At 34.6% G+C, this 72089-nt stretch overlaps 4 protein-coding genes, 1 long non-coding RNA gene and 1 pseudogene across 10 annotated transcripts; 4 read left to right on the top strand and 2 right to left on the bottom strand.

Annotated features, from left to right (window-relative positions):
* Positions 1-24400: 24400 nt before the first annotated feature.
* On the top strand, positions 24401-27145 carry LOC145795118 (uncharacterized). Its single transcript, XR_014335367.1, has 3 exons — positions 24401-24791; positions 25530-25568; positions 26867-27145. It is a non-coding gene; the product is annotated as an uncharacterized LOC145795118 (long non-coding RNA).
* A 6643-nt stretch (positions 27146-33788) lies between these two features.
* On the top strand, positions 33789-34499 carry LOC145795832 (protein FAR1-RELATED SEQUENCE 5-like). Its single transcript, XM_082880754.1, has one exon. It carries the CDS (start codon positions 33789-33791, stop codon positions 34497-34499), a length of 711 nt encoding a protein of 236 aa, XP_082736880.1.
* Positions 34500-41151: 6652 nt separating this feature from the next.
* On the bottom strand, positions 41152-42779 carry LOC145795117 (crocetin glucosyltransferase, chloroplastic pseudogene; annotated as a pseudogene). Its single transcript, XR_014335366.1, has one exon. The product of XR_014335366.1 is annotated as a crocetin glucosyltransferase, chloroplastic pseudogene (transcript).
* An 8393-nt stretch (positions 42780-51172) lies between these two features.
* LOC145795831 (uncharacterized) lies at positions 51173-51637 on the bottom strand. The gene has a single exon (XM_082880753.1). The coding sequence runs from the start codon at positions 51635-51637 to the stop codon at positions 51173-51175; it is 465 nt and encodes a 154-aa protein (XP_082736879.1).
* A 6880-nt stretch (positions 51638-58517) lies between these two features.
* On the top strand, positions 58518-63346 carry LOC145795115 (peroxisomal (S)-2-hydroxy-acid oxidase GLO4-like). 5 transcript variants are annotated; one of them, XR_014335356.1, is made up of 6 exons: positions 58518-58736; positions 59174-59247; positions 60698-60751; positions 62808-62846; positions 62932-62974; positions 63118-63346. XR_014335356.1 is itself a non-coding variant. In XM_082877991.1 (6 exons), exons 3-6 carry the CDS (start codon positions 60628-60630, stop codon positions 63217-63219), a joined length of 297 nt encoding a protein of 98 aa, XP_082734117.1. In that variant the 5' UTR covers positions 58518-58736; positions 59174-59247; positions 60619-60627; the 3' UTR covers positions 63220-63346. The 5 variants fall into 5 exon arrangements, 2 of the variants coding, with proteins under 2 accessions (XP_082734117.1, XP_082734115.1); XM_082877991.1 differs by having other exon boundaries at positions 60619-60751; positions 62943-62974; XR_014335354.1 differs by having other exon boundaries at positions 62808-62974.
* Positions 61474-62212, top strand: LOC145789104 (glutathione reductase, chloroplastic-like; the record flags this gene model as incomplete). The annotated part of the gene is made up of 3 exons (XM_082877232.1): positions 61474-61686; positions 61835-61908; positions 61994-62212. Coding segments are annotated over 3 exons (465 nt in total), but the record flags the coding sequence as incomplete, so codon positions are not given.
* Positions 63347-72089: the final 8743 nt, after the last annotated feature.

The following is a 72089-nucleotide window of genomic DNA, read 5'->3' as shown; positions in this document are numbered from 1 at the left end:
GGATTTGAGTTTGGCCGTGGGCTAGTGTATCTTGTTCAGCCACGGTTTTGCTAAATTGTTTAGTGGGTTGTTCAACCAATTTTGTATAATTGTCCATATATTTTTCCCAAATATCCATCTATTATTTATGATAAAGGGTACTTGGGGATAAAAATGATATATGGACAATCTTGATTTTTATTTATGTTTTCTTTTTTGGGGTACCCTGCTGATGTGGGGGTGTTTTAATTAGTTATTTTATTAGTTTCTCCTTTCTTGGGGGTATGAGATTTGTTGTATAACCTGAGGCATACCCTTTGTAAACGTGTAATTTTTTATATTTAATTTATGACTTATCCACCAAAAAAAAAAAAAAAAAAGTTCTCTAATCTTTTCTCTGATCTGTTTTGAATGGGTTTTATTTTGAAATGTGTTTTGATTTTTGAAAGGTTTCATTGTGTTCGGATTTGTGTTTCTAAGATTTGGATTTAGGTTTGTGATTTTTAATGTGTTTTAATAAATTTTCATTAGTTTGAAAAATGGATATAACTTTTGTGATTTTTATTTACATCAATGTATGCTAGTACCATATATAAAATGAATTATTTTTTATTTTTAAGCTCTTGGAGCAATGGGTTGAGAGCCCGACAGGAATTTCGAGATCTTCAAAACTGTGGAAGAAAGAGACAATGATAATAATAACAAAATTGTCAAATTGGCTTGTGCATACGCACTCACGTGCTACTTTGAAATGTTTTTGAAGACAAACCAGCGCCTGGAAAAAATTGGTTTTAGTTATTTTATGACATGAGAAAAAATTATATTTGGAATGATTTATAAATTTTTTTATAATTAAATAGATAGTTGTAAAAAAATAAAAAAAAAAAAATAATAATTGATTGACATGTAAGATGTAAGATATGATATTTTGTTTCAGGCCCTATTTAGCAAGCTGGGTTAGGCTTACAATAGCCAATAAGTTAAAGCACTCAATTACATCACTTTCTCTTTATTTTTTTTATACGTATTTTCATAAAAAATTAAAAAAATAACTTAAAAAAATCTATTCTCAAACACCTCCTTATTGTCTATTTTAAATATTTTTGAGTTTTTATTAATTATTTTAGTTCCAACTTGAGTTCCCAAATAGGATCCAAATATTATGTGACTGTCATTTTAAAAAGTTATACTGCCGATTTAGAAAAAAAATAATTAATGAATTCATAGTTTTGATATAATTTTATTAAGTTTTATTAAAATTTTAATTTTTTATTGATTATTTGTCAGTTGTATTGATAAAAAAAAATAATGTTAATTATTGTCACTTTTATATGAAAATATATATTTTACATTATTTATTTTTGTATTTTTTGCACTATCTATATTAATTTCGGTTCACTTAACCTTACTATAATGAAGGTCATTGTAATTATATTAAAACTATAAAACTTATTATATTTTTTTCAAATCTAAAAAAAAATGGGTGTAATCTTTTAAAAAGTCTTACCAGTAACTGTTTCTATAACTATTATATAAAAGAACGGAAGCATACACCTTAATTGAATCTAACTGTATCTTTATTGTCCATTTCACCCTTCTTGTGCAAAGAGAATATCAGTTGAACCAGGTGGCTATCTTGTTCGCACCGTTTGAAGATTGAATGTTAATCCTAGAAATTTCCTATTCGCTGAGTCCTATTTGAACGAAATCATCAGCCACTGCTCTCACTGTGGCCTATTAAGAGAGGAAATCACTGGAGGTACAACGCCTACACCAGCTCCCCGCTTCATCACCATCGCCACCGTGCTACAAAGATAAAGATATAGGTATTTTTTATCTAGCTCTGTATGTTTTTGGTGTGTAATCTTCTGGCTGCTTGTTTGTCTTATATTGGGATATGGTTACCTGATTTGTATTTATTGGTGTTTGTTTGTATTTATTGTTATTTGTTAGTGCAATAGACAAATTATGCACACTATATGCTTGATAAAATGCCTGACTAGCTGTCTGATTAAGCCAAACCCAATTTATAAACCAGTAATTAATGGGTCTCAATAATTTAAATTCGGCTTATTATTTGGTAGTCAAAGTACCAGAACATTCTGATGAATTCACAACTTCAGATAGCTAGGACTCGAAAGGGTTTCAAGATTAAAGGTTATTTAAAGCAAAAGATAGCTTTTTTCAATACGGGTTTTGAATTTTGAAGCCGAAATTGGATTCTGAGAGAAAGGAAAGTTGTTTTCTTTGTTTCTTGGAAGCTTGCAAAAACCACCAAAAAACATTAAATTCACTGACAACTTCCCAAAAAGAAACACCAAAGAACAATCTAGAACCAAAAACAGACTAAAGAAAACTAAAGCACTTGTTGTAGAATTGAAAATTGGAAATTATGAGATTATGTATATATATGTATATATACAAAGAAACCTATTGTATTGAATTAGAAAGAACAAGGAAATATGGAAGTTATAACAAATGATAATTCAAAAGTGCTTAAACATAGTTTACCCAAAAGAAAACAAAATGAACAGATTGCTATAATAATTGATAGAAAGCCCCGAAGAGGAAAAGCATGCAAAAAAAAGAGTAAACTTTGAGTTTTTATTGGTATAGACCCGTGAGAGACAACTTGTTTTGTTAATATGCATTGTTGCTTATTCTTTGCGATTATGAGATGCCAATTGATGTTTACATATGATTTACTGAAATGACATATTGTCAATTATAGATTGTCAAGATCTTAAAATTCGCAATTTCTTTCTGCTTCTTCATCACATGTCCTTAAGAGTAGGCCTTAAGATGCCTTGGTTGTGAATAGATTTCTATAATGCTATTGAAGATATGCTCATCCTATCACCAAATTTGCACAAATAACAACAAAAACAATAAGGAGCTGAAGGAGATAGAGTTATCAAGTCGACAAATTCAATTACCACCAGTGAACTTAATATGAAAACTAAATCAAATGGAATCACCAAACATTTTAGCATTCACAATCATAGCAACAACAGTTAGATACATACAATTACTATTGCCAACCAAATATAGATGGTTATAATTATCCAAATTCCAGTAAGCTTTCAATTATGGTGTCTAATGGTTTAAGTGTACATGTGGTGGTGGGTTTATTGTTTTCTCACTTTGAATGTTTTTCTCTCTAAAACTAATACCAGCCTACTAAAAGCATCATTAAGCATGGTGAAACCTTCCATTTCTGATTTTGAGACACGCACATGCACACACAAAGCCCCACACACATTGCTACCTTATTGTACCACTATCATTCAAAAGTTTTTGATGGCACGCAAACTTTATAGAATTTTAAATTCCTTTCAACTTTTCCAAACTTTATTTTATAGAGAGGTTTAATTGATTTTTTTGATAATAAATAAAATAAAAATTTTAATGAAGTTTAAGTGTCATATCAGTAACTTCAGTTTAATTATAGACAACAATAGATGATAGGATAAAATTGATACAAAATCAAATAGTTTAAGCATAAAATTGATATTATTAAAAGAATAGGAGTTGAATTGATTTTTGAATGATAATTTAGAAGACAAAATAATATATATTTTTTCGTTACGTGGTCCCAACCTTAAATCAGGTCCATAAAACACTGGTTAACATTTCCCTTTAAAAAATACAATATTAAAAAAAAAAAAAAGTAGTGTTATTAGAATTCAAAAGTAAGAGAGTAATTTTTTAAATTCAATGATGTGACAGTATATTATAAGGTAAATTACAAATACACCCACTGAGGTTTCCTTAAAATACAGATTGTCCCTTGTGATTTGAAAAATTACGAATATCCCCTTGTCATGATTTTTTATTTAACAGAATTAATTAAAAAAATGAAATTCATAATTGCTCTCCTATATAATAATGAACTTACCTAAATTATTATATAAAACATATTTCTAACATCATTAAACATTGCAGCATATAAGAGTTTTAGAGACCAAATTTTTTAGTCTCTAAAAGTAAAAATTTTGTTGCAAAAGACATTTATAGACCAATTTCTATGATTATGAGAATAGTTGTTAAAAGGTCGTTCCGAAAAGTCAAAAACAAGGCTTTTAGCGACAAAATTTTAAAAATGTCACTAATAAATAGACTTTTAAGGATAAAATAATTTGGTCTCAAAATGATTTAGTTTTTGAGATAAAAAATTTGGCCCCAAAATGATAATAATTTATTACTAATGTTCAATTTTCGTTATTAAGAATATAATACTAACACTTTTCGTAACAAAAATATTTGGTCCCTAAAAAATAATTTTGTCCCTAAATTTTAGTCTCTAAAATCTTAATTTTTTGTAGTGAAAAACTGTTAATTGACTTGATAATTTATTAATAAAATGGGTGTTTTTTATGAAATTAGAAACTCAGGGCGAGGAATGCAATTTCTAGAATCACAGGGAACGATTCGTATTTTAATCAAACGTCATAGAGTGTATTTGTAATTTACCCTATATAATATCTAAGAAAACTTTTTTCTTCTTATGTTATTTAATTATTACCCAATCATCTTTTTTCTATATCGATGGATGTTAAAAATGAACATAAAAAGTGGGTTTTTATATTGTTTTTGGATAAGAAATTACCATGCTCATATTTTCATTTAAAAAAATGTCCAAATGACTCGTCACTAAAGGGTGGTTTGGCAACAATTATTACACAGTATGTGGTGCACTATTCTATCCCAGCGGTGTTACATGTATCAATTGATATACTAACTAGTATACCAATACTAGTTATGACATTATTATTGACCCCACTCATTAATCATGTTACAAATTTCAAAAACCTCTTCAATTATGTCACATTATCAATTAGTACACTAATTAGTATATCAATTAATACATATAGCATTATTCATTCTACCCCTTGCGAACAAAATTAAACCAACAGTCCCCAAAACCCCTCTTGAAACATAATGTCCTCAATTATCATCCTAAGTCGATAATCAACTGTGAACACACCATTCAACATACCAACCACTGCTTGTGAGTCATCTTCCATTTTTATACACAGAAAATCCATATCTAGCCTCATTCGAACTGTTGCTCTAGCAGCCAATGCCTCCGCCATCAAAGCGAACTCCACCTTGGACTGCCCTCCCAACCGCAAATCTGCCTTGCTCATCCCTACAAACAAACAAACCCCAAATCTCCAAATGCGGAATTCTTCTGCCACACCCCATCGAAATTCAACTTAAAAGAACCATCTCGCAACCATTTCCACAGAACCCCTTCCTTCCACCTGATGATCTGCCTCTTTTGCAGGCTTAGCATTTAATGTGATAAATTCAACTACTGACCCAACAGTGACCCTACTAATTAACCCAGGATCAAAAGGTTTATTTCGAAAAACTTAGCGTTTCGCCCCTTCCAAATTGTTCACACAAAGGTTGCCACCAATGCCCAACACCAATCCTCATCCTCTCCGCCTGCAAATTATTTACCTAACTCCCTCCACCAATTTGAGAAAACCATATCAAATATGTGCCGAAAGTCCCATCTGCAAGGTGATAATTAATTGATTGCTTGGCGTTTGATCGGGCATTAATTAATTGTCCAAGAATTAAAAAATTGATTTGTGGATATGATGGAGTTTTTGTTGTTAGTTATGTTTTAGATCTTCAGACCTGTTTGTTCTGAGAGACGGGTGTTGAGATTGGATTAGGATAGAAGTAGGGACTATAATAAATGTATTTGTTTGCAAAATATGCAAGTGAATTCACAGTCCCTTAGGACTATAAAAGGCTTTGGAGGATGGGATTTATAGTACTCCACCAAAGATTGTATTGAAAAAGCGTTGGGATCCTCTAGAGTATTTCCCTGAAATGATCTAGTGAAGTGAGTTAAGCAAAGCGTGACACCTATCCCACTAGAAGAACCAAGGGTTTAAGATTAAAATCTCACCAAAAAGATGTAGTTTTGGTGAGTAAATTCAAAAAAAAAAAAATAAAAATCAAATTTTCCTTGGTTTAAGTCATTCAACAACTAAGGGGAGAGAAAGTGAGAGAACGAAGGAGATACAGATGAGGGGGTGAAGAAGAAGTTCACCCTATCGCCGCTGCCCTGCCCTTGCTGCGTCGCCGCCCGATGTCCTCCCCTACCGCCGACGAAACTATTCACAGCCTCTAACTTCAACAAATTCGAAATAAAATGGGTTCATCCTCCAAACTATTTCAAAAATTTTGGGTTTTGTTTGAATGGTAATGGTAATATAAGTTTGTTGAATATGCTGATTGAGAGATTCTTACTTGGTTTATTTCAAATATATTCTTAGAGTTTTGATTTGGGACATTTTACATGATTTATTTAAATCTATTCTTGGGTAAAAAATTAGGCTTTTCATTTGGGGCTTTTTTCATGATTTCTTTCAAATGAACATTATTTTGATTAGCCTTTTGATTTCTTTCATGTTTTCTGTGTTGATTCAAAGATGGTTATTACTGACCAAAAAAAAAAAACTCTACCATGCAGTTAATTAGAATTTCCAATTTTTTCAATAATCTTTTGGGATTATTTTTCTTGAATTTGTTGTTTTTTTTTTCTTGAACTTGTTAAAATAAAAAACAAATACAAAAAATAAATAAATAAATAAATAAAAAGGAAATATTCACAAACCCAGCTCGAAAAATCAACTCCCAAATAGGATATATATATATATATATATTCACGTATGTATAAAGCCAACACAAGCACAAATCAGAGAAAAGAAAAGAAAAGAAAACTGATGAGAGAATGAAGAAGAGGAGAGGAAAGATGAAGGGGTCAAAAAAGGTCGTGATTCTTAACTGCTGGAACCTGTGGGTTTTTTTTTTCTTGAATCTATTGGAGTACAGCGGACAGGGTGTCGACGTCAGGAGGCGGCGGCAGGGTGTTGAGGGTGGAAGGGGCGAGGCGGCGACGTCCTCCTCCTCTTCTTTCCTTCTCTCAACTCTTCTCTCTCTCTCTCTCTCTCTCTCTCTCTCCCTCCCCCATAAGTGAAACCTAGAAATTCGAATTTAGAATTTAGATTTTTTTTAATTTACTCACCAAAACGACGTTTTGGAGTCTAAATCTCAACCCTTGGTTGGTGAGTTGGCCACATGTCGGCTGCCTCTCCTTCATTATAGGAGATCATTGTAGGGTATTACTCCAGAGGATCCTAATGCATTGAAAAATAGTACTGCTATTAGCACCTACCTTTCTTCTTTAGACCCCATCTCACTTATTTTTTTTAATTTCAATTTTGTCCAAACATAAAGTTACATTTTTACCAAAATCCCTAACATTCTAATCTAATTTTCCAAACCCTAGCCCTAACTCTAATTTCCTAAACCCTAAACCACCAACCTTTTCACCACCATCTCCACCGGCGATCAATTGGTATTTTGAAAAATTCAACCACTCTCCAAAAATCTCCAATTCCTCTTCACCAAATCACACAAGAATATATACCCACTTCCCGAACCCCTTCAATCTTCAATACCCAGATCTTTTTTTCTCACTTGCTCTCAAATTTCTCTAAATCTTATCCAATTTCTCCCATGTTTTTCCAACTATTTTTGTTTGTCTGCGACAAGAACACCTCAAATCCTTTATTAGTTTGTTCCATAATCTGGTCTTATCATGAGGTTATAGCTTTCAATTCCCTCTCTCTCTCTCTTTCAATTTTTTTTATATATATTTTGATCCTCTTTATTACTAAGTCTTTCTTCAATTCAAAATTTCAAGCCATTCATTAACTTTCATCAATTCCTTTGTCAACCCAAAAATCCCTTTCACTTTCCCGGAAACCAATCATTATTTCCTCCCTTAAAATCCTCATTTCTCCATAAATCCCAGGTTTCTTTTCCTTTCTGTGTGTTTTGAGTTCAGTTTTCATTTGTTCTTGGTGTTCCAACTTGAAATTCCCATCTGGGTTTGCCCAATTTTGCTGAGAGTTTAATTATAGAAATTCAAAGAGACAAAGTAAAGTTCAATATAGGAGGCAAGATCTTCGAAACCACATCAACAACCCTAGCCAATGTTGGCCGAAAAGGGAGTTGTGGCGGTCGGAGGTTTTGGAAGGGTAGTCGCCGATAAGGGAGGTGTTGAGAGGTCATCGAAGAGGTAGGACTGCAAGTGATAGGAAAATTGCAAAAAAAAAAAAAAAAAAATTAAGGGTCAAAAAGATGGCGAGTATAATTGGTATTAAGGTAGGGGTTGAAAGAGAAAAGGAAGAGGATTCATTTTGCTGGCTGAGGGTTAAAAGAAATAGGGGGCCAAAGAAAAGAGATAGGTTCTAATAGCAACTCTCATTGAAAACAATCCCATGTTATTAAAGGGAAATTCACTATTTTGCCCTCTGCTTTCTTGTTTGGCAACTCAATGTTTTAGCATAAAAGTCAAAAAATCATTAAAAAAATTAAAAAGTCAAAGACTTCTTTTTTTCTCTACTTTATGCATATCTTTTCGTAAAAAGCTAAAAAGTCATTTAAAATATACTAATTTTTTTTACCTCATATTTTAGTTAAAAAGTCAAAAAATTATTAAAATAACATGTTCTCAAACGAGATACTTACTCCACTAGGTTAGTATCATCTTTCCTCCGCCATTATATTTTTAATTCTTTCACATTTTTTACTCTTCGTCATTCTTTATATCAAAATAATTTAATATAAAAATAATTTGACCCCTTTACAAAATAATGGAAAAATTACATGAAAAAAAAAATACAAAACAAAACAAACAAACAAACAAAAAAAAAAAAACAAAATTTGACCCATTTTACAAAATAAATTTTTAATTTTTAATTCTGTCAATTTAAATTATAATCTTTTGATTTATTTTCAATCTAAACCATCAGTCTATTGCTATAAACTAAAATTGACAAAAGAAAATTATTTTAATTATTAAACTCACTGTAAGTGTATATAAAATGTCTAAAATATCATTTTTCAATTAAATTTACTTAATAGAAATGGACAAATGATTTAAATTAAAAATAAATTAAAAGTTTATAATTTAAATAAATAAAATTAAAAACTCATGGTTTATTTTGTTATAAGAATCAAACCCTAATTTTTTTTTTCTTTTTGTAATTTTCTCAAACTTAATATTTTAAATTTAATTTAGGATAAAAGATAGTTTTAGAACCTAAAGTATGCATTATTATTCATTATAGTCCATTAAGTTTCGATTTTATCATTTCGGTCCTCAAGTTGTCATTTCGAGTCAATTTGGTCCTAGCCTGGCCTCAAGAGTAACACCCTTCTTTCAGCTTAGAGTGGAGCTCATAGGTCTAACGTCCGTCTAAATTGGTAACAGAAATATGAATAAAAGACAGTTTAGGTTCATAAAGTATGCATTTCTTGTCATTTTAGTCCATCAAGTTTTAAATTTGTCATTTTAGTTCTCAAAGTTGTCAATTTGGTCCTACTTCAAATCTTCAAATTGACAATTTTGAGGATCAAAATAACAAATTTTAAATTGCAGAACTAAAATGATAAGAAATATATTCTTTAGGGATCAAAATTATTTTTTATCCAAGAATGAAATACTTTTTTAGTTATCAATATAAACGGACGTTAGAGGTAAAACTAAATTGACTCAAATTAGCAACTTTAATTATCAAAATGACAAAATTAAAATTGGAAGATTAAAATGACAAAAAACTCATACTTTGAAAACTAAAACTATGCTTTATCCTTTAATTTATTTGCAAAAGTTTACAAATAAATTCAATTTGTATTTGAAATACCAGTTACAAAATTAGACATTTCGAGTTAAAAAAATTAATAATATTTGAGTTGTGCTTTAGGCCTCGTTTGGGAATAGGCTAATTTAGTAACTTTTTGACTATTTGGCTAAAATATGAGCTAAAAAAAACTAGTATGTTTGGGATGACTTTTTGACTTTTTACGAAAAAATGTGCAAAAAGTAGAGAGAAAAGAGAATCTTTGACTTTTTGGTATGAATTGTTGGCTTTTTGGTTAATTTAGTAACTTTTTGATTTTTTAGCTAAAAGAGAGGCCTTAGTGTTGATGAAAACCAGAACGTCAACAATTATAATTATTCTTTTATTAATAGATTAATTTGTCTTCTTTTAACTTTATCAATTTCTACAATGACTTATAATGAAAATTGTCCACGCAGTACAAAAAGTAATTTTTTATTTTTTATTTTTATAGTTGCATGAAAATTGAATATTAAATTTTTAAATTGGAAAATTATTTGATAAAAAATTAAGTGCTGAACTAAAAATATATTGTTTGATATGTATAAAATTAAATTTAAAATTTATTATTTTTAAATTGTATATTTTAATTTTTATATGATAATGGTGGTGGAGATAGTAGTGGTAGTGTGGTAGCTGTTGACTTGATGGCAGTTTTGATTGTGGTAGCGGTAGTGATGGTAGAGATAGTAAAATGATGGTGATATTTATACCAACAATAATAATGGTGATGAAGGTGGTGGTACTAGTGGTGGCGGCGATGGTGCATGATGGTGGTGGCGGCGGCGGCAGTACTGGTTGGTGGTAGCATGATGGTGGTAGTAGTGTTAGCAGAGGTATGATGGTGGTAGTTGTGATGGTGGTGGTAGTAATGAATTTATAATAGTGTACTTCAATACTTATATTTAGTTTTTATAAATTCAGTTAGAATTAAATAAATTTCATGTGATTTATAATTTTTTTTAAATTTTAACTTACATTTTAAGAAGTACTTAAAATTTTAAGTAATATTAATTATGATTATCAAATGAACTTAATTATTATTATTTAATACATTTAATTTTAAATAGTAAATCAAATTATCAAACACTTCTGAAATTAAAATCATGTGTCCATCCGTACTCGCACATGACATGATCAGGGACATTCCGTTGTCTGGTAATAGAATCAAGCACTTTCCAAACTTAATCAATAAGTGTTTGTTTGGCGTGTGTTATTTTAACACATTATTTTATTTGGGTTATAATTATTTTATTTGAGTCATATCACCTCTCTATCATATCACTTCAAATTCAACTTATATTTTATGTTTTTTCGTAAAAAGTTAAAAAATATACTAATCCAACACTTTCCAAACAAAGGAAGAAGCATCAATAATTTTACTTCTCACAAAGACTAGTGAAAATTTAAAACTGTCGGACCATTTTAATATCTTTTATTTTTTTATTTATATATTTTGTTCATGAATCTTCTTTTGTCTTGTTCATGAATGGAAATTAATTAGAATTCATGAACTTAATGGTGAGTTAATATTTGGATACACTCTCCCTTTTCTCTAGGTTCATGGTCATTATTATTTTTTGATGTATTTTGTAAGTCCTAGTGGTCGATAAATAGTTCCTCTCATGTACTTTTTTCTACACCAACACACTAACTATTTTCTATATAAGAGAGATTACTAGCAAAGAATGGTGGTTTTCTTGATGGAGCTTTGGGTTCACCAGCTTATGCAGAGTTGGTCTTAACTATACGACAAGTGGTCGGGCTGTTGTATCCTGTAAAGGACAAGTCATAGTTTTGTGGCTGCTGCATTGGTATTTGGGTTCTTCCTACCGCAGTGGGCTTGATCTCCTTAAAGAAAAAGAGATATCCGTGACTTAACCTGATCTATTTGTATCTCTTTTTCTTTGCATTATTTATCAATAAAATATAATTTTTTCTGGTATTGTAGTGATCCCAATTTTGATCATTCTTTCATGTTTTGCCACTTTGACTGCGCCAGTCGAGGGTCGAGCTGCCCGTTCAGCTCGCGGGAGTCCAGGGGGCAGCGCCCTAGCGGGGTTGAGGGGCAGCGCCCCCAAAACAAAAATGCAAAATGCATTTGATGTTGCTTGTCCGCTCGAGCGGCCATTTATGCGCTCGAGCAGAGAATGTTTGGGTTCAGAAGTTTGACCTGTGTACAAAAGTACTAGGTTAGTGTATTTGATGCTCGAGCGGGGCATTCCACGCTCGAGCGGACCATGTTATATCAATTCGTGAATCTGATATTTCATATCACTTTTTCAGTCCTCTCTCTCTCTCTCTAAAACTCTCCAGAATTCCAGATCGGGAGCTTCTCTCTCTAGAAATCATCTTCTCTCTTTGATTTCTCCAAATCCATTGGGATTTAGACCTAAGTTCTTCACCAAAGTTGGTTGTCGTGTCGAGGGTTTCGTTGTGTACGGTGAAGATCGAGTTTTGACGCCAATGATTTTGGGGGTTTTGTCTCATTTCTTCTTCAAAACTTGAGCTAGGGATTTTCTTAGAGTTATATATATGTTTTTGCAAGATCTAGATGATTTTTGAAATCATCCTTTGATTAGCTTTGAGAAATTGATTGTTAATTTCAAGAAGATGAGTGATTTTGAAAGAGGGTTTAATTTCTTTTCCTTTTAAAATAGAAATTGAAGGTTTTGAACCATATTGATTGACGAAAGATTATTTTGGGGAGATTCTTCTAAATATTTTGGAGATGAATGGTATTAGTGAGAAAATCTAGAAATTAGGTCTTTTCTTTGAAAGATGTTGAAAATTCTTGGAAGATGTTGTCATATTTATTTTGTGTACCAAAATAAATGGATGTTTTGAAAATTGTTTATTTATATATAAATGACGAATTTTGTGAAAAAACTGAGAAATGTTGTTTATTTTAAAAATTGTTGTCAAAATGTTGATTTAGTCTTAAATTGACTAAATTGTTGAGATTGCTCGAAATGTGGGAATTACGTTATTCTCTTGAATGAATTGAGGAACTATTATTATTATGTAATGTAAGTATGGGAAGTTATATTTGGTTTTCCTTTAAGAGAGCCATGATTGTTGCATTATCATTTGGGCTAGAAATTTGGGGCGTTACAACTTGGTATCATAGTTACCGGGTTTGAATACTTGGAGCTCGTGGGAAGTGGTTGTTTAGGGCGTTACAACTTGGTATCATAGTTACCGGGTTTGAATACTTGGAGCTCGTGGGAAGTGGTTGTTTAACCACAATGGGTTCATTTAGCATGCTTAGGAAGTATTATGCATTTTGTGACTATGTGATAACATGCTTATGTGACTAAATGGGTATGGAATTGGACTTTTGGGATGGTGTTTGCGCCTGTTAAATTTCTTGAGGTCTTATTATAAGGGTACTTGATCAATACTCATTCTACTAAGAATTCTTGATTTTTTGTGAGACGAATCTCATCATAAGAGTATAATCTGTATGTGTTTACATGACTAAGTGCTTATGTGGAGTGAAACTGAATTGTGTATATGGTAAAGAAATATATAAAATTGTTGTAGTCGAACGTGTGAGTCAAGTTACGAGCATATATGAGTTAATGTGCTAAATTATTTCTCTTGTGTCCTTTATTAGGATGTGAGGAAGGGGTCAAGTCCGTGGTGGTAGAGGCGAGAGGCGTGGTAGGGCTCGCCGAGGTGTGCATGAGGTACCGGTCCATAGGGTTCCGGTGTAAGAAGAAGGGTTCGGCCAAGCTAATATGGCCGAGCAAGCAGACCAAGCTAATGTGGTCGAGCGGGTAGGACAAGTGGGTCAAACTGCAATGGGGGCCCTAGCCTGAGAAATGGCGCGGCTTTGAGGGAATCTATGAACTTGTTGAGGGCGGAGAATCAAGCCCGAGAGAACACTGTGGAGTCAAGGACGAGTTTCGTTACTAGAGAGTTTTTACGGGCCAAACCAGATGAATTCCATAGTGGCGCTGAGCCCAAAAAAGCGGATGAGTGGCTTGAACAAACTGTGAAGAAATTTGAGATGCTTCATATAGATGATAGCGAGTTGAGGGTGACTCTAGCAAGTTACTATCTTAAAGGAGATGCGGGTCAGTGGTGGAAGTATGCCAAGGGTAGGGTGAAGCCATCATGGGAAGCCTTTGTGGTTGCTTTCCAAGATAAGTATTTACCTCTCGCTGCTAGGGAGAGATTGAGGCAAGAGTTCAAAGACCTCAAACAACTCGACATGACCGTGGTCGAGTTCAAGGAAGTCTTCTCTAGTTTATCTAGGTTTGCACCAGAGTTAGTGGCAACGGAAAAGCACCGTTGCATTGAATTCGAGAAAAAGTTGAAAACCAAAATTTTCTTTAAGATTGTTGGGAACATGATTCGAAACTATGACCATCTTGTAGAGTCGGCGACATACGTTGAGATTTTCGTACAAGCCGAGGAGGAGAGGCTTCGGAGTTTGAGGCCTACGGGCCAAGAGTTTCAAGAAGACTATAGGCAGAATAAGAAGAGCATGGGTACTTTTTTATTCCATCCACAACCACAACAGTCAAAATCCATTTTTCCTTTGCCTAGTGCGGTTCCGAGAAAAAGTACGTCTAGTGGCTTCATGTGTTTCAAGTGTGGCTAGCTGGGCCACAAAGCCTTTTTGTGCCCACAAAAGGGTGGAGGACAGTTGATGTTGCCACCACCACCACCTAACCGATCTCAGAGTCAGTCTCAGTCTCAGAATAGAGGCTAGGGATTTAATTGTTATCAGTGTGGTCAGCTGGGGCATATGAAGAGAAATTGCCCTCAGTTGGGATGCGCATCTGGCGCATCAGGGTCGAAGCAGACTCAGAGCCACCAGCAGGCTCATTCAGCTCAGGCTTCATGAGCTAATCAGCGAGCCACTTCGGCTCAGTCGGTACAACAGGCCTATGCTCCGAGAGAGGGACAAGTTAATCAGGGGCCACAGGGGCGCGTGTATGTTGTTACCGTGCCAGAGCATTTGCTAGAATCCTCAGTTGTGAAAGTTATTTTTGTTGTGTGTAATTCTTTGGCTAATGTATTGATACGCACGGGTGCATCTCATTCATTTATATCTACTACATTTTCTTTTGCGTTGGGGTTAGAGGTAGCATAGTTAGTGCCTCCACTCAGAGTAGAGTCACCTGTTGGGAGTACAGTTGATTTAGACCAGGGTTGTCGTGATTGTGAAATAAAAGTTGTCGGGCATCGACTTCCGTTTGCTTTTGTGTTGCTAGATATGTCGAGTTTTGATGTCATTTTAGGCATGGACTGGTTGTGTTCTTATCAAGCTGTGATTGATTGTTACCGTCAGAGAGTTATAGTGTGTACTTCGGGTGGTGATCATTTCTATTTTCGAGGGAACCGAGTTGATAGAGCCTTGTCGCTAGTTGTTGACCCTCGTAGTAGGAGCAAGCTTAGTGGCCTTCTTGCAACTCTCTTGGATAGTAAGAGTGACAGGGCTCGTGTTGAGTCACCCAGGGTAGTTTGTGAATACCCGAATGTTTTTCCAGAAGATCTTACTAGTTTACCACCTCATCGGGAGATCGAGTTCTCCATTGAATTAGTGCTTGGCATGGCACCAATTTCCATGTCGCCGTATAGATTTCACCCGCCGAATTGCATGAGTTAAAGATTCAACTCTAAGAACTTTTAAAAAGGTCTTCATTCGCCCTAGTACATCACCTTGGGAGCGCCGGCTCTCTTTGTGAAGAAGAACGATGGGTCATTGCGGTTATGTATTGATTACCGCAAGTTGAATAGAGTTACAATTAAGAACAAGTATCCTCTACCCAAAATAGATGATTTGTTTGACCAATTTAGAAGGTCTCGTTGCTTCTCAAAAATAGATTTGAGGTCGGGGTACCATCAGTTGAAAGTCCGGGAGGAAGACATTTAGAAGACGACCTTTCGTACTCGTTATGGCCACTATGAATTCCTTGTAATACCTTTTGGGTTGACCAATGCACCGGCTTCTTTTATGGATTTGATGAATAGAATTTTTCGGGAATACTTGGACCGTTTTATGGTCGTCTTTGTGGACGACATCTTAATTTATTCAACCTCTGAGGAGGAACATGAGGCTCACTTACATGTAGTGCTTGAATTGCTTGAGAAACACTATTTGTATGCCAAGTTTGAGAAATGTGAGTTTTAGTTAACTGCGGTAAAATTTTTGGGGCACATAGTGTCAAGAGAGGGAGTAACAGTAGACTCCTCAAAGATAGATGCCATACAAGATTGGGAACAACCCAAGAAGGTTTTTGAGATCCGGAGTTTCTTGGGGTTAGTGGGATATTATCGACGTTTTGTTAGGAACTTTTCTAGACTAGCTGCACCTTTGACTAGGTTGACTAGATAGGGTATCAAATTTGTGTGGAGTGAGGCTTGTGAAAAGTCATTCCAAGAACTTAAGACTAGATTGACCACCGCACCGGTCTTGATAATTCCAGAAAGGGATTTGAATTACACTGTCTATTGTGATGCATCTAGGGATGGACTTGGTTGTATCTTGATGCAAGAGGGAAAAGTTATGGCCTACGGTTCACGACAATTGAAAACCCATGAGAAAAATTACCCCACCCATGATCTAGAATTAACAGTGGTGATTTTTGCTTTGAAAATTTGGAGGCATTACTTGTACGATGAGAAGTTTGAAGTCTTCTCTGATCATGAGAGTCTAAAATATTTGTTTTCTCAAAAAGACTTGACTTTACGACAACGGAGGTAGATGGAATTTACGGAGGATTATGACTTTGAGTTACACTATCATCCAGGGAAGGCCAATGTGGTGGCCAATGCTTTGAGTCGAAAATCTGTGAGTAGTTTGGCAAGTGTGGCCATTCGGGAATGGGATATACTAGATGTTATTGGCAAGTTTGATTTGTACTTGGGTGAGTCCGGAGAGAGTGCTACCTTGTTTACTTTGAATGCTAAACCTACCTTGGTTAGTAAGGTCATAACCGTGATGTGGAATCAATCCGTGTTAAGATTTTCAATGGGAAGGAAGAGAAAGGTTTGAATGTTCACTCAGATCTGAGTGTACGTTACCTAGACCATTTGTTTGTACCAGAATCTTGTAGCGAGGAAGTACTTTGGGAGTTCCATCACTCACGCCTTGCAGTACACCCAGGAGGCACTAAAATGTATCATGATCTTAGTCATCAGTGTTAGTGGAGGGGTATGAAACGGGATGTCGCTTTATTTGTATCGAAGTGCTTTATTTGTCAACAAGTGAAGGCCGAACACCAAAGACCAGCGGGTTTGTTACAACCCTTACCAATAGCCGAGTGGAAATAGGAGCGTGTTACCATGGATTTTGTAGTTGGGCTTCCTAGAACACAACGAGGCAATGACACCGTTTGGGTGATTGTTGATAGGTTGACTAAGTCTACCCATTTCATTTCGATGTGCACCAGTGACTCAGTTGAATGCTTGGCAGAGTTGTACATTAGAGAGATAGTTTGACTTCATGGAGTCCTTGTGACTATTGTGTCGGATAGGGATCTTCATTTTACTGCCCGGTTATGGAAAAGCCTTCAAGAGGCTTTGGGAACTAAGTAGACTCTTAGCACCACTTATCATCCTCAAACCGATGGACAATTGGAACGTACCATTCAGATTTTGGAGGACATGCTTAGAACTTATGTCCTTGATTTTAAGGGGCCTTGGGAAAGTCACTTACCATTGATTGAGTTTGCTTACAACAATAGTTTCCAAACTAGTATTGGAATGACACCATTTGAGGCCTTATATGGCCGACCTTGTAGATCACCGGTTTGTTGGGCCGAAGAGGGTGATGCACTGTTACTGGGTCCGAAAATTATTAGAGAGACAACCGAGAAAGTTGTTCTCATTTGGAAGAGGTTAGCTACGGCCCCAAGCCGACAAAAGAGTTATGCTGATAAGAGGAGACAACCTTTATTTTCTGAAGATGGTGACCATGTGTTTCTAAAAATATCACCAAGGCGGGGTTTGATGAGATTTAGGCCTCGTTCGGGAACAGGCTAATTTAGTAACTTTTTGGCTATTTGGCTAAAATATGAGCTAAAAAAATTAGTATATTTGGGATGACTTTTTTGTTTTTTACGAAAAGATGTGCAAAAAGTAGAGAGAAAATAGAATCTCTGACTTTTTGGTATGGATTGTTGACTTTTTGACTAATTTAGTAACTTTTTGGCTTTTTGGCTAAAAATGAGGGTTCCCAAACGAGGCCTTAGTAAGAGTGGTAAATTATCACCAAGGTTCATTGGGCCTTTTGAGATCTTAGAGCGAATTGGGGAAGTGGTATACCGATTAGCTTTACCGCCACAAGTTTTAGGAGTTCACAACGTATTTCATATATCTATGCTTAGGAAGTATGAACCCGACCCTTCTCATGTTCTTGATTGGGTTAACTTGGAGGTACATGAGGATGCCCCTTACGAAGAACGATCGGTTCAAATATTAGATACCCGGGAGCAAATGCTACAAGGCAAAACTATACCGTTGGTAAAGGTGTCATGGAGACACCATGGGGTTGAAGAAGCGACGTGGGAACAGGAGGCGGAAGTCCGCTCTAAATATCCGAATTTATTTGAAAATGCTTAAGTTGCTTTTCTTTGTAATATTCCCTAGTGTTGAGGGAAAACGTATTTAAAGTTGTTAACCACATGTTGATATGTGCGTTGTTGTTTTAAGCATAAGGTTGTTTAGAGTTGCCATTACTTTTTGAGAAATTTCATGTTTATGCATATTTTGGAGGTTGTTGTTAATGAGATAACCATGGTGGAATTTGGTTGAGAGTTAGTATTGTGATTTGAAAATGAAATAGCGTGGCTTTGATCGCTAAAAACCCCTTTGTTTGGGTAGTTTGATTTGAAATCTCAGGAATGAAATTCTTTAAGGGAGGAAGGTTGTAGCGATCCTGGTTTCGATCCTTCTTTCATGTTTTACCACTTCGACTGGGCCGGTCGGGAGTCGAGCAGCCCGGTCAGCTTGCGAAAGTCCAAGGGGGCACCGCCCCTTGGCGGGTGCAAGGGTAGCGCCCTGGTGGAGGTCGAGCTGCCCGGTCAACTCGCGGGGGTCCAGGAGGCAGCGCCCCTTAGCGGGTCCTAGAGCAGCGCCCTGGAGGGGTTGAGGGGCAGCGCTTCCAAAACAAAAATGCAAAATGCATTCGATGTTGCTTGTTCGCTCGAGCGGCCGTTTATGCGCTTGAGTAGAGAATGTTTGGTTTCAGAAGTTTGACCTGTCTGCAAAAGTACTAGGTTAGTGTATTTGATGCTCGAGCGGGGCATTCCACGCTCGAGCGGACCATGTTATATCAATTCATGAATCTGATATTTCATATCACTTTTTCAGTCCTCTCTCTCTCTCTCTAAAACTCTCAAGAATTCCAGATCGGGAGCTTCTCTCTCTAGAAATCATCTTCTCTCTTTGATTTCTCCAAATCCATTGGGATTTAGACCTAAGTTCTTCACCAAAGTTGGTTATCGTCTCGAGGGCTTCGTTATGTGCAGTGAAGATCGAGTTTTGACACCGTTGATTTTGGGGGTTTCGTCTCATTTCTTCTTCAAAACTTAAGGTAGGGATTTTTTTAGAGTTATGTATATGTTTTTGCAAGATCTAGATGATTTTCGAAATCATCCTTTGATTAGCTTTGAGAAATTGATTGTTGATTTCAAGAAGATGAGTGATTTTGAAAGAGGGTTTAATTTCTTTTTCTTCTAAAATAGAAATTGAAGGTTTTGAACTATATTGATTGAAGAAAGATGATTTTGGGGAGATTCTTCTAAATATTTTGGAGATGAATGGTTTTGGTGAGAAAATCTAGAAATTGGGTCTTTTCTTTGAAAGATGTTAAAAATTCTTGGAAGATGTTGTCTTATTTATTTTGTGTACCAAAATAAATGGATGTTTTGAAAATTGTTTATTTATATATAAATGACGAATTTTGTGAAAAAAATGAGAAATGTTGTTTATTTTGGAAAATTTTGTCAAAATGTTGGTTTAGTCTTAAATTGACTAAATTGTTGAGATTGCTCGAAATGTGGGAATTATGTTATTCTCTTGAATGAATTGGATATAAAAGTATATATATATATATATATATTCGTCTTGTGGAATTGTGTGGAAAAGAGGATTGAAAATTTTGATCATAATGGTATATTGTGTGGAACAATTGAATATGAGAGTAATGTTGCATTGCATTATTAAGCATACACTGGCATTTCAATTCATTGGACTATGTTAAGCTTTGAAAATTTGCATTGAGAAAAGAATGTTGGGAAATGGGTTTTCATGAAATGGTTTTGGGGTAAATATGGTGGTAAGTCTTGATAGGTGGTGTAGATGAAATTGTTTAAGTTGGCCTGAGTGTTCTTGGTGAAAGACCAGAAAGTCACGTGGATAGGTGTCGAGCCTTCCAGTTAATAGCGGTAAAAATGACAATTGGTAGTACTCGTATAGTCTACTTGCAGACACCGACCTAGGGATTACCAGAATTGTATTTACCACCCCCTTTAATTAAATTGATAAACTTTGAACAATTGAAGTTGCATAACATCATTGAGCATAATGGTTTTCAAAAGATGAAGATGTGTTTTATTTTCAAAAAGGCATGACATGACATGTGTATTCATCTCTTGAGACTTGTATAAAATGTATATACTTTGTTAAGGATTTCCTACTGGGCCTTATGCTCACCCTACTGGATTTTTGTGAAGAAAAAGACGTGGTGAATCTGCCTAATTGAGGGCGTGGAAATGTGTGTGTCGAGAGCACTAAAGTTCTCATTTGCTGTGATCCTATTTGTAAGCCAAGGGCTATATGTGTCGGTTTGAATAACCATTTTGTGTACCGAGCTTAAGCCTTGGAAGATTGTAAACCCTTAGGGGTGCTTATTTGGTTATTTACTTATTGTTGAATCAATGTAATATCGCATAAGGAACTATTATTATTATGTAGTGTAAGTATGGGAAGTTATATTTGGTTTTCCTTTAAGAGAGCCATGATTGTTGCATTATCATTTAGGATAGAAATTTGGGGCGTTACAGGTATTTTCACCAACAATTTTAAGGAGATCAACCATAGATCCAGTACTAGAAAAAACCAATGATGGAATTGGAGATCCCAACAAGCCTTTCAAGTTCAAGGGAGTTCGTTTTAAGAGGTGGAAAAGAAAAGTTCTTTTTTACCTCAGCCTTTTGGAATTTGCTTATGTTCTTACCGAGAAGAACCCAAACAAAATCCCAACCGAGGAGATGAATGATGAAGACTACGAGGCACATGAAGCAAAAGTGACTTCCTACAATACAGATAAGTATAAATGTCATTTTTATTTCTTAAATTTACTTGCTCATTAATTTTATGATTATTACTATGACACCACTTACACTTTGTCTTCTATTAATTTTTAGCATGCTCGCTTATGTCATATTAACAGTAAATATGTGAGAATCATGAGTAGTTTAGGATTAATTCCTAAAGTGACAAAAAATTTTGAGAAATGTGAAGTTTACAGTAAAGCGAAAATTACCTAGAGGCCTTATAAAAGTGTTGAAAAAAATACCGAATTGCTAGAATTATTTCATATTGATTTGTGTGAGTTTGAAGGAATTTTAACTCGGGGTGGTGATCGATATTTTATCACTTTAATTGATGATTTTTCAAAATACACAAACGTATATTTATTAAAAAATAAAAGTGATACTTTTGAAAAATTTAAAGAATTCCTTCTTGAAGTGGAAAATCAGTTCGGTAAAAAGATTAAGAGAATTAGAAGTAATAGAGGCCGGGAGTATGAATCTCTTGGATTCAACTCTTTTATTCAATCATTAGGAATTATTCATGAGACTACTCCACTATATTCACCTTCATCTAATGGCATAGCTAAAAGAAAAAAATAGAACGTTAATTGACTTGTCGAATGTTATGCTTATTGATTCAGGTGCTCCCTCAAATCTTTGGGGTGAGGCTATTTTGATAGCTTGCCATGTGATAAATAGAGTGCCACACAAAAAGACTAAAATTGTACCTTATGAGTTGTGGCGGGGGCATAAACCAAATCTAGGTTATTTGAGGATTTGGGATTGTTTAGCTTTTGTGAGGCTTGCAGATCCTAAACGATCTAAATTGGGTGAACGAGCTACCACCTGTGCTTTTCTTGGGTATGCGTTGCATAGTACAGCCTATAGATTTTTTGATATAGAAAATAATATTATTTTTGAATCAGGTGATGCTATTTTTTATGAAAATAAATTTCTTTTCAAATTTAGAAATAATGGGGGTGAAATAAATTCTGAAAATATTTTATCTATGCCTAACTCTTCTACTCCATCTCAAGTTTTTCAAGAACAAGTAAATTTTCAAATTCAACCAAAGAGAAGTAAACGAGCTAGAGTTGAAAAAGATTTTGGCCCTGACTATTATCTTTACAATGTGAAAGAAATTAATCTTACAGTGCAAGAAGCTTTATCATCACCTGATGCTATTTTCTGGAGAGAGTCTGTAAATGATGAGATAGATCACTACTTTCAAATAAACACATGGAAGCTAGGGGATTTACCTCCAAGTTGTAAAACTATTGGGTGTAAATGGGTCCTTCGTAAAAATCTTAAACCGGATGGAACTATAGATAAATATAGAGTGAGGCTTGTCGCTAAAGGTTTTAAGCAACAAGTTGATCTTGATTTATTTGATACATTTTCTTCGGTTACTAGAGTTACATCTATTAGACTATTGATAGCATTGGCTACAATTCATGATTTAAAAATTCATCAAATGGATGTCAAAACAGCATTTTTAAATGGAGATTTAAATGAGGAGATTTACATGGACCACCCGAAGGCTTTGTGGAGCTTGGCTAAGAAAGCAAGGTGTGTAAGCTAACTAAATCCCTTTATGGTTTAAAACAAGTTCCTAAACAGTGGCATGAAAAATTTGATTCCTGCATACTTAAGAATAGCTATAAGACTAATGAGTGTGATAAGTGCACATATTATGAAACTTGTGAGAATGTACATGTGATTATTAGCCTATATGTGGATGATCTACTTATTTGTGGCTCTAATATGCATATTATAAATGAGACTAAAAATATGCTCAATAGCTACTTTGATATGAAAGATCTTAGTGAAGCCAATTTTATTTTGGGAATTAAAATTACCAAGACTAATGATGGTATTTTTTTTTATCAGTCGCATTATGTTGAGAAAATTTTAAAGAAATATAATTTTCTAGACTGTAAACATGTTACTACTCCTTTTGATGCAAGCATACATTTATCTATTGTAACAAATGAAAAAGAAGTGATTAATCAAAAGGAATATGCTAGCATGATTAGTAGTTTGAGATATGCTACTGATTGTACTAGACCTGACATTGCATATGCTGTTGGAGTATTTAGCAGGTTTACTAGCAAGCCAAGTCGAGATCATTGGCTAGCTATGGGAAGAATTATGAGATATTTATCTGGTACCAAAAATTATAGTTTGTTTTATAACAAGTATCATGCGGTAGTTGAGGGACATAGTGATGCCGATTAGAACACTTTGTCAAGTGATTCTCTCTCTACCTCAGGTTTTATTTTTACCTTGGGTGGTGGTGCTATGTGTTGGAAGTCTAAAAAATAGACTATAATTGCTAATTCTACAATGGAAGCTGAGCTTGTAGCATTAGCTTCAGCATGTGAGGAAGCGAATTGGTTGAGAGATTTGTTTTATAAAATCCCTCTTTGGGAATAACCAATTCCTCTTGTGTTAATTCGTTGTGATAGCACCGTTGTTATTAGTAGAGTGAACAACAATTTTTATAATAGTAAATCCAGACCTATTTGAAGGAAACACAGTAATATGAGATCCTATTTGAGTAATGACATCATAACTGTGAATTATGTAAGATATTGTGATAATCTTGCGGATTCGTTAACCAAGGCCTTGGCGAGAGATAGGGTCTGGAATACATCGAAGGGGATGGGTTTGAAGCCTATAAAATCATAAACCATGTATGAGGATACCCAACCTGGGGACTAGAGATCCTGTAACTAGGTTCAATGGGAAGAACGAATCATATGGTGGTTGTAAAAAATGCACTCCTTAATATTTTGTTATCCATCCCTATGATGTAAGTGCATGTTGGAGGGTTGAGTTTTTATACTCTTAGGTCATGTTTGATTCACAAGATTAATAGTGAAGTATTAATAATCCTATTAAATTAGTGTGGTATTCACTATCCAATTAGATTAATATCCATTGGAGTAATAATCCCACCCCTACCCCATTACTAATAATCCTACAAATTTGTTGGATTAATTATCCATTGGATTAAGAATCCTGAACCAAAATGTTAAAACAAACATATGATAATTGGGCCCACGGATTAATAATCCCAATCCCATACTCTAATCACCTCAATCAAACATGCTCTTAATGAAATTCTGTAGCTCTTGTTGAGTGGGGTGTGTAAATTACAGGAACATCCTTGACAAATTTCACCTATGTGAGCATGAAAGTGGGGCCGCTTTCTATGAGAACAAGACTTATTTTCAAATATACTCATGAAAACAAGGATAAGCACAAGGCCGTAATATGCTGGCTATTAAAGCTCATGTCAACACCTGGATTATTATGTATAAGCAGTAATACTTTATTTGTAATAACCCGACCCTCATATGTGTTTTTGGCATATTTTTAGTCCCTTATTCCGTGCATTTAAATGCTTAATGAAAAACATTTCATGAGAAATTAAGTTTTAGTACAGGGGTCTGATAATTGAAACCTATATCTGTTGGGCAAGGAAAGTATCTGTCACAATTAAAATGTCCGGATCAGAAATTGGAAGCCTTAGAGGCTTAATTATCTGAAATTGATTCTATATTGGTGATCAGCTTAATTTTTAGGTCATAATATGATTTTCTGTGAAATTTTGATTTGGAATGATTTAACTAATTAAATTTCATCTTATTCAGTTTATATTTATTATGGTCCCTTACACATTTGGCTTGGCCATCCATTTTCAAAAAAATATCTCCTGAGGGAGAGTGAACTAGAGAGGAAGAGGGTTTGAGAGGGAGTTCATCAAGGAGAAGATGAGGAGAATTGAGAGGACTCTTAGAGATTCTAATTCAAGGTATGTTTAGCCTATGCCAATTGACCCCTCTCTTTGATTTGGGTAGGAATTTCTTTATGTTATGTAAGTTGGAGTTCATAATATGGATCAAGCATGTATTTAAATGATTACTTGAGATGATGTCTCTTATGTTGGGTTGATTTGATATATATATATATATTGCATATCTAGTGAGAATTACATCTCTTTTCTTCAAATGACATGCTTGAGCTCAATGATGAAGACAAATGGCCATGTGTGTATATGTCTACGTGTGTGTGAAGTTGGAAGTCTCATAGGGTTGAGTTATGTAATGTTTTAAGGATTAAAGACCCAATTGTAAGTTCTATTCATATGATTTTTGGACCTACTAGAAGCCTTGTAAACACTTGCCAAAAATTGGGTTTTGTTTGGAAAATTTCGGACTGAAACTGGGCAAATCGCCGCATGTGCGGGAGCACTGCCGCACGTGCGGGAGTCGTGGCCGCACGTGCGGGAAATGGTCAATTTTTGGGCTTTTGATTCTGCTAAAAGGCACGTGCGGGGCTTCCCAGCCGCACGTGCGGGACCAATCGCCGCACGTGCGGCCCATGCTGCAAAACTTTGTTCACTTTGTTTTACGTGCTCGGTCCTCTGGTATTTTTGAAATCTATATTTGATGTTCTTAAGATATCTGTAAATTCATGCGAAGTGAAATAAGTCAGAAAACGAATTAAGAAAGAAAAAAGGAATTAATGTATAAGTTGTGCCTGTGTGTAGGTTATAACTCGGGAGGAGCAAGCACTTCGCTACAGCACTGTGAGTAATAGTACTATCGTAGTATATATTACTTATAGCTACCAATTGCCATTAGCACTCTGTTAATTGCAGGTTAATCATGTTAACGTATATGAACGATTAAACAAAGGTGTATATCTCTGTATCACTCTGATTAATAGTTGATGTAAACATTCTATTCTCCGTAAGTAAATTATGTCATTTATTAATGAAGAAAGAGAACTTATATTCATTCTGGAATAATGGTTTTAGTGTAACTATGAAAGCATACCGTTTGCTGCTAATGGGCCTGAGGCCGTTCAGTTATAAATCATCGAGTATGGATATTTCTAAGGGATCAAAATAATTGGATAAGCTATGTGCATCCGTATGAATTCAAAATAGTTCTGTTGTGTTACATATGGACCCGAGGTCATTCAGAACCTACGATATGAATGCAAAAGTTTAACGTTATTATGTGCTCTCTGTAATAGTTATGATTCTTATTCCGCTATACGCGAGATAACTGTGTTAATCGGTAACTAAGTCATAAGAAGTTTATGTGCACTATCCCATAATGGTATTCTTAAGGAACTGAGGTTATTCTGTTTTTGTTTATCCGTTTCGGTTATGCTATGTTATGACATAATATGCGTTGTTCGGTCTTTATGACCTAATAATTTCTGGTATGGAACAAAGTGCTGCTATGCGAGTCACCTCTAGAATCTGTGCGAGCCACCTCTTGAGTCCATACATATATGAATGAGGTTTAAAGCCGTTATGTGAAAGTTATGAGGCCTATGGCCGTTCTGTGAAAGTTATGAGGCTTAAAGCCGTTCTGTGAAAGTTATGAGGCCTATGGCCATTTTGTATGATCTGTGAGTATGAAGCAAAGTGTTGTACGGAACTAAGTACTGCAATGCGAGCCACCTCTAGAATCCGTGCGAGCCACCTCTTGAATTCATACATGCATGAATAGGGCTATATGTCATTCTGATAAGGGCTTAATGTCATTCTGATAAGGGCTTAAAGTCGTTCTGTTTAAGGGCCAATTTGTGAAGTTATGAATCTATGAGGCTAAGGGCCAATTTGTGAAGTTATGAATCTATAAGGCCGAGGGCCAATTTGTGAATGTGTGAATCCACCAGGCCAAGGGCCAATCTGTGATGTTGTGAACTGACGAGGCCGTTCTGAATATTAGTACAGAATCAGATTAACTACCTGTCTTTTACATTATATATATGCATTGCTCTGCATTGTAATTCAAGTTGAACATTGAGTTATTAAAGTACTATTATTTACTGAGATTGTCTCACTCTGTATTTTGTCTGATTCTGTAGGTAATAAATCTGGAGGTTAGCTATAACCCTCGATGCTCGTCTCCCTTTGTCAACCTCTGTGTATCCAAGCATTTGGGTGAAGCCTACCCGTTTTTGTGAAGTTTGCTAAGTTTTGGCTTATACTCTGTTTGCCTATTATATGTTGAAGTTTCCAATGTTTTTGTTATACGCCCAATCAAGGGGCGGGGTTGTATATGTGTATGTAAATATTTATCATCTGATTCACTGTTTGTGATCCTGGCATGATAGTGGTTGCTCAATGGATGTAGTTTCTTTTTATTTCATGTTATTTTATAATATTTAATGCTTCCGTTCAGGCCCCATATGTATGTATACCGAATTTTATGTCCGTTTCTAAAGTGAGCATGTCCAAACTTTTAGGGGCGAGTTTGGGGCGTGACATTATTTCTCCTAGGTAATCATAGTTCAAGTCTGAGACCACTACTGACTCTGGAGTAAAGGTTGCTGTTTCACTAATGAAGGTTCAATGCAGAGCACACTTTTATGATGCATATTAGTCTATCTTTGTTTGGTAATCTCTCTTGTCCTTATTGATATTAAAATGATTGGGGGATTGTTGGACCATTTTAATATCTTTTATTTTTTATTTATATATTTTGTTCATGAATCTTCTTTTGTCTTGTTCATGAATGGAGATTAATTAGAATTTATTAACTTGGTGGTGAGTTAATATTGGGATACACTCTCCCTTTTCTCTAAATTCATGGTCATTATTATTTTTTGGTGTATTTTGTAAGTCCTAGTGGCCTATAAATAATTCCTTTCATCTACTCTTTTCTATACCAACACACTAACTATTTTCTATACGAGAGAGATTACTAGCAAAGAAAGTGTTTTTCTTGGTGGAGCTTTGGGTTCACCATCTTATGTAGAGTTGGTCTGAACCATGCGACAAGTGGTCGGTCTGTTGTATCCTGGAGGGGGCAATCCATACTTTTGTGACTGCTACATCGGTATTTGGGTTCTTCCTACCGCAGTGGGCTTGATCTCCTTAAAGAAAACGAGATATCTGTACCTCAGTTTGATCTATTTATATCTATCTTTCTTTACATTATTTATCTATAAAATATAATTTTTTCTAGTATTTTCACCAACAAAAACTAATGTATTATAAATCATATTCAAAATGAGTCTTATTTACATATTTTAATTTTAAGTAAAAATAAAACTTGTGTGTATGTAACACAACTGACGAAGTTTAATTGATCTAAAGAAAAATGGATATTATAGAAAGTAGAATTTCCATTCTTGTATTAGTAAATTGATATGGCATGGCATAGCCATTGATTGAATTATTTTTTTCCCTTTTTAAAGAATTTATATGAATTGATCCAATCCTTTGTAAATTGAAAAATGATTTGCAAATATGAATTTTATACATAAAATATACGGTAAATTACAAATACACATTATGGGATTTGTTTAAAATACAAATTACCTCTTATGATTCTAGAAATTACATCCTGCCGCTTAAACTTTCTAATTTCATAATAAATAACTTTTTTATTAATAAATCATTAAGTCAATTAACAGTTTTTTAATAATGTCAGGTAATTTTATTATTGTATAGGAGATTAGTTAGGAATCTCATTTTTTAAATTAATTTTGACAAATAAAAAAATTCTAACAAAGGAATAATTTTTTAAATCACTTTATATTTTAAATAAATCTCAAGATGTGTATTTAAAATTATGTAGCAATGACATTTATAAAAAGAAAGATATGTTATAGAATTTTGGGGAAATGACTAATCAGTGGGTATAAAAAAATATTTACAAAAATAAAATAAATATTAATAATTAAAGTTATAAATTTTTTCACCTTTTTGTAAATCACTTTTGTGATCCCCACTGATCAGTAATTCCCTTAGAATTTTTAACCTAGATGATGTATTAGAATTTTTAACCTAGTGATGTAGAGTTTCAGAATTATAATTTGATAATAGAATTGTATTTTGAGTTTGTGAGTTTTGGAATTGTGATTTGAGTGTGAAAAATTTGTTTGATTATGAGTTTTAAAAGGAGTTTGAATTGAGTGATGTGCCTTATAATATTGAAAAGTATTTGTTTTGAAAAATGGGTGTGAAATTAATTTTCTAAAGTTGTAACCAAACAACACACTCAAACTAAGGGATATAATTAAACTTCAAAAACTCTACCAAACAGTAACTCTAAACCTCTTGATTATTCTATTACTTTAAAACAATAATATCGAGATTTGCTATATCATTTTGTATTAATTTTTATATCACAAATTTTCTATCTAACATTATCTTTTTTATAAAATAATAAATCATTTTCACGGGTCATTTAATGTTAAAACAAAAATAGATACAAATCAATTATAATCTATATCGTTATTTTTATTTTTTTATCTAGACTTAGAGAGGTGTTGTTTAGCGCCGTGAGTCTACCGCGTGTTCAGTCTTGATAGCTTGAACTATTCATTAGGGCTATTTATATATATCATTTATATAAAAAAAATTAAATCGATTCAATAATTATAGTAAATTTATTTATCGTGCTTGTCTTGAAAAAATTAATGATCTATTCAAAAAAAAGAAAAAAAGATTTAAGATACAAACACAATAAAATGAAGATGTTAAAATTATCGATTCAATTTAATTTTTTTTTTTATGAATAATATATACAAAAAATTCTCAAAAATAACAATTTCAATCAACCTTAAAATAGTTCATAAAGACAAAAAAGACTAAAAATAATTAATAAGGTAAAATGCCACATCCTACATATTAATTAATCATTTTGTCTCTCATAACTTGTTATTCAATTATAAAAAAAAATTATAATTCGCTTCAAATATAATTGTTTTATCTCACAAAATAGTTAAAATGCTTTTTTTTTTTTAAAAAAAAAAACTAGCTAAAATAGGAGAAATTATTTAATAATCCTAGAACACCACGTGACCATATTCCAAGTTAATCAATAATTACTTTGCTCCCGTCTTGTTCCCCATCCTTAACATAAATCGTGAGCCCCTACCCCTCTCTACTAATCAAAATTTTATAAATTATCACGTGTCCATATTCCGAAAATATTAAATAATCACTCCTAAAATTAGGGGCGTTCGCGGATCGGATTTGTACGGTTTGCGATTCGGTTTTGACTTGCCCGCATCTATGCGGTTTGGGAAAAAGTCAAACCGCAACCGCCTGCAGTGCGGTTTGCGGTTTGTGCGGATAGGGTTTGCAGATGTGTCGGTGGTTTGCGGTTTGAATTTTTTTCTTTAAAAATTAACATACATATTGTTTAATTTTAACTTCACACACACTAAGACTGCCTACAGATTGAATGAAATTGTCACTTATGTCACCCATCAGTTTAACATCCATGATTTGCACAGTTTATATTTTGTAATATGAGAGCAATGTGTTGATCAAACATAAAAATCAATTAAAAAAAAAGGTACTCTTTTTTTTTTTTGGGATAAATAAGTTAAAAAAAAAGTACTTTGAATCATTTAAATCATTAACCAAAGTGCAACTTAGGTAAGACTAGAAGTCAATTAAGTAAAACAAATACAAAACATATGACGGGAAAGTCTATAGTACATTTTGTTCAAAAAATGTACGGTACATAAAAAATCAATGGATAGGATTGAGCCACATCATTAAAAGTGACCTGCTAAACAGGTCACTTTTTATAGTTATGAGTTAAAATCATGTTTTTTCATAACTATAATCAAATTGATCATAACTTAGTTATAACCACATCTCATAACCAACACCATTTTGTTCATAACTAATATCACATATTTCATAATCATAATCACATATCTCATAACCAACACCACTTTAAACATAACAAATATCACACATCGCATAACCATTGATCACATATCTTATAACTACTACCCACATAAATCATAACCACATCTCATAACTAGTCCCTTTGAGTCATAACCAACATCACATATCTCATAACCACTAGTCACATATCTCGTAGCCAATACATTTTTATCATAACCAACATCACATATCTCATAACCACTAATCACATATTTTATAATTAACACCTTTTTACTCATAACCACACCACTTTGATCATAACCACACCACTTTGATCATAACCAACATCACATATCTCATAACTACTAGTTACATATCTAATAACCAACATCACATATCTCATAACCACTAGTTACATAACCAATATCTTATAACTCATAACCATTAATACATATAGCATAACCTCATCCTTTGACACCACTTTGCTCATAATCATTACCCACATATCTCATAACCACTAACACATATAGCATAACTAAACACCGTTTGACATCACTTTGCTCATAACAATTACCCACATATCTCATAACCACTAACACATATACCCACATATCTCATAACCACTAACACATATAGCATAACAAAATACCCTTTGACACCGCTTTGCTCATAACCATTACCTACATATTTCATAACCACTAACACATATAGCATAATCAAACACCTTTTGACACCACTTTGCTTATAACCATTACCCACATATCTCATAACCACTAACACATATAGCATAACCAAACACTCTTTGACACCACTTTACTCATAACCATTACCCACATATCTCATAACCAACATCACATATATCATAACTACTAATCACATATCTCATAACCAAACACCCTTTGACTTGTAACTATACCGGTTGGCTCATAACCAAAATCGCATATCTTATAATCACTAATCATATATCTCATTACCTTTACCCACATATGTTATAACCACATCTCATAACCAGCACCCTTTGTTTCATAATCAATATCACATATATCATAACCACTAATCATATATCTCATAACCACTACCCACATATAGGGGTGTAAATTTGGCCCACGAGCTCGCGGCACACCCCAAGTCTACTCGTGTCCTAGGTAGGCCCAACTAGGCTCGAGGCTAAACCCAACCTAAGATATGTGTTCTAGAGCCCGACCCGACCCTGGTGTGTTATGGAGTGTGACCCATCTCGTGAGCTCGTCCCGAAATTTTCTTCCCCATTTGGCTCGACCCGACCCCAATGGTTCCCTACCCCATTTGTCAGTGCAATGGTAAAAAATTTAAATCAAAACAATTTGAAAGAATCATATAACCGTTAATTCCACCAACAATCAATTTTTATTTTATTTTATTTTATATATATATATATATAAATTAACTCCTCCCTCCCAAGTCCTATAAATACCACCCATCTCACATTTTATTTCTCACAAACAAATCTGTCTCTCAAATTCTCATTCTCTCTAAACTCTCAACTCTCTCAATTAATTTTGAAGTGTCATCCCTAAGTGACAATTGCAATTGATCACCTATCTCTATTTTAGATTTATTTTTAGTCATGGTATCTTCATTAAAGATAATAGAAATAATAATATACAAACGATATACTTTTTAAAATATCTATATACACTTATAGACATATATATATATATATATAATTTATCTAAATTTTAATAAAAAATATGCTGATAAAAATTATCTATGACGTGATTTTATTTTGTTGCACTAAATAATTTTTCTCCTAAATTTTTTTCCCAACTTTTCTTCATTTTTTTCTCCACTCAATTTTCTTTCTCTTGATTTGTCCTAGTTGTGCCTGAGCTCTCTCTATTTCTTAATCAGACTTCTCTATTTCGCTGAATCATCGAACGACCATCGTTGATAGTTCTTCCTCACTGGATTCTTCTTCTCTATACTCTTGTGTCTCTGCAATAGATCCTTGAACTCGTCACTATTTTCTTTGTCTATTTCAATACTATTCATTTTGGTGACATTTCTTTATCTAGTAAATACATTTATCTCAAAACTCTGGCTCTTTCGCATTAATATGTCATACATATACAAACCTTTGGCCGTAGTTATGATTTTATCAATTTGTACATATGTTATAGAATTGTTGGGATATTTTTTTCAATTAAATTTTTGGGATATTTACCGATAAATCCCATCCAACAAACAGTTGCACCAACTGGTCCCAACGTTGCATCTGTTGTTCTAATTAGTCCTATGGGCATTGCTTCCGACCCCCAGTGGCACCCCCAGTGACGTGGCAGCGTGTGGTTGGCTGAAATCCAAAAAAAAAAAAAAACTGTTTTTGCACCAATCAGGGACGACCCCCAGCACCCCCAGCTGGGGGTCTAAGTCATTTTCCTTAGTCCTATTAGTGGGGAAATATCTTCCCGTTTGATCCTATTTCTCTTATTTGGTAACATTTAGTGGTCAATTATACTCTTTCTTTTCTATTAGGATGTTTTTGGTGGGATTAGTTGTGCATATTTGGCAAGTCAAAAATTGCAGTAGAAGATGTTTCCTCTATTACGTTAGGGTTTTGTGATTGTTGTGACGGGGTGTGTGGGAGGTGCTTTGTGTGCCGGACTGACGGAGAATCGGAATTCCGCTGTCGACATTCTTGGAATTCTGAAGGCATGGTTTGTTTTTGGTGATTGCGTGTTAGGATAGCTATGTTGCGTACATATGTCAGTTCAATTGTATGGTGTGCCACACCGAGGTCATTTGTCTGTGTTGGGCACATTCGTATTCAATGTTTTTATTGGGTTCATGTGTTTAAATCAGTGTGTGTGGTGCCACATTGGGGTCATTCATTTTAAATGGGTTGTTTCAGTTCAATGCAAAAAGTACAACAAGCCTTAGTGTACTTACCAATGTTGTGGCACCCAACAAACACCCTGAGCATGCCACATGGCGAGCCATACTCCAAACCTCTAACACACGGGTTGTGGCAGGTGACCAACACCTATTCCAAAAACATAATACAACACCAAATAACACGGACACACGCGTAATCAACAATTTGGGTCTTTCGCGAATGTGGGCTTTATTCACAAGGATTTGCACAATTATATTCAAGCCGAGCGCAAAATAGAAATGAAGGATGGTGACGCGGAGTGTGCTTTGGCTTACTTATGTGCAAAAGCTGATGCTAACCCTTACTTCTTTTACAAGTATGACAAGGATCAAGAGAACCGGCTTGGCAAATTGTTTTGGGCAGATTCAAGGTCTCGCCTAGACTATGCTGCATTTGGTGACGTGTTGGTCTTTGATACGACTTATAAAACGAATGCATATAACAAACCTTTTGTTATTTTCGTCGGGGTCAATAACCATTTTGAAACCACCATATTTGCATGCAACTTGCTTGTTGATGAGACAATTGCAACATACACATGGGTTTTGCAGAAGTTGTTAGAAACCATGGATAACAAAAGACCGGTGTCAGTGTTGATAGATGGGGATATGGCCATGCGTGAGGCAATACAAAAAGTCTTTCCAAATGCCAAGCATTGTCTATGTAATTGGCATATGCATAGAAATGCCAAGCGAAATGTTCGAGTCGATGGATTTGAAGGACATTTCAAGCATCTCATGGATCTTGATGCGAATGAGGTTGTATTTGAGGAAGCTTGGAGTAAGATGGTCAGAAAATATGGCCTTCAAAATAACAAGTGGGTATCAGACACCTACAACAACAAAGGCATGTGGGCTCAGTCATATTTGCGTGGTCATTTTTTTGCTGGAATGAAGAGCAGTCAGCGTTGTGAGGGTATGCATGCTTTTTTCAATGAGTGCCTCAAATGAAAACTGAAACTATTCGAATTTGTTAGATGTTTTGACATGGCCCTTTATCGATTACGGAACAAAGAAGCGGATGCTGAGGCAAAAAGTGACAACAGTGATCCTTGTCTTACCACAACACTTCAGCCTCTAGAGAAACATGCAGCAACCATCTTTACCAGACGTTTGTTCTTAATGTTCCGTAATGAAATAATTGAGGAAGCATTGTTGATTTTTGATGGAAAGAAAGAGGAGTTCGATCATCGCATATACAAATTTTCAAAGTACACTGAATTTGGTTCCACATGGGAAGTGTCATACCATCCCGCAACTAGCATAATGAAATGTAGTTGCAAAAAGTTTGAGTTCTTTGGACTTCCTTGCAGCCACATGATTTCTGTGATGAAATGCGAACACATGACTGAAATTCTCCCAAGTTGTGTGATGCATCATTGGACAAAGCAAACAAGAAAGGTTGGTGAACAACATTGCCAAGCCCAATTCTCTAGCACTCTCACACAGGAGACGCGTTTTGGGGTACTTTGCTCTTCTTTTACTGAAATGTGTTACTATGCCTCACAAACATCTGAAGGATTTGAAGAGGCTAGGAATGCATTTTTCACTATGACATGTCGGATAAAGCAGCTTTGCATGGCCAAGGGAACTAATGTTGATGAAGGAAAAAGTTCACTGCTGCCATTTGGGGTTGGGGATTCGAAAGTAGTGAACATGAAGGGGAATACTGGGGGATCCTACATGGCTAAACCTCGAAAGCCAAGGCGATGCCAATGTTGCAGGTATACATTATATTGTGCTTTGTGTCTTAATTTTGTTATTGTGAGGTAGTGTTGACATTTTTGTTCTCTTTAATGATTGGTGATTTACTTGACAATGTAGGGTTGTCAGCTACACAAGGAGAACTTGCCCCCAAAACGATCATAAAACGGGACAAGTGGGTAGCAATTTGTTTGAGGAATAGGATGATTATGATCCAATTGGTACTCCCACCCCTTTTACACCGAAGCGTCCCAAGAATAATATTAGGCCATGTAAGACCCACCCTGTGAAGAGACGACTTTTTGTCACTAATGTGGATACGTCTCTAGTGCAGTTGAGCAAGGATGTTAATGACTTGCGTAGTTGCGATGCACAAGTCATCCAAAATTTAGCGTTCATTGATGCGGATACGTCTCTAGGTGATTACTTTTATGGCATCTTTTCAGTTCAAATTATGTTCATTTTGCTTACATTTGCTTTGCAAATTTTATGTGGCTGCTTAATTCTAATTTCTTGATATGCCAAGATAGATTTTAGCTAGAACATTTTGATGTCATAACTAATTATGATGTTTACAACTTGATTATGAAAATAAATAATTTACGAAAACAAAATGACAAAAGAGTGTGTAATGACCAATATATCAAAATTCAATTTATTATGATTTGAATCATAAATTTAAAGTGAACAAACCTTAACGACAATTTAATTTGTTTTTGCAGGTGTTGCTATGGGTAATAGTTGCTATGATCGAGCAGGTGATATTGGAGCTAAACTAAGATTTTTTTTAAAAAAAAACATTTGAGGACTTAAATTTGTTAGTATTTTGTATAAATACTCTTAAACGATGGTTGATGGATATTTGTTTTGTTGTATGGACTTAAATCTGTTAGTATTTTGATGAATATTTGTTTTGTATAAATTTCTAGCAAAGGCTATGAAGCCATTTTGTTTAGTGTTTTCGCTCATTTTCGAAGCAAATGCGCAACAGCAAGTGCATATAGAAAATTGAATGCCATTATTCAATCGTCTTTTCCCATAAAATATTCTCTTGAAAATGGCCAAACCATCATTTTAGCTCTGACAATTCTTTGCACAGTAACATTTGCCACCAAAACGTCAATTGGAACTAATTGGCAGCATGCCTTGTTATTGTCGACCTCTTGTTTACTTTTATCATCGATGTTCTATGATTCGAGAATTTTATTTTTTTCATCTTGAAGAGTTCAGTTGGTACACCCTTCTCAATCTAGGGTCTTGGCCTTTTACAGCAATGAAAAGGATAAAGAAAGGTGACAGGCCTTTTACAGCTTTTAAAATTTTTATAAATATAAACTGAAAACTAAAAACGGAATAGTTACCAAACAGACCATAATATTGTAATCAAGTCACAAAGTTTTGTGATATAAAATAGAAAATACATAATTGCATCACTAATTGGCGTAACGAAATTGTTTAAAATTCTAGAAAATCACAAATGTCGTAACTAATTTCCAAAATTTCATAACATTAACCAAAAATTATGTAACTATCCACTAATTGGTGTAACAAAAACATCTAAATTTTTTAAATAATTTAATCACCAATCGGGATCTTTAATGATACAGATAAACACAGAATGTAATGACAATAATCAAATAATTTAATCCACGACTTATAGCCATGGAACAGAAAATGAGAGTTAGAGAAAATTAACCAATAGAGCGAAAGGAAAGGGAATATGAGTAAGAGAGACTGAACGGACTTGTCGTCTGTGAAAATAATGTCAAAGATGGTGTTGTTTCCGATAAGGAACATCGGAGATATCTACAGTGACAGTAAGGAATGAGAGAGATGTTTGATAGATGAAGAGAGCTGAGATAGCAAAACAGTACAACAAAATCGTAATATTCATTTTCAACAGTTCTATAAGATATGTACAAATTGATAAAATCATAACTACGGCCAAAGATTTGTATATGTATGAAAGTTTAAAGAGAATGAGAGTTTGAGAGACAAATTTGTTGTGAGAAATAAAATGTGAGAGGGGTGGTATTTATAGGACTTGGGAGGGAGGAGTTAATTTATATATATAAAAATAAAAAAAATAAAATTGATTGTTGGTGGAATTAACGGTTATATGACTCTTTCAAATTGTTTTGATTTAAATTTTTGACCATTGCACTGACAATGGGGACAAGGAGCCATTGGGGTCAGGTCGAGCTAGATGGGAAAGAAAATTTCGGGCGATCTCACGGGATGGGTCACACTCCATAACACACCAGGGTCGGGTCGGGCTCTAGAACACATAGCTCAGGGTCTTAGGTTGGGTTTAGACTCAAGCCTAGTTAGGCCTACCCAGGGCACGAGCGGACTTGGGGTGTGCCGCGAGCTCATGGGCTAAATTTATACCCCTATATGTGGGTAGTGGTTCTGAGATATATGATTAGTAGTTATGATATATGTGATATTGATTATGAAACAAAGGGTGCTAGTTATGAGATGTGGTTATAATATATGTGGGTAAAGGTAATGAGATATATGATTAGTGATTACGAGATATGTGATTTTGGTTATGAGCAGAGTGGTATAATTATAAGTCAAAGGGTGTTTGGTTATGAGATATGTGATTAGTAGTTATAATATATGTGATGTTGGTTATGAGATATGTGGGTAATGGTTATGAGTAAAGTGGTGTCAAAGGGTGTTTGGTTATGCTATGTGTTAGTGGTCATGAGATATGTGGGTAATGGTTATGAGCAAAGTGGTGTCAAATGGTGTTTGGTTATGCTATATGTGTTAGTGGTTATGAGATATGTGACTAATGGTTACGAGCAAAGTGGTGTCAAAGGGTATTTGGTTATGCTATACGTGTTAGTGGTTATGAGATATGTGGGTAATAGTTATGAGCAAAGTGGTGTCAAAAGGTGTTTGGTTATGCTATATGTGTTAGTGGTTATGAAATATGTGGGTAATGGTTATGAGTGGTTATGAGATATATGGGTAATAGTTATGAGCAAAGTGGTGTCAAAAGGTGTTTGGTTATGCTATATGTGTTAGTGGTTATGAGATATGTGGGTAATGGTTATGAGTAAAGTGGTGCCAAAGGATGTTTGGTTATGGTATATGTGTTAGTGGTTATGAGATATGTGGATAATGGTTATGAGTGGTTATGAGATATGTGGGTAATGGTTATGAGCAAAGTGGTGTCAAAGGGTGTTTGGTTATGCTATATGTGTTAGTGGTTATGAGATATGTGGGTAATGGTTATGAGTGGTTATGAGATATGTGGGTAATGGTTATGAGTAAAGTGGTGTCAAAGGGTGTTTGGTTATACTATATGTGTTAGTGGTTATGAGATATGTGGGTAATGGTTATGAGCAAAGTGGTGTCAAAGGGTATTTGGTTATGCTACATGTGTTAGTGGTTATGAGATATGTGGGTAATAGTTATGAGTGGTTATGAGATATGTGAGTAATGGTTATGAGCAAAGTGGTGTCAAAGAGTATTTGGTTATGCTATATGTGTTAGTAGTTATGAGATATGTGGGTAATGGTTATGAGCAAAGTGGTGTCAAAGGGTATTTGGTTATGCTATATGTGTTAGTGGTTATGAGATATGTGGGTAATGGTTATGAGCAAAGTGGTGTCAAAGGGTGTGGTTATGCTATATGTATTAATGGTTATGAGTTATGAGATATTGGTTATGTGACCAGTGGTTGTGAGATATGTGATGTTGGTTATTAGATATGTGACTAGTAGTTATGAGATATGTGATGTTGGTTATGATCAAAGTGATGTGGTTATGAGCAAAAAGGTGTTAATTATAAGATATGTGATTAGTGGTTATGAAATATGTGATATTGGTCATGACAAAAAGGTGTTGGTTACGAGATATGTAACTAGTGGTTATGAGATATGTGATGTTGGTTATGACTCAAAGGGATTGGTTATGAGATGTGGTTATGATGTATGTGGATAGTAGTTATGAGATGTGTGATTAGTAGTTATGAGATATGTGATATTAGTTATGACAAAAAGGTGTTGGTTATGAGATATGTGACTAGTGGTTATGAGATATGTGATGTTGGTTATGACTCAAAGGGATTGGTTATGAGATGTGGTTATGAGATATGTGATCAATAGTTATGAGATATGTGATATTTGTTATGAACAAAGTGGTGTTGGTTATGAGATATGTGATTATGATTATGAAATATGTGATGTTAGTTATGACTAAAATGGTGTTGGTTATGAGATGTGGTTATGAAATATGTGATATTAGTTATGAACAAAATGGTGTTGGTTATGAGATGTAGTTATAGCTAAGTTATGATCAATTTGATTATAGTTATGAAGAATTATGATTTTAGCTCATAACTATAAAAGTGACCTGTTTAGCAGGTCACTTTTAATGACCTGGTTATGAAGTAATATGGTATAAGTAAATAATTGAATATAACTAAGTTATGAGTTAATATGGTGATAGTTATGACTAATATGGTATAGGTTATGATATAAAATCATATAAGTTCATAACTAAATGTATGGTACACCTAAATGTACCATAGCATCACCCATGAAAGTTGTCAATTCTTCCAAGTAAATGAACAGCCAAGTTTTTCCAAATATATATATATATATATATAGTGCGGGCAGTTGTGGCAGGTTGCGGGTCAAACTCGCAACCCGCCCGCAAAATTGAATTATTTCAAACCATACTCTACCTTATTGTATTTGCGAAACCGCCCATACGTGTGCAGGTAGAGTCGGGGTAGGGCGGGTTGTGCGGGTCAGATAATCCTATGCCCAACCCTACCTAAAATAGTTAAGTTTCCCAACAACACCTAAGCTTATTTTTTATTGGGCAAATTACACAAATAGTCCCTATAGTTTGGGGCTTGTGTCACTTTGGTCCCTGACTTTTCAATTGTGACACGCTTGACACTTAATTTTGAATCTTGTTCCAAATAAGAACAATTGAAGATATCATTAGATTTTTCAAGGGTAAAATTGTCAATTTGATAAAATATAAACTAATTTGACAAAAATGAATGTCAAACAAATATTTTTGAATTTTTAAAAATTATTTCTACCCACTAAAAATAAAATTATGTAAAATTGATAAATCTTTTAGACATTTATTTATTTATTTTACCAAATTAATTTTTATTATGTGTTTGAATGATGATCATGTAAAATTAATTTAAAAAGATTAGTCATGTAATTTTTATTAATTTTACATAATTTTATCATTAGTGGATAAAAATAATTTTAAAAAAATTAAAAATATTTTTTTTGACATTTATTTTTGTCAAATTAGTTTATATTTTATCAAATTGATGATTTTATCCTTGAAAAATCGAATGATATTTTTAATTGTTCTTATTTGAAACAAGATTCAAAATTTAGGATCAAATATGTCACAATTGAAAAGTTAAGGAACAAAGTGACACAAGTTCCAAACTATATAGATTATTAATGTAATTAATCCTTTTTTATTTTAATCCTGGTTTTCATCTTTATCTTTTTCTTTATCTTCCCCTGGTTTACGAAGTTGATGGTGATTATTACATGTAAATAATTATGACAAGTCTTTCAATTTCTTTGTTACAATTATTGACCATCGAACATAACCAAATCATATCAGAATCACACTCCCCATCTCAGCCAAAAGAAAAGGGAAAGAAAGTGGGTGTGTTGGTAATGAATTCTTTTAGTTTTTTAAATTAAAATTTATAAAAAGATAAAATAAATCAAAATAATTGATAAAATAAAATATTATATTAAATTTATAATTATTTTTTTTTTTATAAATATCACATCTAATTATTAAAAAAAAATTAATTTTCTATTTAAATATAAATATTTTAATTTATTAAAATAATCTATTAAAATATACAACTTTACAAACGAGCCGAAAATATAAAAGGGACAGTGTTACCTCCCTTAAAAATAGAATTCTATACACTTGATAATAAAAACTAAAAAAAAAATCAAAAACATCATATCAACTGAACCCTTCACACCTAAAGCTCCATTTTAGGACTCTTATCTTAGGGTTTCGAAATATAAAAAATGGATCAATCATTTTACACTTTAGAAGAGCAGTTTACTCCAACTCCACTCCAATCTCCTCCACAAAAGCCTTGAGATTCATGTCCGAAGATCCACCTTCCTTCACTGCTTCTCTTGTCAACTCCTTCCATTTCTTCGCATTTCTCCTTATTTCTTGTCCTATCTCATCACCCCCCATCACCTCCTCTATACACCTCTTAACCTCTTCACTCTCTACTATCCCTTCTTCATTTGCCCTCACTCTCACCCCTGTTTTCCACACCTCTGTAAGCATCTTCGCATTCGTCGTTTGATCTGACCAATAAGGAAACGCCACCACCGGAACCCCAGAGGCCAAGCTCTCCAACGTAGAATTCCACCCACAATGCGTCACAAAACACCCCAAAGACGGGTGCGAAAGAACCTCTAGTTGAGAACACCATGGCACTATCATCCCTTGTTGCTCGAGTTCTTCCATACAGCTTAGCCTCTCTTCTTCTTCTTCTTCTTCTTCGCGACTCTCTTTTGTTCTCATCACCCACAAGAATGGCCGATGACTTTCCAACAAACCTCGTGCAATTTCCTCTATTTTTTGCTTTGGTAGCACAATCAAGGTTCCAAATGATATATAAACCACCGATGATTGGGGCTTCGAGTTCAACCATTCGATATATTCTGTTGATTTTTGAAAGAGGTCGCCGCCAAACGAAGTATCTGACGGGTCTTGTCCATCTAAGAAAGCCGATGGAATCAAGGGCCCAATTCCGATCAAATTGCAGTTTTGAATAGCTTTCAAGGCCTCAGGTTCTAATGCATCGCATGTGTTCACAAGTGCTTTAGGGTTGGTTTCTTCATCGATTGCATCTACAAGCTCTTTGATTGTTTTGATCGAAAAAGCGTGTAAGCTTAAAGGAATTAGAAGAGAGGGAAGGTCACGGCCGTAAAGCCGTGGCAATCCCGGTAATTGAAGGGACCAGGAAGGGTCATTGTGATTTTCCACAATGTCCTCTTCATATCCATTGAAGTAATAGTAGTAGATATCCAAAGCCGCGGCAGGTTGAATCCAAAGGAGTATGGATGGGACGTGACAATCACGCGCCGCCGCGGCTGCCCAAGGGAGGAGTTGGGTGTAGACAACGCACGTGACGGGGCGGCCTTCGTCGGAGCTGGTGGTGATGACATCTCTAATTTTTTGAGAGCAGCTAATTTTCATCTGTGAAAAGTATTGTTGGATATCGTCCCCGGGTTTAAAACCATCATCGGGGCCATCCGGAAAGGCTACAAATTTCAAGCCCTCCGGTGTTCCGGCAGTCATGCGGCGTTGGGCGGAGACACTGGTGGTGAAGGTGACGTGGACGCCCATCGAAACTAGACGCTTGGCGAATTGGAGACAGGGGTTGATGTGGCCCTGTGCCGGAAAAGTGACGAGGAGGATGTGGCGGTGTACCATATTGGCTGCGGTGCGTGCGGTGGTTTGGAGTTGTGTGTTATGTATCTTTTTTGCTACTCTATGCAAAAACTCAGTGTTGTTTGTATGCTATTGGCTTGAATTGATGGGCTTATATAAAAGCTCCGTTTGGAATATGCTAAAATAATTATATTGTATAAAATGAGGGGAAAATTATTGAAAATTTTTATTTTGGAGAGTATTGATTCGAATGGGCCCTATTTTTTTTTGAGCAAGGATCCTCTAGAGTGATTTTTTTCTAAAGTTTCCTAGAGTGTTATATTGTGTGGTTGAGATTTACTGGCAAGTCACATCAATTTTTCTGATGTGACTTGCCAGTAAATCTCAACCACACAATATAGCACTTTAGGAAATTTTAAAAAAATTTCACTCTAGAGGATCCTTGGTGTTTTTTTTTAATGTACCATGAAGTCCTATTTGTTGGGAATGTAAAATGTGGTTTGGATTTGGTGATGATTTTGCCCTTTTGTTGACGGAGGTGGCAAGTTTTATGGATTCTAATTTCCTTCCATCACGTTGGGGGTGTTGTGCACGTTATGGGACACTACGCTAAAATTGAATTTTAGCGGCAGTTTTTTATCGTCGTTAAAAGTTATAAAATCGCCGTTAAAGTCTTTAACGGCAATATTAATGGCGGTTTTGTTACCGCCGTTTATGCGCGTGTCGGAAAAAGTACAACCGTCGTAAAAAGATAAATTACCGTCGTTAAAAGTCGACCAAAAACGGCGGTAACATAGGATAAAAAACGGCGGTTTTTTATCGCCGTAAATAGGTTCAAATTTTTCAACAAATAATTCTTTCTTCTTGCACTCCCCAAGTCTTAAACCCTCAACCTCTCATCCATCCACGCTAACCACTCTACCATAGCCACTCTTCATGAAATATATTCCCTAAATAAATATTTAAACATTACTTTTACTTTATTGTAGATGGTTTCGCCGGAGCTCGCTGGAGTTTCGCCGGAGGTTCGCCGGCAAAGACCGCCGTCATTAACGGCGGTAATGATTGGGCATTAGCGGCGGTTTTGTTACCGCCGTTAAAGTGGGCATTAACGGCGATTTTTTTAACGGCGGTAATAAAACCGCCGTTAATGATACCTTTAACGACGGTTTTCGTTACCCCCGTTAATAGTACCTTTAACAACGATTTTCATTACCGCCGTTAATGCCCTGTTTTAGCGTAGTGGGAATAACTAATCTGGGCAAAATCTTTCAATCACATTGGCGTGTTAGGGTGTTGTGCACCTTATGAGAATAACTAAGCTATTTTAGGTAAATAAAATATCATATTTAATTTATAATTATTTTATTTTTTCTTCATAAAAATTAAAAAAATTATCTCAAATGAGCATTTTTAGCCCCAAGTTAAAATAACTAAAAAGTTAAAAAAATTAAAAAGTAAACTCACATTCCAAACGAACTCAAAGCATAATTATAAAAAGAAAAATGTTATATATCTCAAATTTTCTAATAAATAAATGGTTAAATATTTCTTATGAGTGTGGAATTTATAAAATATGAATTTTACAGATATTTAATAATTTATTTAATAGAAAAAATGACATTTTTAATATTATCCTTATAAAATTTGAGTAATGGGTTGAGAGCCGAACAACAACTTGGAGATCTTGAAAACTGAAGAAAATAATAATAAGATAGTCCGAATTGGCATGTGCATATAGAGTCGAGATCTTCTACAGTAATTTTTTGTAGAGAGATGTTAAGGTTGGAATTTTTTTAAAACTGATTATTAATATTATCATGTTTTCAATTTAATATTAGGGAGATACACCAATAAATCCCAAATCTTTATCTTCTGACCCAGTTGGTCCTATATTTTATCTTGTGATCCAATTAGTCTCAATCTAGTGTTAATGACAAAATAATCCGTGTTCCACTCTGTTTAACACCTTCTAGTAAGGGTAAATGAGGAATAGCCCAATGTGGAATTAACTGAAATGCCCAAAACCCTTACTGTGTTGATGTTTCTTTTCCCTCTAAACAGATCAGAATCGAAGAGACGTGCATGGAAGTTTTAACAGTACGCCGATGTTAATGGCATAATGTTAGGCAGCGCAGTTGAAGATTCTTACTTGGCAATGTGAAATCCTTGTGGATTGGGACAACATAATACGAATTTGGTTTTTACCCTAAACCCTAGCAAATACGCAACCCCTTCCCTGTTGATACATCGATACCGGTGGACTGGGTGGCTGTGACGCTGTTGTGCTTTGGTGTAGCGACCGAAAAACCTTCATAATCCGGTGGAAGTGACTGTGTTTGGCAATAATGGCTCCAGGTACGTTAATCGTTTGTATACATCAACCCTTGCTTTCGTTTGTGTTGGTGCGGTTGAGCTTTGCCAAAATTGTGATGTGTGCAACATCAGGCGAACTGCAGAATATTGTGGATTTCATATAGAGTTGTTAATATGGAGGATTTTGTGAAATGCATGCTTGTTGCATAGGGTAGTTTGTCAATGTTGTTGGCACGTTAAGGGTTGTGAATTTGTTGCATTGCGTCGATGGTGTGGTAATGTTAGTGTGGTAAATGTAAATGTGATGGTAATAGAATTTTGTGATCGGGTGTGTCCTGGAATTTTTTGTTAGGGGGGGAGGGAAGATGGTTTTGCTATTTTGTTGGTGGTCTATATTGTCCTGTATTAGTGGGGGTTTGTATATGGTGTTTGTGGGATTTTTACATTGAATACAATAGTAATGCTGTTCAGAATATTTATCACTGGTGTACTTGCATATTTGAGATGGGGGGTCATTTTACGTGGGGGGTTTTTGTTGGTGTGTGATAAGTCGTAATGATGTTATGAAGTGTGTTAGACAACATTCAAATCACAGTAAAGTAATGACACGTGTATATTTTTTAATGAATGAACATAATCTGGTTAGCGTTATTGTAATTTTTGTCTGGTTTTGCAGGAATGCGCAATTATGGTTCGTTGGGTTTGTATCTAATGTAGTTCAAGATAGTGAAATTATTTTGTTGGAAAGTGATAATGCCTTGTTTTTTATGGTGTTGCTTGTAATACGTCATCGATGTGTGATATGCAGTGGAAGTTTTAAACAATGTTGGTGTGCCATGTTAATGTTATGTGCATGTGTTTACGTTTCTGGTATGACATGGGGCATGAAAGTATGAGTAAATTTGGTGATTTGTTTGATGGTGCAACATGTTGTGGTGTTGGTTGGTGTGGTTTGATTGGTGGGTTCTACTCTACTAATGTTATTCATGACGTTTTGCATGTGTTGCTGGGAGTTTTAGTTTGTCCCTGATAATTTTCATGTAATACATGTTTTAGGTAGCAGTGGCAATAAGAATGGTAAATGGAACATTGCCACGAGGTCCCCGCAAACGTCAATAAGGCTAGCTACGAAAAGATAATCAAAGCTGCCATTCAAGAAACAAAAAGGGGCCAGTGATACTGTTCAGAAAGTTGATGTTGATCTGTCGAGGTTAATGTACCGATCCAATATATCAGGACTGATTAGCACAGTGCTTGAATTGGAATTACGTGATGGACACATTAGACAGTTACAGAAAACCTCGTTTTGGGTGATGATTGATGTTATTCGTGTTCACGAGCTTGATCTGAAATCATTCAAAAAATGTGATGCCATGGAATGTCGGATTATACAAACTTACAACCCTGAAGATAAGAAGTTCCACATTGGTGAAGCTAAGTTACCATTGCGGAACAACAACATCAAGTTGATATTTGGGGTAAAATGTGGGAAGGAGAAGTTGGATTTGGTACAAGGTGAGAAAGGGCCCTCCGATTTCATGCAAAGACGTTGCGCAAATGTTAGCTGGATATCTTCGAAAGTTATAAAGGATTTATTGGCAGAAGCAATCTGTGGCCATACAGAGTATGACGAAGAAGACGTGGTGAAATTGCTGTGTCTTTACGTTTGTGCGAAGTTATTTTTTGCAACCATCGGCGAGCATATTGGTTGTGCGTTTGTTCGTGTGATAAACAAACTAGACACGTTAAGACAGTATGACTAGACTGCAACGATAAGGAACACATTGATTGGCTTGCTAAATAAGATGCACAACAGGCCAGAAAAAGTGATTGGTTGTGTCGTATCGTTGCTGGTATGTATAATACCAACGTGCCAAGCACATATATGATTCAATAAACATAAACACAGTCTTTATTCATTACGCGTATATTTAATGGTTGTTTGATGGTTTGATTTCAGTTTCTGATTTGTGAATATTTGACCATCATCACCCCGGAACGCCCTAACGTGACACCAAGGTTTTGTCGATGGAACATTGGAGCAGCTGTGGGGAAACTGAAAGTAATAAATTTGTGGGCAGAAGGTTGCATTGGGGTATGGAATAAAACCGTTTCATTTTTTTTTCAATGCAAACATTGAAGTTCATGTGTGTGTGTGTGTGTGTGTGTGTGTGTTTTTTTTTTTTTTTTTCCCAGGTGCAGTGTGGGAAACTTGTTGGGACAATTACTGAGTGTCATATTCTGAAATTGGCTGCTGTTGCGAATGAACCGAAAGAAGGTAGTAGAATTAGGATGGATGTGGATCCAGCTAAAGTATGCGATGGGCGTGTGGCTGTTGTTGAGACAAATGATGTGGGCAGCGTGGAGCCAAGCTTCAATTGTTGGTAGCCGGATACACCGAATGGTGGTAACATCAAAATGGAAGGGGGAGATGATTATGAGAATAAGAATACTGGTACATCGACCAGCAAGAAAAAAGTGGGTGGGAAGCTGGTGGCAGGTGGAGAAGTGTGCCCGGTATTGTTCCCGAATCTTCTAGACCTGTCCAGCACTCCGGATGGTGAAGCCGTGGGTGAGGAACAAAGGGGGGTGAACGATAAGTTGAGAACTTGTAAAGTCAGAATTACTAAGTCGGAGAGCGAAATCAATAGAAAAGACGCACGGGTACGTGAACTGGAACATCGTGTCAAAACGATGGAGAAACTGCTTGGGAGGCATGCTACTAATTTGTTTGTAGACTTAAATAGTGTGATTGTCGAGAAGGATTCTGAAATTGCTCGACTCAGTAAGCTAGTTGATCAATTGGAGTAAAAAATAAGCAATTTGGAGGATAGTCTTGATGATCTTGAGGTGCACGAGGTCACGCAATGTGTTGTCAATGATGGATCTAATCAGCGAACACCGAGTAACAGTCTTTCAGGAAAAGTAAGTGCTTCTCGCACCGTGATAAGTGGCGAAAGTGCGCAGCAGTTTGCGTGTCCTGCAAGCCAACCCAAAGACGTTGGCATCACCAAATTAGAAATTGTTGAGACCGAAGTTGGGATTGAAGATTTGACGGTTGACTTTGCCCATGGGAATGTACGTTCAACTGTGGTAGGGGTGAAGGGTAGCTGTAATCCCCGAAATGCACAGTCAGTGTCAGGTGGAAATGTAAATGTTGGCGCATCTGTCATTGACATGCAGGCTGGTTGTGAAATACAACGGCTACAACAAGTTCTGGGCCGAAAATGACGTCACTGGTCAAACGGGTGAAAAACAAGCCAAGACGGGAATTTAGGTTATCTAACTACGAATATCCTGGCATATTTGGGCGACCACAAGTAAGTGCCAATGTGAGACTTGGTAAATCGTTTGAGCCCAGGGTGATTTACAATGTTGAGGACGTCGAGGTGGAGCATAAAACCTGGCATGGTTTTGGTATGAATAGAAGGCACATTGTGTGGAACATGTTGAAGGATGAAGATAGGCAACTACTACAGAGAATGTACTGTTTAGAAGGGGACGGGTAGGTTGTTCGTATGGAATGTTGTACTCTTTGACATGTAGAAGTTGTAAATGATGTTTTATTGTGGTTCTTAAATTTGGTTTATGCTGTGTAGGTTAATAGTATGGGATGGTGGACATAATGGAATACAAGTGCATTTCACAGACATCAAAGATTTGGTGTAGCAGAACTCCATCCATGGGAATGCAAGCTGGTCTCGTATAATTTACCGTTGAGTAATTTTTTTTTTTTTATAGAAAAAAACCCCTCATGCACATGTAAACATTGTTTCATTCGTATCGTGGGTGATGTGGCTGTGACGAAATGGCAGATGAATTTAATAACACACCCATTATGAATATGTAAATGCATGCACTCCCACTTGATGGTCAGAAAATGCTAGTAGCACATAGTGGACATAAATTTACAAATTGTTATTACTAGTGCACTAGAATTGTAATGGGTAACATATGGTGTAGGTAATCGATGCATACGTTGCTATGTTGACTGAAATGCATAAGATGGTGTCTGGAAGACCAGAATATGTAGGCACAACATACATTTACACTAGTGTTTGTTCGGTATGTATCTCGACTATCGTTTGTTTGCACAAAATCTGAAAATAATATTTGTCGTAATGAATTTGATATGACTGGGGTGGTTTTGGACAATTGTGTAGGATATGATGCGAAACAGTAGCACTGTATCACGAATGAAGTACTTGAACGTTCACATGAAGGCTGCGCGAGGTTGCAGATACACACTTTTCCCAATCTACAATGCCAACCATTGGACAGTCATGGCGCACGATTCAAAAAGCGGGAATTGAAAACATTACAACTCCATGAGGCCAAGACGTGGAGTGCATGATGAGCATTACAATGAGGCTTTAAAAGTTGTAAGTACAACAATACCAGTAGTAGTTTGTATATGAATTTTTGTCGAATTGTAGTGGTGGTGCAATGGTAGTTTATTAATTTTAGCTTTGAATGTGCATGGTTGACGAATTATAATTTTAGAAGTTTTAATGTTACCTTGTACGCAACTAAACTAACATGTGAAAAATCAACAGAAACAATGGGTGGCCGACTACCATAACAAATTTGTGAAACCAAGAGTTATAGCTGAGGGCGTTGGGGCAGACCTTTTTTATGGCACTTTTGTGTCTGTTGTGGATTGTCCGCAACAAGTTCCAGAGTCATAAGTAATGTTTATATTAGATTGAGATAATTGTTTTGATGATTAAACTGTAAGTGACGTTGGTATCGGTGTTTGTGAGTGCGGGTCAGATTGCGGAATTTTCATGTGCTTCGTAATCAGGCAGTACATTCGTGGGGTAGAAGTCGATACTAGGATGGACGATCTGACACCAACTGGCCTACGAGTTGCGAAGGTGGACATGTTCTTGAGTGACCCGGGTAGAGGACTCCAGGGGAGGACATTGTAAGAGGTGTTCACGTTACTCATTCCAGAAGGTGAAACAACATGATTACGATGTTTTATTTTTGAAGTTTTTTGGACGTACATAAATGTTTTGTTATTCTGTGAAAACAGAACATTATGAGGGAAAAACTGGTTGGGTAGTTGTCTTATGTTACTTTATTGTTTTATTTTTGAAGTTTTGTGGACGTATATAAATGTTTTGTTATTATGTGAAAACAGAACGCTAGAAGGGAAAAACTGGTTGGGTAGTTGTCCTACATTACTTTATTGTCATGCTGAATGGTGCACCAACGGTTTTATCGTTGGTTAGAATTCTGTTATTTTTTTGACATAAATGTTGATATTATTTGGTAAGTAATTCAAATAGTTTCTTCTATTGCATATTATCATCTTTGAATGTTACGTTTGAGATTTACACGGCTACTAGTACGTCATTGTTCTTTCGTTACCGTTTGGTTGAGATGTGATGGTAATGTCCAAGTAATGTACACAGTATGTTACATTTTAATGTGCATGTGCATAACATTGTTTTTTAATACCAGATGGACCTTTGTATGTAAATATGGTATGATCTACACAGAAGTTGACATGCCAACAGTGAGTTTGGGAAACCTGTTTTGCCACAATGGGATTAAGCGTGGTTTGATCTCTACGGAAGTTGACATGCAAAGACAATGCACACATCGGCCACGTGTTTAATATGGCATGACAGTAGATTAATTTGTCATTGCCATTTTAATTATAATTGTAGAGATACCATTTCACCGTAACATAATATTACATTGGCATTCGATTTATTTAAAACAGTGGGTTTTGGGTTCATGTTTTATATGATGTACACTGAATTGCAAATAGACACCCAAACATAAAAATTTCATTTCCATTCCGATTATTTGAAACAGTGGGTTTTGGGTTAATGTTTGGTATGATGTGCACAGATTTGAAAACAAACGGCACCCATTACTGTTACGGTAAAGCAACATGAAAGTGTTGCCATAATATAATGACCACGCTGGTTAGGTGTTAAAAGTACAGTGTGTGATTGTTCAGCAATGGGAACTGAAATGGTAGCTGGGTTAGAGAAAAATGTATATCCTACCAAATTGATTAAACCAATAATAGAAAGTAAATTACTGATTAAAAACAATGTGGAAAACAGTTTGGAAAACAAAACACGCTAGTCCAACAGAACCCCAATTTGTCGGAGAAAAAATTAAATCATTTGGCAGACCGTCTATAGCGGCTCTTTGCATGCCTTCGTATTGTCATTGCCCAATTTTCCGCAACGCCCACAACGTATACGTTGCACTACCTCGCCCTTAGACGAAATTCTCTTCTGTTTGGGCCTACCGGGAGGACGCTTGACTATCAGCGGTGTTATGAAATATTCAGTTGGGTTAAACGTCGGCCTCTCCACTGTTGGGATGGGGTATATAGTTCCACTATAAATAGCTCGAAATGTATCGATGGAGAATATAGAGTCTATCGAATCGTAAATGTTTCTTCCACTATTACGGAATGCAACGACAGCATGGGAACACGGGAACCTATTTATCTGCCACTGAAAACAAAAACATGTCTGTTTGACGACGTCAACCAACACCGATGGGTGGGAGTGAACCTCGTACACATCATCATTAGCCTGGCTCACACACCATGCCCTGCTGTCATTATACGCTGCCACCAATTTTTTCTCCATTTTAGGGCATATTACACTGGCCTATTTCGTGCATTTAACTCTGCGGTTCGACATCTGCTCCATTATTTGACCCCTTATCATATCAACCAATTTATTAATAGGAAGATGACGGGCCTCACCGACCCAATTGTTGAAAGATTTAGCAGCGTTTGAAGACATCTCCCTGTACCATTGGCCCCTAAAAAATAACCAAAATCAACGTTTACAAAGAGCGTAAATTATAACGACAAAATAAAACATACTACAAAAAAACATGCGGGAATTAAAAAATACGCCATAACCCATTAAGCGGATTGTGAAGTACCTGAAATACGCATTAGACCAGTGTTTTGGGTGCAAGTGTGTCATAAAATCTTCAAACATAGCTGGGTTGGACTTCTTCAATACCTCAAATTTCTCATTAAAGCAAGTAACAGTGGGCGCGTAGGCACATTCCCACAAGTTGTGCATCAACCCAATTTTGTGCGATGCATTAACATATTTCATTCGATCCCACAAGTTCATTTGGAGATGCAACAAACAATATGCATGATGCACCAATTATTGGCATAGAGTGCAATAATCCGACGTGGCGGTCAGATACGAAAGTTAATGTTCGCCCGCCCCCAACAACTTCTTTCAAATTGGCTGAATTCTCGGAATCAACAATAGCAAAGGCTACCGGAAATAATCCTATGACCAAACATGCAACATAAATAGTTTGCCATGAGTAAAATTGTACAACCATCCACACAAAATAAGTACGACACATTTTGAAAAAGAAAAATGAATAAGTCTACCATTGTGTTTTACATTATTGTGCAGTTCAATTTGAGGACATCCTATTTCAATGTTGTTTTTTGTTTTTGTTTTTGTTTTTTTTTTAAAAAGAAGCTCATTTGGAACATATGGAAAACGGAAGTAGCTGTTTACTAGTACATGCACAAAATATGGAATAAAAGAACACACCATTACCTTGATTGGAAAACGTTCCATCCAAAAATAGCAGAGGTCGACAATGACTGAACCCATCTATACAAGTGCGGAATGATATAAAATACCTAACAAACCTCCTGGTTTTTTGGTCAAACTCAAGGTTAATGTAATTGTTTGGGTTTTTTTGCATAACGGAATCACTATACCACCTGAGTTGGTCAAAGGACGTAGCGTGATCCCCGTATAGGGGTGAGCATGGTCCGGATTGGACCGGATTAGGATAAAACCAGGACCAATCCGTTATCTATGGTTCCTGAAAAATCGGAACCAATCCGATCCGTTTAAATCTTGGAACCAATCCGAACCAATCCATTTCAACACGGATTGGATCGGTTTAGGACCACGGATTCACATAATTAAATAACAAAAAATATATATATATATATAACACTTTAATTTTATAAAAATATAAACATAGCGCTACATTAGTTCTACAATAGCAACATATTTTTCTATAATAGCGACATAATGTTCTAGAATTTAAACAATCATAAAAAAACTGGTTTCACCATAAGTATTTAGACCACTACAAATTAAAACTAAAAACTAAAAAACAAAAGTAATAAAAGAAGATATTATACGAGGTTTAGGTTTGAGTTTAAATTTTATATAGAATAAGAGAAGATACTATGGGGGAGGATGTATAATAAAAATATAAACTATTTGTATACGGTCCGGATCGGTTCCAATCCGGAACCGTGAGATTCAATCCGGAACCAATCCGTGGACTACGGATTTTTAATTCTTCAATCCGGAACCGAACCACGGATTCAAAAAACGAATCCAAACCTATCGGATTGGACTGGACTGGATCGGATTACGGATTTTACGGATTTCTTGCTCAGCCCTATCCCCGTACACTTCACCTCTCGCTTTCTCAACACCCAACCACCCGGTAACTAATGTCCAAACCATACTCGTTTTTCAAATCAAACACAACATCAGTAGGGCTCGTCAATGGCTGATCGCGCACCCGATCCGCAACAACAGTAAACACCAAATCAGACCTCGTACGAGGGTTCCTACAAGTACGTACAGCAGCCCCACAAGTGTGCACACTATCAAACCTATTAATACATAACACCCCACTTGACGGTAATATTATCGCATGAACTGACCACGGACAATCTGTTGACGCCGCAAACTTACACACTACTGTAATTCGAACGGAATCATTTTTAATGTACTTGAATTGAAATCCACGTTCAACGGCATACTAACGTAAAACTTCACGGAATTCAATTGCTCCAACATCAAAACGTTGTCTCACATGGGTAATCCCATACGCCCATTGCGCCGACAAAAAATGTATTCGATTTGTTCAGACAGTATGTTGGTAACAAGTCCATCTGGTCATCCATGCACCCATTCCGACTAGCATCTCAGGAAATTCCCCCATCCTCCGTGGAATCCAGCACACCACAATTACCCCCCACACCAACACTACTTTTCTGAATGAGGACCTCAATGTGATTTATCCCAAACGACTTAGTAAGGCACAACATGTTTTGAATATCGTCGTCACTATCCACTTTAAACTTCTTATACTCGGAAACATCGAACAACAAACACACTGCTCCTGGTACCAATCCATCGAACTTCCCACAAATATCATCAACAATCTGTACGAATGACGAATCCTGATGCAACCGAATAAAAACATTTACCAAACCGTACGAACACACCAACAAAATCCCTCCGTCCATACCTGTAAACATTTGTTGAACCCATTACTATAGTAACATACCTAGGAAAAACATAACAAAACACTTTTTCTTTACATGAAATTGGTGTAACTAATCGAAGCCATCCCACTGACAGATCAGAGAAATGGGGAAAAAAATAAAAAATAGAAAATAAACAACCACACACCTGTTTCGATGCCTAAACCACAGCAGTACAAACACAGCAAGACAACACCTTCAACTGTACAATTACAGTGCAACGAATAGCTGTGGTCACCGGGAAAAATGACGCCCACCACCGGAGAAAATGATGCTCACCGTTTTCTGTCTCCAAAAAACAATGGTGAAAATAATGTTAATTAAGAAAAATAATGGTAATCAATAAAAAATGGTGAAAATAATGTTAATCAATAAAAAACAATGAAAACGATGTTAATTAATAAAAATGGTGGTCACCATTTTCTGACAGATCACAGAAATGGTGAAAACAATGTTTATTAATAAAAAATCCCCACAAAACGTTGACATTACCTTACCCAATTGAAAACGTAATCAAATGTTTGAGGAAATAATCATGCAAAGCGTATTGACCGGAAAAAAAGGGTACTCACCATTTTCTAAGTCCCCAAAACAATGAAAACAATGTTAATCAATAAAAAAATCCCCACAAATTACGTAACCCAATTGAAAACATAATCAAATGTCTAAGGAAACAATCCTGCAAAGAGTATTGATGTAAAAATAAATTGAATCAAATCGCACCCCCAAATATCTGTCAATAAAATAGGACTAAATGGTATACAAAAAAAATTTAAAAGACTAATAGTGAGGGAATTCATAGTGATGTAAATTTTTTTTCCTTAAGGCCCAGTTTATTTTCAGAGATAGAATGGAGGGGATTCATAGTGAGGGGATTGATAGTGAAGGGATTAATAGTGAGGGGATTGATAGTGAGGGGATCAATAGTGAGGAATTGTTAAATTATTTTTATACAAAATAATAAAACAAATAAAAAATATAAAAAATTAAACATTAATATTTAAAAAAAATTTCCAATATATAAAAAATAAAAAAAATTCTAATCCCCTCACTATTTTTCTAATACCATCTCTATCTCCTCCTTACTAATCCCCCTTTCAAAGGGACTACTTATACCAAGGGATTAATAGTTCCCTCCCCATCTCTCAAAACAAACATCCCATTAGCAATACCAAGGGATTAGTAATCTCAATTCATTCCCTATAACTCCAAACAAACGGGACCTAAATGATTTAACTTTTCTCATAATAGAATTTATGAGTAATTTTTTCTTAATATTGTTAGCCTCTTATCATTTATAAAATTAAATCTTAGTTATTTAAAAATTCATTTTAAAAAGATAAATAAATAAAAAAAACACGACGATCTCATCATAGTGTGCGTATGCACTTGCGTACTACTGCTTCGAGACAAGTGCTTTCGTAGACAAACAAAATAGAAAAATACTTGGGAGCACTAATTAGTGCTCCCACTGACTAGGTGGCAGTGGGTCCCGTCATTAATGATGTGATGTTCTGATCTTGGAATTGTATTTTTTTTTTTTTTATACTTTTTTAATGCATTAGTGCTATTACTGGTGATGTTTTTAGTGGGATGAATCATTGTTGAACAAAATATTATTCTGCGACTTTGTCAATTTCGAGTGCAGATAAATTACAAATACATCTGTGCGAGTTTGTTTAAAATACGAATTGCTCTTTATAATTTAGAAAATTATAAATATTTTTATGTCATAATTTTTTATTTAATAAAATTAATTAAAAAAATAAAAATTTTAATTGTTCACCTATACAATAATAAAATTATTTGAATTATTAATTGAAATAAATTTTTAACATTATTAAAAATTATTAATTAATTTAATAATTTATTAATAAAATGACCTATTTATTATGAAATTAAAAACCTTAAGAGATATAATGTAATTTTTATAACCATAAAGGGTAATTTGTAATTTAAGTAAACCTGTCTTGAGAAATATTAATAAAAAAAAAAATTATAAATATATTTTTTTGAAATGTATTTAAAATATAATTTCTCTCTTATAGTTTGAAAATTGTAACTAATTTCGTGTCAAAAATTTATATTTAACAAAATTAACATAAAAAATAAAATTTTTAATATAACAGTACAATTATTTGAATTGTTAATTCAAATATATTTCTGACATCATTAAAAATTATGAATTAATTTGATAATTTGTTAATAAAATGGGTCATTTGTTACATGGTTAGAAGCTTGAAAGGGTGAGAATCACAGGAATAATCCGTATTTTAAATAAATCTCAAGAGATATATTTATAATTTTATTCTAAAGAAAAAAAAAAAGTGTAGATTTCAAATCCCTCATGTAGAATCTTTAGTGTATATTATTTATAAAAAAATAAAAATAAAATAATAGGTTGATCTATAATTGCAATATTTTTCTTTTATCGTGTTCATATTCAAAAAAATAAATGATAAATATGTTTTTAAAAATAAATCATTTATTTTTTTAGAGACAAATGCGTTAAAATAAAATAATACAATTATCAAATCGACTAATTTTTTCATAAATGATAAACAGACACTACAAAATAAATTTGGATCATTAAAATGGAGCAAGTGGTGATCCCACGAGCCACTCAAGTTTTTTTTTTTAGATCTAAATTTGAACAAAATCTAATCATTTCACTAATTTCATAACATTTTTTATTCATTTTAAAATTTCTGTTAACTTTTTCATAATTTTTAAACCATTTTTTTTTTTTGCATTAATTCTGACATTAAATAATGTCCGTATGGGCTTGTTATCATTTCTCTTTTAAAAAATTAGCATGTTCATTTTTTCATATAAAAAACGTCCAAATGACTGTCATTTTCCAACAAGATTTTTTTAATAAAAAAAAGTCACAAAAAAAAAAAGTTTAAAAAAATACAAAAAAAACAAAAAAAACTGAAATTTTTAAAAAGTCAAAAACGCACTAAAGAGGATATTATATACCCTAGTGATTTGTTTTAAATTATTGTTTTATTGAATAAATAATTCAACACGATAGGTGCACTACAGGAAATATGGGTTTAGGTGGCGTTTTTTTAACGGCGTTTTTTAAAACGCCACTATTTTTAATATTTAACGGCGTTTTATAAACGTCTTATTTTTCTTTAATTGAAACGACGCCGTTTTATGAATAGGAGGCGTTTATTTACGCCTTCAAATGCGTGTTGTCTCACGCGCCCGTTTCCAATCTGAGAATCTCAACTCCCAAATTGAGCCGATGCACTTACAAATAATCTCTCTCTCCCTCTCCGCTGTCTAAACCAAAAAATCGAAGTTCAGGATTATCACAGATTCAGGATTATCACAGATTCAGTTGCTTATCAATGGAATCCTCAGAAATCGAAGTTCTCTCTCGAAATCGAAGTGATTCATCAGAGCGATTTCGAAGTTCATCTCAGCGATTCAGATCTTGAAATCGAAGTTCATATCTCGAAATTTTAAAATTCTGAGTTCATATCACTTCGATTTCGATTCAGATCGTGATTCAGATCTCAGCGATTCAGATCGGTCTCAGTGATTCATATCTCGAAATCGAAATCGAAGTTCGATTCAGATCGTGATTCAGATATCAGCGATTCACATCGGTCTCAGTGATTCATATCTTGAAATCGAAATCGAAGGTCATCTCAGCGGTTCAGATCGGTGATTCAGAAGGTATTTGTGCATGTGCCTTCAGAAATTGCCGCTCATGATGTTCAGAAATTGCTGTTCTGTTGTTTGATTCTCCTCTTGAGTTCCGTTCTGTTCCTCACTGTCACCGCGAGATCGCCGATCTTTAAGGTATGTTTCGTTTCTCTACTTTCTTTTTGATCTATACAAATTGCATATATATATATATATATGTGTGTGTGTGTGTGTGTGTATATGTATGTATATGATTGTGTTTATGAAGTTTAATTTGATTGTTGATTGTTTGTTATTTGAGCTTCAAATCTGTGATTCTGTCTGTTTAGTTACTGAAAAACAGTTTGCTGGAATAAATCTGTGATTCTCCCTACAAATCCCTTCACATATCCAATATCCAAACATAGCTCAAGTATTTTACTTCTTGTTTTGTATGAGTGACATGGGATTTGCTTATATGTCTTTGATGTAATAATGATTTCTTGAAGAATTTACTTCATAACAAATTCTTTTGGTCTTGTGAATTCTGAAATTAGGGCTGTAAATTTGATGCAAAATTGCTGGTTATGCCAAAGGTGGAATGTATAAACTAACTTCTTGTGAGATATGATTGTTTTGATTCTTGCTTTGGATTATATAATGGTAAATTTCAGGAAATTCTAAGAGAAGGGCAATACTGTTGGGAGTAGGAGCATTAGCTTTGAGTTCATGCCCTGCAAGTTCACTCTTTGCTGAAGGTATGATGGTTTTTTAATTTTTTTTCCTTTTTTTTTTTTTTGTCAATTTGTAGGATATCATTTACAAACAGGACATTCATTCAACTATGAAAAAAAAAAAGTCCAACACATTGTCATATGCACATAACAAAGCCAACAACACAGGAAAGACAACTGGAGAGTCGAATGCTTGACCCCCCTAGCCTTGTTGAGAGAGAGAGAGAGAGTGCTTTATTCTCCCTTCAAATCATAAACTACCCATCCAATTAGTTTGAATTGAGATGGAGGTGTTTGTGTTAATGCATTTCTCCAAGCTCTTATGATTACATTATTTTCATGAAGAATGGCATTTCGCTTATGTTATCTTACAATCCTATGCATAATTTTTGTTTTTTAGAAATACTACATTAATGTGTGGTAATTGGGCCTTTTTTTTTTTCTTTTTTTTTTCTGCATAGAAATACCACAAAACTATGAAGCTTTTGTCAACAAATCAGATGGCTATTCATACTATTACCCCTCAGATTGGAGGGTAAGTTACATGTTTACTAGTCAAAGAGAAGCCAAAATTTAGGCTGTGACAACTCTTTGGTACACTAAAAAGAATTTATGAAGTCTGTTGTTTAGGAATTTAATTTCTTCTGTCTATTGCTCTCGTACACGCACTTGAGTTACCTTTGATATGAGTCAGGAACGCACATCACACTGTATATGTTGACACTAGAAAGTTTAGCAATGAGTGACTATATCACTAAGGTGAAACAGTTGCTGGAAGAAGCTACTGCTTCTGCTTGATGTTGTGAAACTTCTTCTGTGTTTCTTCATGGTAACTTCGCGTTGGAAAAAAATTATGAAAGATAATTATGACCAACATTGGTAGTTGTTTTTCTACTAGTATTGTTGCATCCTTTATGAATTCTATGTGCTTGGATCAGATGTACTAGAGTTAAAGACATGATCATTGTTTATTGGAATGGGATGATTATCTATGGTTTATTGTGATTATGTTTGAGATTGCGTCTGTGAATTTCTGGCCTCAACCATGAATTCTGGTTTGATTTCTCTTAAAGATTCATCTTGCATTTTAACAAAATATTTTTTTCGAAAAAATTATAAAGATAAAAAATAATTTTAAAGAACAAAATAAAAAAATTATTTTTTTGAATTTTTTATTTTTAAAATAGAATTTTGAAATGAGTTTGGTTATAAGTTTTGAAAAGAATTTTGGAATTGAATTTTGAAAACTTTGTTTGGTTATGGTTTTAAAAGTTCTTGATTTAAATTATGATTCCAAAAGAGAAAATCAGACCCTCCTTAGAATTTTCTACAAAATGATCCGGATGAATCAAGATCATTCATTTAAAAACAAAATACTTGCAAAGACGGCTCTTAATTTCACAGATTTCATCGCCTAATACCTTTCAAAAGAATGTGTCACAATTTTGTGATGGTTGCGACAATGCCTACATTTGAATGAAAAATGCAATCTTTGTTTGTGCTCGTATGTCTAATCATGAAATTGGAAGTATGATCTTAAAATTTTGGGTCCTGAAATCTTGAAGTTGGAAGAAACCCAGACTGCAGTAATTTCTGGATTACACTATGATTTACGGTGTTGGCATATCATATTTTTGTGTGTTTTTTATTTTTATTTTTTAAATCACAATTCAATTTTCATAAAAGCTCATTTAAGACATGATTAAACAACCATATAAAAGAAATGTTATGTCGATAAAATTGTTTACAATAGAGGTAAGAATTACTGGAAAATGATAGGTGGACAATAAAAATGGAAAATTCTTTATAAGCTGTGTTTGAAGGGCAATTGTGATCTGTTAATAATTTTTCCAGATATTGATCCATTGGTAGAAGTCATTTATTTTTTATTTTGTTTCGAGGACAGAGAACCTCTATGTATTGCACTACTTTCTGCTTACATCAGATGGGTGCTCTTAATGATCATCTTCTTCCTTTTAATGAAGAGCCTTCAGTAAATGATTCCACTTTAAAGAGCAAAGGATCAACTTCAAGTGCAGGTATCTTTTATATTTAAATTTACATTTTGACAAAAGTGATTATATTCTAGGTGCTTCATAACTTTAGAAACTTGGGCCTTCTTTGAAAATCTCATTTTCATTTGCTTAGGAGTCATAATTTAAGCCTAAATAGAATAAATTTGACAATTTTTGCAACTGAAGAACCCTAGGGATTATAGATGATACACGAAAGTACAACTGAATTCTTTTCTAGAATTCAAGCTTGATGTCGTTCTTTCTGCATCATAGTAATTACTAATGTGCATCACATATCACTTCATGTTACATATCCACCACTAATGACATGGCTTGTAAAATCGAGCACTGACATGCACTAGTATGTCAAAATCTGAAGCAGATAGCATTAATAATGAAAAAGTGAAGTTGATAATACTCTTATTTTGGTGCTAATTGACCAACTCAACTCAAGCAGCCATAATCCTGACTCGAGTTTTTTCTTCTAGTTTTTGTTCTATGTGAAGTCATGATTTTCAGTTAAGTTCAAGGTAAACTATAACTTTAATTACAGCTCCAACCGTAGTCATTTTGGTCTCACTGGTAACTTCAAACACACACTGGTAACTTCAATCATGTTGTGTGGTAATAATGAAAAAGTGAAGTTGATAATACTCTTATTTTGGTGTTTGAACACATTATTCGTTACTTTATTTGTTGAGGGTTAGTAAGATAATATTTTGTTTTCTCCATTTTTATTTTTGTGAATATTGCAGACAGAAGAAATAATCAGATTAAATGGAATCTACAAGCGGTTACTTTCAAATGTTGGGGTTAAATTATATGAAGGAGAGGGAAAGATAGTTGGTCCAAATGAAGTTGAGGTGACGCAACTAGATGGTACTAAAATATGCTATTCAGCAAAACACATACTCATTGCAACCGGCAGCAGGGCTTATCGACCGGCTATTCCAGGGCAGGTAAATCTTCTGATTTTTATTATGACACGAATGGAAAGTGACATAACATGATAATACTTATTTTGTTATATAATTAGCTTGCATATTTTTTCTCCCATCTTTATCTAACTACTTATTTTGTTTTGTTATTTTTTGGTTGGCATTATAGGAGTTAGCTATAACCTCTGACGAAGCCTTGAGCTTGGAAGAGTTACCTAAGCGTGCTGTCATACTTGGGGGAGGGTTTGTCTATATTATCTATCTGCTGTGTTGATTTTTCTTGGCATGCTTATGAATTTTAAATGACATATTTTTCTCTTGTTTTTAGGTACATTGCTGTTGAATTTGCTTCAATATGGAAGGGTATGGGTTCTACAGTGGATCTATGTTTCAGAAGGGAACTTCCATTAAGGTGGTTGTACTTGGAAGAATTGCTTGTGCAAATAGCAACTCCCCTAGTATTTTGGATTTTGTTCAGACCAAAAATTGTTGTAAACACCCGATAGTTATCATGACAAGATTTTATTGACAATTTCACATAGTAAAGAATGGGATGAATTTTGCTCTAGTAATTATGCCACTGATGGTGGACTGCCTCAAGAGTATGACCTGTAGGATATATGTTATTGAGTAGAATACTCACGTCTATGTCTATTAATTGTTAAGCAAAAGGTAGCCCATCTGTTGTTTAGCTTGCAAGTATAATAGAATGTAAGTTACAGATCAGTTTGCTATGATATAGATAACTTTGCTTCCCAATTATATCATGATAATCCATTTTACACAAGCAGCAAACGATAGAGGTTTGGAATTCTTTAAGTGAATGCTGAAGCCAGATCTAATGGCTGATAGTTATTTGTTGCAATTATAAATTAAAACCTGATAAGAAATTTATTTTTGAATCACTCAGTTCTCTGTGTCTGAGATTGTTTTACTTTTACATGGATAATTTTAGTTTGGGCTGCATGTGTTCTAGATTATGTTTAAATAAGTCCTCAATTTAGTTACCATACTTCGGCACCAATCATGATTGCTCCAACTGCAATGCATAAATTGGCTCATCCTGAAGGTCTAAATTCAGTTACAAGAGCTTTCGAGTGAAATTTTTGTGTAGTTCTGCTATCAGCTTTTGTCTGTACCAGGAGAGATCGCGACAACCCGAGCAGCAGCTTCACATCATGGTATTGATTCTTGAATCTGGAGCTCCTTTGTTTACTTTTTTTCCTTGAATAATGAGTTGTCCCTCATACGTGTACTGTGGTGGAGGTTGCTTCAAGCTGCAACGCTGTTCGCTTTTTTTCAAATACAGGTATTCTACTATCTTGGCTCTATTAAATTCAAGTTTGTTCATAGGAACCTTCATCGTTCTTTAGAAGCACCATTTAATATCTTCTTTATTGTGATCCCATTTGTACTAGCTGAATTTACAGTTTGGTAATCCTTTGTTTATAGGTATTTAAAAGAAGGAATGTGATAGCTCTGTTAGTGAAAAGAGCCGAGCAAAATGGTTTCAAGGCTATTATTCTTACTGTTGATGCTCCTAGGCTTGGTTGAAGAGAGGCAGACATAATGAATAAGTGAAATTTTATTACTTTCTCTTCAATGTCCTTCACATTTTGTAACCTTTTATCACCCTTATATTTGGAAACGGTTTGATATTTAGTATCTAACATTATAAGAATTTTTCCCCATGCATCATGATTCTAATCCAAACACGATCATTCCATACAGAAGGATTGTGCCTCAGTTGAAGAACTTTGAAAGTCTCTACAATTTGGTTTTTGACCACGTGTTTTGGGATGCGTATATTCATGATCGCTCTTCCCAAAAACTAAAAATAAAAGTGAATCATAATTTTATTCATGTAATTATAAAAGTGATTATATTCATGTAATGTTTATTTAGTCAATATATTGAAGTAGTTGTAAAATTTTATTCATATTATTGTTATTTTTCAGTTTTATTACAGGTATGTTTTTTAGTTAAATATAACAGATTCAGAACAATTTTTTTTTTAAAAAAAAGAGCTATAACGGCGTTTTTTCAAAACGCCACTACAGTGCCAACGGACATTTTTTTTAAAATAAAAAAATCTATCACGGCGTTTTAAAAACGTCGCTAAATATTGGATGACGTCATTTTATCATTATTTATCGCATTTAGCGGCGTAGCCTATACTAATTTTACGACGTTTTTAAAGCGTCATAAACTTATAGCGACAGCCGCGTCCTCGACGTTTGGTGATAAGCGTCACTAAAGGAATTAGTGGCGTTTTTCATACATATAGCGGCGTTTTTAAAACGCCGCTAAAAGCCATTTTTCCAGCAGTGGTGGTTTTTTTTAGTGAGCGGCGAGTTGAAGGGATAATAATAAGGAAAAATTGGCTTAAAGTCTCTCTTTTATTCTTCATAAGAGGAAAAGTTTAAAATAATATGTTTTGATAATTAAGGTCCCTTAAATTTATTTTAGGTTATAAAGTACCTAAATTATCTTTCTTTTATAACATAAATTTGTTTGAATATTATATCTTGAGTTCACAGTGAGATTTTGGAAACCGAATTTGCAGAAGAGATTGCAGTAGAGTTGACGAGAAATTTGTTTGAATATTATATTGTTGATTTTATGGTGGAGATTTCGTCAGAGATTTCAGTGGAGTTGACGAGAAAGATTGCTACAATGGTGTAGATTTCGTCGGAGATTTCAGTGGTGTTACAGTGTGTTGATCGCGTAGATTTTCAGTGGAGTTGAATCAGGTTTGTTTTCGATGAAGATTTCACAAGCATTTTGATTTTTGTTTTGAATTTTTGTTTAGAGAGAGGCCAGTTTGATAGAGTTGATTTTTATTTTTGAAATTAATTTTTGATTCTCTCTTTTTTGATCAATTTCAAAGAGTGTTGACAGTGTGTTGATCGCGTAGGTTTTTGAGTGGAATTGAATCAGGTTTGTTTTCGATTTAGATTCCACATGGATTTTGATTTTTGTTTTGAATTTTTGTTTAGATAGAGGCCAGCTTGATAGAGTTGATTTTTATTTTTGGAATTAATTTTTCATTCTTTGTTTTTTGATCAATTTCAAAGAGTGTTGGCAATGTAGTTGATTTTGATACTTAGAGTTCATTTTTCGTGCTCTGTTTTTTTTATCAACATGCTGATCAATGATAAGTTTTGTTCTATGTTTTTTCAAACCAGAGAAATTTCATTTTCTGCACTTTTGTTGATATAGTCCAGAGAAAATTGTAAGTTTGTTATTATAATCCAACGAAAATCACAGAGAAAATTATAAGTACATATGGACATATTATTAGAAGTTTCTAATGCAGATAGAATCTGAGAAAGTAAATGTAAGTTCATAAATTTCTCTAGACTTTTATTTGTAGTTTAGAGAAAATTATAAGTTTGTTACTCACTTTTAGTTTGTAGTTTAGAGAAAATTATATGTTTGTAGAAGATGAATAGAAGTTTTTGTTTCTCTAAGCAAAAGTTATTTTTTGTGTTTTTTATTTCAGTTTAGATGGACAATGCAATGTTTTTTTGTTATCTTGAAGGTGTATATAAGTTTGTAAATTTCTCTGGATTTTTCTATGAGTTGACGCATAGAAAATTGTTAGCTTGTAGTGAGGTGAAAATCACAGAGAAGCCTATAATTTCATAATAGATATTCTGTGTGATTTTTTTCTATGATTGTGTTTAATAGTTAGCAGTAAATTTCTCTGTGATTCTCTCTAGATTCATTAAGTTTCTGTGATTTTGTTTTTTGTCATGTTGAAGGTGAATATAAGTTTGTAGATGTCTTTGGACTTTTTATTTTAAGTGCAGAGAAAATTATAATTTTTAGAAATTTCTCTAGACTTTTATGTTGTTCTTGTGAAGTGTTTTTATGTTAAACAAATTATTTTTCTTGTTTTTTCTTTCAGTTTCAATGGACAGTGCAGTGTTGTTGCTGTGCAAATATGGGAATGATACCATTGTCATTAATGTTTCATGCGAATTGAATTTTGAGGAATTGGTTGGCATTTTATGTAAAACATGGGAGAATTTGAAACCTGAGACTATGTGTATTTCATATTCTATTGTGGGCCATCCGAATTGTATGGTTCGAAATAATATTAATTTTCTGAATATGTTGAGGGTTGTTTGTGCACGCGGTGTTGATATAGTTGATGTTTCAGTTACTAGATGTAGTAGTTTTGATGAAGAGGATGAAGTGGGGTCTAATTGGGTAGATGTTGTGGATGGTGAGTGTGATAGGCTGGTGGATATTGAAAGGAATTCACTCTCTAAGTTTTGTTCTCACCAAGAAAAGGTGTTATTGTCAGCTGGTTGGTGAAATAATATTACGAGTGTTGGACAAAAGTTTGAGGGTGGTGTGGTTGAGTTCCGTACTTTTTTATGCAAGTATACTGTTGAGGTTGGTTTTCAATTTACTTATGTTAAAAATGACAAGCTGAGGGTTACGGTAGAATGTGCATATAAGGAATCAAGGGGATGTATGTGGCGTGTACATACTTCAGTTGAAAAAACAAATGGGTTCTTCTACATAAGGACTTTGAACAATGAACATACGTGTGGTGTGGCGGTTCGTACGAGTAAACATGCTAGGATGACTTCCAGCTTAGTTTCTGGATTGATACTTGAAGAGGTAAATGCAAAACCTTTAACTCGTCCAGTGGATGTTGTCAAAGAAATGAAAGACAAATATGGGGTCTCAATCAGTTATAACTGTGGTTGGTTGGGTGTTGAAAAAGCAAAATATAGTACATATGGGGATTCTTGTTTGTCATTTGATCAATTACGGTGGTATTTTGATGAGGCATTGAAGAACAATCTATGTAGTCGTTTTGAGTTAGATTTTAAAGATAACAAGCGTTTCAAAAAAGTGTTTGTGGCTTTTCATGCATGCATTGCTGGTTTCAAATATTGTCGGTCATTGTTTTTTCTTAATGGAACATTTTTGAAAGGACGATACAAAGGAGTTATGCTTACTGCAACGGGGAAACATGGTAATGAAGGTAATTGTAAATATATCCAATTTTATCTAAGTATGTGAATTTTCTATACATATAGAAATTGAGTGAATGTGATTTTTCTCTGACACTTTAAATTTTCTCTGGTTTTGGCCACTGTATGGATTTTCTATGGTTGTGGCCATTGTGAGAATTTTCATTGGATTTTGGTCAGTGTGTGAATTTTCTCTGGATGTTGTCACTGTGTGAATTGTATCTGTAGGTTGTCACTAAGTGATTTTTCTCTGGATATTATGATTGTGTGAATTTTCTCTGTAGTTGGTCACTAAGTCAATTTTCTCTGGATGTTGCCAATGCGTGAATTTTCTCTGGAGTTGGGCATTAAGTGAATTTTCAATGGATGTTGGCAGTGTCAAATTTCTCTAGTTGTTTATTGTTCTATTTTTCTTTGCATGTGCATATCTAATATGCTTGTTCCTATTTATTTTGTAGGTTTTTTTACTGTAGCTTTTGCTGTTGTTGATGTTGAGAATAAAGACAATTGGTGTTGGTTTCTTGAACATTTATGTGGAGTATTGGGATCAGAAAGGGTGATAAGTTTTATATCAGATCGACATTGTGGTATTGTGGATGGAATTGCTAGTTTTTTTCCTAACTGCTTTCATGGATTTTGTCTTGAACATCTAAAGAGAAATTTGAGGGATAAGTTGTCATGTGGAAACACAAATTTGGTTAGGGAGACAATTGTGTCAAAGTTTTCAAAATGTGTATATGCTTCAACAAAGGCATCATTTCATTTCAAGTTAAATGAATTAAAAAGTGAGGGAGGAGACATTGTGAGTGTTTTCTTGAGAAGTTTACCATATGAAAATTGGAGTGATGCATATTTTGCGGGGAAACGTTATGGTGAGATGTATTCAAATGTTGCTGAGTCATTCAATTCATGGATACGAGAAGCTCGGCACTTGTCAATAACAAATTTGGTGGACATGATACGGTTGCAAATCATGAATATGAGGTCTGATAGGAGGTTGCTCTCTAGTAAATGGAATAAAGTTCTGTGTCCTCATATGGATAGTGAATTGGAGAAGTCTTTTTTGGATGGGAGGACATGGAATGTGAGTTTATCATCTGATAATGTCTTTGAAGTGTATTGTTTTCCTTCGGTTATGGTTGATCTTGGGTTAAGAACTTGTTCATGTCAAAAATGGGAAATAAATGGGTATCCATGTCAACATGCTGTTGCTACAATTTTTAGGAGTGAAAAGAATTTGAATTCATTTGTTGAACCATTTTTTCATGCTGATAGGTATCATCAAGCATACTCGTTTTCGATTGGCCCAGTTCCAACTGTTGAAAAACCTGTGTGTAGCATTGAAGATGCTATGATTTTACCTCCATTGAGCAAGAGACCAGCTGGGAGGCCGAAGAAGAACAAAATTGCTTCTACTGGAGAGTTTAAAAGGGTGATTAAGTGTAGTCGTTGTGAGAGTATTGGTCACCATAAGAAGAGGACATGCAAGGAACCTTTGTTAAATAGTTGAGGATTATACATTTTATTGATTGAGTAATACATTTGATGATTACTTTGTGTATTTTGTTTTGTGAAATGTATTTTTTAGACAGTGTATATAATAATATCAATCAAATTCATCTAGAGAAATTTTTCAATATCAGTTAAAGTGTGCATTGTTTTTGTTGATATATACTATAGGCAGTGGGTTTGTAATACCTGTCAAATTCTTCCAGAGAAATTTTCCTATGGCAGAGAAAATTCTGTGTATTGTGTTTTGAAGCTTCAAATTCATCCACATAAATTTGACAATGGCAGAGAAAAGTACTGTGTGGATTGTGTTTTTTGAATTTGATAATTGTTTTGTACTAACACAGTGCATTAGAGATTGCATGATCATATAGGCACCTTCTTTGGCACGATATGAGTTAAATTTCTCTAGGAATTTCTGGTAACTTCATATCAGTCATTTCAAGAAATGTGCACACCAGACAGAGCATACACAATATTATTGCACTGAGCACAACCAAGAAACGAAATTAAGCTCTTTTGAAATTTCTCTGAGTTGAGAATTTCTCTAGACTAGGGAAGAATTTCTCTAGACTCACTTCAACTCAGAAATTTTTGCCAAAGCCAGAGAAATTTTCCCCACCAACCCAGAGAAATTCCTCCTCTCCAAATCACTCAACCCAGAGAAATTCACAACTCAGAAATTCCATTTTTTGTCACCATTCGAATACGTCAATTTCATTCGGAGAAATTTTTCACTATCAGAGAAAACTATCTGGGCATTGTGTTTTGAAATTTGAAATTCATCCAGTGAAATTTTCCAGTGGCAGATAAAATTACTGTGCGCTTTGTGTTTTGTTGAGTTTGATGATTGATTTGTACCAATACAAAGTATTACAGATTACGTGATCATATAGGCATCACCTTGGGACGATACAAGTTAAATTTCTCTGTGAATTTCTAGTAAATATCATACCAAAGAAATTTCTGCAGATAATTTTCTCTGTGTGGATTGTGTTGACAATCACAATAAAAAAAAAATATATATATATATATATATATTTAATCATCGATAGGTATGAAACTTACATTAGTCAAAATAAAAAAAAAAAATGAAATTTACATTAGTAAAGAAAGGATATATACATATATGTCAAGCATCATCATTCCTTCAATGTATCAACAAAAAACTGAATGGTTAATACTGTATGGATACATACATATATGTGAGACAATTTTCTCTGTGTGGATATGTACATTGTCTTCCTTTCACTAGTTTCACTATTACATTTTTTGTTCTTCTTCTGGAGGTATTTCAATTGGTTCAGTCCATGACCGGCCAACTTCGGTCACAAATCTCTCTATGAGTTCTGCCCTCATCAACCTTATCTCTTGTGTGGACAATTTGGAGCTGATAGGTTCATGCTTGCTATATTGTTTCATTATATAGCAGACAAAGATGCCACAATCTAGACTGTATACAAATTATAGGTATGGTTAGTTTTAAGAAACATGCAAATCAGATTATCTTATTTATAGATGTATGAAACTTACGAATCACTTTCTTGTTGTGGAGCATTGTTGACATACTCAAAGTCGTAACTTGTGTTTTGTGAGTTTATCAATTTGAAAGAGGGTTCTGATTGAGCCTCTCTTTCAATGCAAACTTTTAAAAATTCTCCACATAATCTTGCTGTAAAAAAATAATTTTTAAATAACAGAGAAATTTACAGACAAATCAATGAGATTCTATGAAAATTATCATCACAAGGTTATGATAGATCAGAGAAATTTGCACTCGTTACCAATTGTTTTGCATCTTTGACATATTTGTCTTCTGCATCATCCTTCCTTGGCCTCAGTGAGTTGTAAAACCTCCATAAATTGTCTTGTTTGTCCAGGACAAGCAAGGTCCATTGATTTCCATGTGTGGACTTCTCATTATCTCCAGTATTTATTGGGAAATGGAGGAACCTGTAGTTCCTCCATGCTGTTTCAATATACTTGTCAAAAAAGGACACTCAAAAAGCTTGATTTTCTGTCATCTTGATGAAATTTTGTGTTCAGAGAAAATCAAAAAATGGTTTTGTTATGACTAGTGACACAACTAGCCAGACAAAATTAGACTAGTGACACAACTGGCTTCAAGAAGTATCTTAAGAAGAGAAAGTAGTAAGTAAATTATAAAGAAAATAAAATAAAATAGTAGTAACATACTAAGCTCATGGATGTGAAAAAAAATGAGGTTGGTTGTTGTCTTTCTCTCATTTGGTCAGCCAAAAGGATCTCTCCATAGCCATCAATGACCTGAAAAATATGATTTATAATTGCAATATTAGTTTATAAAGGTTGATGGAACATTGCAGAAAAATTTTGATGAAAGGGAAAGACTTACATTGTTGGCAATTTCTTTTTACTTTATTAGGTTTCCAATGTTTTCGAAGGTAATGAGATTCAACTCACTTGTCCAAATTAAAGCCCTACAAGATGACAAATAAGGGATTTAATTATTGTTAATGCGATATAAGTTTGTAATTTGTTGTTTGTTATCTTCTGTTTTGTTTGTTGTTCTTACTCAAGTCCAGACACATTTGATATGTGCTGCAAGATGTCTTTTACATGATCTTTTATCAATCTTGAAATCGGAAGAGTTTGTGGAAAGACCTAAGATTTTCTGATATTTATAGGTTGAGGCAAGACGTACGCATCAGCATCAAGCACTTCTTTGTCCTTCGTGCTTTGCTCAGCTTGTTTTGAAGCTCTAGTCACTTTCGCAACTTTGAGATATTGAAATTCTGGATCGTGCTGCTTTTTCTTCCATTCTTTTGCCTTTAAATTTTTTATCATTGACGTCGGATCTTTTTTGACTGTAGATAGTGAAAATATTAGTAAAAGTGAAATTTCTCTGAAGTAACAGATGATATTTCAATATGTAAATTTATTTGATTCAATATTTTCGAGTTACCGTAGACTTTTGTCTTTTGTTTCGGTTGTTCTTTGTGTGCCATTTGTTTTTGTTGGGTTGTTGGTTGTTGTTCCACTTGCATTCCAACTATACACAGTAAAAATCAAACAAGCCCCAAAAATGGAATAAGAAAATAGACAGAGAAAATGAAATGAGCAGTAGAAATATAACTAATGTGTTTAGAGAAATATAACTTCTAGAGAAAATTACCAATGACATAGAAAATTATAATAAATAGAAATTTCTCTGAATTATGTTGACAAAAGGACATAACTTTTTGTGGCTCAAGATTTTCACTGACCTTGTGGTTGAAGTTGTGTTGGTGTTCGGTATGGTTGTGTTTCTAGTTTGACGGATAGTTCTTGAACTTGTTCATGCAATTTAGCATTTTCAGTTTCAAGCTCAGAATTTGAATACCTCAACTGTTGAATTGTTTTTTTATCGTCTTCTTTTTCAACCTCCAACATCCTTAGTTTCATTTGGGTTGTGCTTTCTTTTTCTTGATGTTCTGAGTTAAGTGATGTCAGGGTTCTTATTGCAATATCCTTTTCAGCAAGTAATTCAATCTAATTTCTCTCTTCTTCTTTTTTAGATTGAGAAAGTGCCTTCGTTCTTTGACGTAGATCAGCAATTTGGGCATCCTTTCATTCCTCAAATTCTTGAGGTTGATGCATTATTGAGCCACAAATGCTATCACGTTGTTGGTCCATCGGCTCATTACGTTCTTCTTCATCACTTTCCTCCTTGTTTTCTTCTTGCTGTTCATCTTTTTCTTCATCTTCTTGTTCACTGTCTTCTTCTTTCTGTTTATTTTGTTCTTTGTCTTTTGCTTCTATTTCTTCACTTTCTTCTCTGGCTTCTTCTTCTCCACTGCTTGCTTGATCTTCTTGTCCATTGCCGGCTTCGTATTCTTCTATGTTGCCTTCTACTTCTTCATTCCCTCATTCTTCAGATGGAACTTGTAATGTCTCCTT

Source organism: Camellia sinensis, chromosome 7 (assembly GCF_055761805.1).
Source record: "Camellia sinensis isolate YWXY chromosome 7, ASM5576180v1, whole genome shotgun sequence".
Classification (NCBI taxonomy): Eukaryota; Viridiplantae; Streptophyta; class Magnoliopsida; order Ericales; family Theaceae; genus Camellia; species Camellia sinensis.
Note: the sequence above shows the minus strand (reverse complement) of the source record. Positions and strands in the feature narration are given on the sequence as shown.

What these genes read in the sequence shown, in the direction of transcription:
- LOC145795832 (XM_082880754.1), top strand. Translation starts at nt 33,789, where the DNA reads ATGAAGGATGGTGACGCGGAGTGTGCTTTGGCTTACTTATGTGCAAAA.
- LOC145795831 (XM_082880753.1), bottom strand. Translation starts at nt 51,637, where the DNA reads ATGGAGAAAAAATTGGTGGCAGCGTATAATGACAGCAGGGCATGGTGT.
- LOC145795115 (XM_082877991.1), top strand. Translation starts at nt 60,628, where the DNA reads ATGTATTGCACTACTTTCTGCTTACATCAGATGGGTGCTCTTAATGAT. An exon ending in AGCAGCAGCTTCACATCATG is followed by an intron (nt 62,847 to 62,942) that starts GTATTGATTCTT and finishes GGTTGCTTCAAG; the next exon opens with CTGCAACGCTGTTCGCTTTT. An exon ending in TCGCTTTTTTTCAAATACAG is followed by an intron (nt 62,975 to 63,117) that starts GTATTCTACTAT and finishes CTTTGTTTATAG; the next exon opens with GTATTTAAAAGAAGGAATGT.